At 43.3% G+C, this 72,089-nt stretch overlaps 3 protein-coding genes across 4 annotated transcripts; 2 read left to right on the top strand and 1 right to left on the bottom strand.

The window, feature by feature from the left end:
- The first annotated feature begins 38,077 nt into the window (after positions 1-38,077).
- On the top strand, positions 38,078-55,915 carry LOC138651961 (olfactory receptor 6N1-like). Of its 2 annotated transcripts, none has more exons than XM_069742615.1 (2): positions 38,078-38,204; positions 54,635-55,914. In XM_069742615.1, exon 2 carries the CDS (start codon positions 54,700-54,702, stop codon positions 55,636-55,638), a length of 939 nt encoding a protein of 312 aa, XP_069598716.1. In that variant the 5' UTR covers positions 38,078-38,204; positions 54,635-54,699; the 3' UTR covers positions 55,639-55,914. The 2 variants fall into 2 exon arrangements, with proteins under 2 accessions (XP_069598716.1, XP_069598717.1); XM_069742616.1 differs by lacking the exon at positions 38,078-38,204 and adding an exon at positions 43,371-43,442 and having other exon boundaries at positions 54,635-55,915.
- On the top strand, positions 38,079-39,034 carry OR6N2 (olfactory receptor family 6 subfamily N member 2). The gene has a single exon (XM_069743011.1). It carries the CDS (start codon positions 38,081-38,083, stop codon positions 39,032-39,034), a length of 954 nt encoding a protein of 317 aa, XP_069599112.1. The 5' UTR covers positions 38,079-38,080.
- Positions 55,916-61,077: 5,162 nt separating the features above from the next.
- Positions 61,078-62,561, bottom strand: LOC138651149 (olfactory receptor 6N1-like). Its single transcript, XM_069741168.1, has one exon. The coding sequence runs from the start codon at positions 62,479-62,481 to the stop codon at positions 61,537-61,539; it is 945 nt and encodes a 314-aa protein (XP_069597269.1). The 5' UTR covers positions 62,482-62,561; the 3' UTR covers positions 61,078-61,536.
- Between the last annotated feature and the right edge of the window lie 9,528 nt (positions 62,562-72,089).

Here is a 72,089-nt window from a genome sequence, read left to right as displayed (position 1 = left end):
ATTCACAACAGTACCCACCCTTGAGGAGGGGTCACCGAACCGTCACCAGAGCCCCCAGGCCGACCAGGATGAGCCAAATGAAAGGCACGAACCAGATCGGCAGCATGAACATCAGAGGCAAAGACCCAGGAATTATCTTCCTGACCATAACCCTTCCACTTGACCAGGTACTGGAGTTTCCGTCTCGAAATACGAGAATCCAAAATCTTCTCCACCACATACTCCAACTCCCCCTCAACCAACACCGGGGCAGGAGGATCAACGGATGGAACCACAGGCGCCACGTATCTCCGCAACAACGACCTATGGAATACATTATGGATGGCAAAAGAAGCTGGAAGGGTCAAACGAAATGACACAGGATTGAGAACCTCAGAAATCTTATACGGACCAATGAAACGAGGCTTAAACTTAGGAGAGGAAACCTTCATAGGAACATAACGAGACGACAACCAAACCAAATCCCCAACACGAAATCGGGGACCCACACAGCGCCGGCGGTTAGCGAAACGTTGAGCCTTCTCCTGGGACAATGTCAAATTGTCCACCACATGAGTCCAAATCTGCTGCAACCTATCCACCACAGTATCTACACCAGGACAGTCCGAAGACTCAACCTGACCTGAAGAGAAACGAGGATGGAAACCAGAATTGCAGAAAAACGGCGAAACCAAAGTAGCCGAGCTGGCCCGATTATTAAGGGCGAACTCAGCCAAAGGCAAAAAGGACACCCAATCATCCTGATCAGCAGAAACAAAGCATTTCAGATATGTTTCCAAAGTCTGATTAGTTCGTTCGGTTTGGCCATTTGTCTGAGGATGGAAAGCCGAGGAAAAAGACAAATCAATGCCCATCCTAGCACAAAAGGATCGCCAAAACCTCGAAACAAACTGGGAACCTCTGTCCGAAACGATGTTCTCCGGAATGCCATGTAAACGAACCACATGCTGGAAAAACAATGGCACCAAATCAGAGGAAGAAGGCAATTTAGACAAGGGTACCAAATGGACCATCTTAGAGAAGCGATCACAAACCACCCAAATGACCGACATCTTTTGAGAGACGGAGATCCAAAATAAAATCCATAGAAATATGCGTCCAGGGCCTCTTCGGGACCGGCAAGGGCAAAAGCAACCCACTGGCACGAGAACAGCAGGGCTTAGCCCGAGCACAAGTCCCACAGGACTGCATAAAAGAACGCACATCCCGTGACAAAGACGGCCACCAAAAGGATCTAGCCACCAAATCTCTGGTACCAAAGATTCCAGGATGACCAGCCAACACCGAACAATGAACCTCAGAGATAACTCTAATAGTCCATTTATCAGGGACAAACAGTTTCTCCGCTGGGCAACGGTCAGGTCTATCAGCCTGAAATTTTTGCAGCACCCGCCGCAAATCAGGGGAGATGGCAGACAAAATTACCCCCTCTCTGAGAATACCCGCCGGCTCAGGAACACCCGGAGAGTCGGGCACAAAACTCCTTGACAGGGCATCAGCCTTCACATTCTTAGAGCCCGGAAGGTACGAAACCACAAAATCAAAACGGGAGAAAAATAGCGACCAACGAGCCTGTCTAGGATTCAACCGTTTGGCAGACTCGAGATAAGTCAAATTCTTGTGATCCGTCAAGACCACCACGCGATGCTTGGCTCCTTCAAGCCAATGACGCCACTCCTCGAATGCCCACTTCATGGCCAACAACTCTCGATTGCCAACATCATAATTGCGCTCAGCAGGCGAAAACTTTCTAGAAAAGAAGGCACATGGTTTCATCACCGAGCCATCAGAACTTCTTTGCGACAAAACAGCCCCTGCTCCAATCTCAGAAGCATCAACCTCCACCTGAAACGGGAGTGAAACATCTGGCTGGCACAACACAGGGGCAGAAGAAAAGCGACGCTTCAACTCCTGAAAAGCTTCCACAGCCGCAGAAGACCAATTGACCACATCAGCACCCTTCTTGGTCAAATCAGTCAACGGTTTAGCAACACTAGAAAAATTACTGATGAAGCGACGATAAAAATTAGCAAAGCCCAGGAAGTTTTGCAGACTCTTCACAGATGTCGGCTGAGTCCAATCATAAATGGCCTGGACTTTAACAGGGTCCATCTCGATAGTAGAAGGGGAAAAAATGAAACCCAAAAATGAAACCTTCTGAACTCCAAAGAGACACTTTGACCCCTTCACAAACAAAAAATTTGCACGAAGGACCTGGAATACCATTCTGACCTGCTTCACGTGAGACTCCCAATCATCCGAGAAGACCAAAATATCATCCAAATATACAATCAGGAATTTATCCAGGTACTCTCGGAAGATGTCATGCATAAAGGACTGAAATACTGATGGAGCATTGGAAAGCCCGAATGGCATAACCAGGTACTCAAAATGGCCCTCAGGCGTATTAAATGCTGTTTTCCATTCATCGCCCTGTTTAATACGCACAAGATTATACGCACCACGAAGATCTATCTTGGTGAACCAACTAGCCCCCTTAATCCGAGCAAATAAATCAGACAGCAGCGGCAAAGGGTACTGAAATTTGACTGTGATCTTATTAAGAAGGCGGTAATCAATACAAGGTCTCAAAGAACCATCCTTCTTGGCCACAAAAAAGAACCCTGCTCCCAATGGTGACGACGACGGGCGAATATGACTTTTCTCCAAGGATTCCTTTATATAACTCCGCGTTCTGGCGCAGATAAATTGAACAGTCGGCCCTTAGGAAACTTACTACCAGGAATCAAATTAATAGCACAATCGCAATCCCTATGAGAAGGTAGGGCACTGGATTTGGGCTCATCAAATACATCCCGGTAATCCGACAAAAACTCCGGGACTTCAGAAGGGGTGGATGACGAAATAGACAAAAATGGAACATCACCATGTACCCCCTGACAACCCCAGCTGGACACAGACATAGATTTCCAATCCAATACTGGATTATGGACCTGTAGCCATGGCAACCCCAAAACGACCACATCATGCAGATTATGCAACACCAAAAAGCGAATATCCTCCTGATGTGCAGGAGCCATGCACATGGTCAATTGGGTCCAGTACTGAGGCTTATTCTTGGCCAAAGGCGTAGCATCAATTCCTCTCCATGGAATAGGATACTGCAAGGGCTCCAAAAAAAACCACAGCGCCTAGCAAACTCCAAGTCCATCAAATTCAGGGCAGCGCCTGAATCCACAAATGCCATAACAGAATAGGATGACAAAGAGCAAATCAGAGTAACGGACAAAAGAAATTTAGACTGTACCGTACCAATGGTGGCAGACCTAGCGAAACGCTTAGTGCGCTTAGGACAATCGGAGATAGCATGAGTGGAATCACCACAGTAAAAACACAGCCCATTCCGACGTCTGTGTTCTTGCCGTTCAGCTCTGGTCAAAGTCCTATCACATTGCATAGGCTCAGGTCTATGCTCAGATAATACCGCCAAATGGTGCACAGCTTTACGCTCACGCAAGCGTTGATCGATCTGAATGGCCAAAGATATAGACTCATTCAGACCAGCAGGCATGGGAAATCCCACCATGACATCCTTAAGGGCTTCAGAGAGACCCTTTCTGAAAATTGCTGCCAGGGCACATTCATTCTGAGTACAGACCACTTCCTAAACTTCTGACAATATATCTCTACCTCATCCTGACCCTGACACAGAGCCAGAAAGATTTTCTCTGCCTGATCCACTGAATTTGGTTCATCATAAAGCAATCCAAGCGCCAGAAAAAAACACATCTACATCTCGCAATGTCGGATCTCCTGGCGCAAGGGAAAATGCCCAGTCTTGAGGGTCGCCACGTAACAAAGAAATAATGATTTTCACTTGTTGAACAGGGTCACCTGAGGAGCGAGGTTTCAAAGCAAGAAACAATTTACAATTATTTTTGAAATTCAGAAACTTAGATCTATCCCCAAAAAACAAATCAGGAATTGGAATCCTAGGCTCTGACATCGGATTCTGAACCACAAAATCTTGAATGTTTTGTACCCTTGCAGTGAGATTATCCATACAAGAGTACAAACCTTGAATGTCCATGTTTACACCTGTATCCTGAACCACCCAGAGGTAAAGGGGAAAAGAGAGACAAAACACACTGCAAAGAAAAAAAATGGTCTCAGAACTTCTCTTATCCCTCTATTGAGATGCATTAATACTTTGGGCCACCTGTACTGTTATGACCTGGTGGTTAGGACAATAATGGACCTGGTGGTTAAGAGCACACGGAATGACCTGATAGTTACTAATAAAACAGGACAAGCTCTGGGATGTGGGAACTCTGCTGACCGCAATCCCTAATCCTATCACACACACTAGAAATAGCCGTGGATTGCTCCTAACGCTCCCTATGCAACTCATCACAGCCTAAGGAACTAGCTAGCCCTAAAGATAGAAAAATAAAGCCTACCTTGCCTCAGAGAAATTCCCCAAAGGAAAAGGCAGCCCCCCACATATAATGACTGTGAGTTAAGATGAAAATTACAAACAGAGATGAAATAGATTTAGCAAAGAGAGGCCCGACTTACTGAACAGACAGAGGATAGGAAAGGTAACTTTGCGGTCAGCACAAAAACTACAAAAAGACCACGCAGAGGGCGCAAAAAGACCCTCCGCACCGACTCACGGTGCGGAGGCGCCCCTCTGCATCCCAGAGCTTCCAGCAAGCAAGGCAAAAATCAAAATAGCAAGCTGGACAGAAAAATAGCAAACAAGAGAAAAACAAGCAGGAACTCAGACAGGTCACAAGAACGATCCAGGAGCGAACTAGACCAATACTCGAACATTGACAGGAGGCATGGAGCAATGATCTAAGTGGAGTTAAATAGAGCAGCCAGCTAACGAATTAACCTCGTCACCTGTGGAAGGAACCTCAGAAGCCTCAGCCCCACTCACAACCACCAGAGGAAGCCCATGGACAGAACCAGCCGAAGTACCATTCATAACCACAGGAGGGAGCTTGACAACAGAATTCACAACAGGGGGCATTATACTATACAGGCTGCCTATGGGGGTGCAATAATACAGGCTGCCTATGGAGGTGCATTACACTATACAGGCTGCCTATGGGGATGCATTATACTATAGAGGCTGACTATGGGGGTGCAATATATGATACAAATTTTTCATATTTCTATTGCAGTAATGCAATTCAATTTTCATTTTTCATGATTGCAAGTTTTAGCGCTGCCTTTTTTGTTTGAGTGTATATGAGTAGTTGGTGACTCTAGGTTCAGCACCTGTTCACACTTAGTCTATGTTTGGATGTGACAGTCAGTTTTTTGAAATTTGTATTCATTAGTCTTCTGACTGAGCACTCCGCCTTTTAGCCACAGGTGTTTTTAATCACAGCAGGACCACTACCCCCTCCACAGAGAGATAGATTTTAGTCTAACAGAGGATTCATGTTTCCATACAGATGAAGACTTTATTCTAAGTGAGGAAAAGCATTGCTAGGTCCTGGTATACGAGAAATACCTTATCGTGGCTACCAGGTACACATGAATTGGCCAATTTTTGAGCTAAACTTTCTCACATTTTCATATTTCTAGTGCAGCAATGCAATTCAATTTTCATTTTACATGTTTGCAAGTTTTGGTGCAAAAGTTTGCTGCCTTTTTTGTTTGACAATATATGATACAGGTTGCTTATGGAGATGCATTACACTATAGAGGCTGCCTATGGGGGTGCATTATATTAGGGGCTGCATTATACTATAGAGGCTGCCTATGGGGTGCATTATATTAGAGGCTGCATTATACTATAGAGGCTGCCTATGGGGTGTGCATTATACTATATTGAGGATTGTCAGGTGCGTTATACTATATGGAGACTATCTAGGGGGTCATACAGTGTGGAGATTAGTGTTAGAGCTATCAAACTGGCGAATAGTAAGGGGTCAAAATATATATATATATAGTGTGAGGGGGCATTAGACTGTATAAGAGCATCATATTGTGTAGAGGGGAGCTTTAAAGGGAGAGACTCGGGACATTATTAAATGTAAAGTGGGCACTTATTGTTATAAGGGAACCTCCAGGTTACTGTGAAGGAGCACACCGGGCATTATTACTTTCTAGGGGATAAATGTGGGCACTGTTTTTCTAGGGCACTTGCACCTGGAATCACTATATTCTAGAGGGTTGCTTTAGAATTTAGAGGGCACAGACAACCACACAGTAGATAGTAACAGGGTCACATATGGCAGCAGCGGCTCAGTATTGGGACATCGGCAAGATGAGGAGTTTGTGCAGGTTGGGAATAGTCCCATTGGGGACAGTGCTGAAAATATGAGACGCAAAATAATAATAATAATAATCTTTTTATATAGCTCTAACATATTCCACAGCACTTTACAGTTTTGCACACATTATCATCACTGTTCCCGATGGGGCTCACAATCTAAATTCCCTATCAGTATGTCTTTGGAATGTGGGAGGAAACCCACGCAAAGACTGGGAGAACATACATACTCCTTGCAGATGTTGTCCAAGGTGGGATTAGAACCCAGGACCCCAGCGCTGCAAGGCTGCAGTGCTATCCACCGAGCCACCGTGCTGCCCTATAAATCTTTGTTGCATTCTCTGCTGCCAAGTCCTGGCTAGAAGAAATTGTCATGTCGGTCTGGGCCAGATGAAAAAGACGGGAAAGTGAACAATTACTTTTGAACCGGCTTAGGGACTTCTTGGGCCACCTGCAGCGCCATCGTAGGATTTTCCAGGAACCAGAGACTGAAAAGTTAACCTGATATTTCACCCATTATAGTTACCTCATTGTTATATACACTTTGTGGGCCTATATATTTACAACCCCTCACTCCATGCGTGGAGTATTTACTGCTGAGAAAATCATATACCTATATTATTATTTATTTATATAGCACCATTAATTCCATGGTGCTGTACATGAGATAAAATCCGTTAACTCTTGCTCTGCCTCCTGCTCTTCACTGCATCCTGCATTCCTGCTAGAACCTTACATGGGGATGGGGGGATTTATTATGTGTAGTGGGAATGGGGTGTTTAATGTGTGTGGGGAGAATGGGAGTGGGGATGAGGGGATTTATTGTGTGGTGGGAGATTTGGATTAGAGATGGGGTTATTTGTGTGTGAAGGGAATTGGAGTGGGGATGGGGGTGTTTAATGTGTGGAGAGATATTGAGTGAGGATGGGAGGATTTAATGTGTGGGGGTAGATTTGGAGTGGGGATGGTGGATTTAATGTGTGTAGGGAGATTTGGAGTAAGGATGGGGGATTTAATGTGTGGGGGAGATTTGAGGACACAAAATGAAGAGCAAAGGGGGAGATGGGGCATGTATGAGGAATCAGTACAGGGGACTGGGGAGCATGTATGCGGAAACAGTACGGGGGAATGGGGGGCATGTATGAGGAAACAGTAAGGGAAATGAGGGCATGACGAAACAGTACTGGGGAATGGGGGGCATGTACAAGGAATCTATGAGGGAATGGGGGCATATATGAGGAAACAGTATAGGGGATGGGTGCAGACACAGTATGGTGAGTGGGGATGGGTGCAGATGTGACGCCCACCAGGGTTGTGGGATACGCAGGCCGGTCAGACGGTTCTTAAGGGGGTTGTCACAGCAGCGACCCGTTCCATGGCCCTGGACGTGCAATAAAAATGCAAGGGGAATAAAGTTTATGGGAGATTCGTTTGTGAAGCCACCTGTGGTGTTCGGCAATGGATGGCCGACGCTGCCTATGGGGACCGCTGGGGCCGATGGTGATGCAGCTGGGATGGTTCTGCCCCCACAGGTGGAGCGAGGCCCAGGGCTACCGGTATAGTTGGTATGGGATTGTAGACGATGGCGTGCAGGACTGAGGGTGCGGGACTGGAGGACACAAGGATTGCAGTTTCTTTTACCTTGTTAGTGCAGGTGCAGTCTGGGGCACGGGAATCAGATGATGATGGGGTCTGGGCAGCCTGGAAGCAACTTGAGATCCACCTAGCCAGGTGGGTTTGGAAGTCTTCCTTCTGTGCTATTCTCTAGGTCCTTGCTGCTTTAAGCCAAGCTCAAGTTCCTCTCCTGCGTGTTGCTTCTAACCTGTATGGCAGACAGCGTGAGCCTATCACGGGCACTGCCTTTTCACTGGCAGCCTCGGCTCTTGGTCTGCTGCGGTGCCTCCAGGCGTCAGTATGGCCAGGGAGCTTGCAGTTCCCTGCCCTGCAGATTCGGCTGTCGTGGCGTACAGCCAAGGACTCTGGCATCCTCTTTTGTCAGCGCTCTCTTCTGGGGTGAGCCTGGCTACAGCTCCACTCCCCAGGTTCTCCTTGACTTGCCTGCTCTCCTCACAGCTACTCACTACTGACTAAGTCCACCTCCAGGCCAGAACTTATAGGGAAGCTCTCCTGAAAGCGGGTGTAGAGCTCCCCCTTCAGGTCTGGAGTAGGAAAGTATTGGATGCTGGTGTTACCTGGTAAGGGGACCCCTCCTTGCTTCCAGGCATGACATCACCCCCTGTGAGGGAGGCAATGCCACTGTGGCAACTGGACTCCTGGGGTGCCACAAAGACAGTATGAGGAGCGAATGGTGAATGTATGCGGACACCGTATGAATAGCGATGTGAAAAATGTATGCGGACAGAGTACGGGGAGTGAAGGTGATGGGATGAGTGCAGACATAGTATGAGGAGTCAGGTGAGCAGGCAGTATAGAAAGTTAGGGGGTAAATATATGAGGTGACAGTATGGTGAACAGGGGGGATTTGAGAGGAGACAGTATGAGGAGGGATGGGAATAGTGTGAAGAGACAGTATGGGGGGAGAAAAGTGAGTTGGCACAGACTAGAAACTGAGCAGTAGGGGCACAGCATGGGGGGGACAATGTAAGGGCACAGCCAGGAGGGGACAGTGTACCAGGAAGGGGGAGTGTGATGAGAGAGTACAGTATAAATACTGAGCTCTATAGGGGGGACACAGTATGAGAGAACAGTGTGAAGAGGGGGGGCCGGTATAGAAAGGAGAGGTCAGTGTAAAGAGCATGTACCAGAAGAGGGACAGTGTGAGGGTCACATTTTGTGCAGACAATATAGTGAGGGGCAATTTTTTATTCACGAGCATTATAATGACACTTCTATCTTTAAGGGCATCATGTAGAGATTTTCTACAAAGGGAGCGGAGAAGATGGAAGTCTGCAGAGATAAGATGTGGATGAGTACCTGGATGTAAATGTTGTTTGCTATGTTATGTTGGGAGCATTAAAGTGGATGTCCAGGTTTGTAATGAGTCTGCAGTCATTCTGTGTGACTGCAGACTTCTGATTTCTCACAGTGTGCCCTGCATGCTGTCAGGATTCTCTCATGCTGGCGATTTACATACATGCGGTCACATGCTAACTAGACATGTGTGGCATCACTCAATGAAAATGAACTGAGTGAGGCCAGGCACGTCTAGTCAGAATGTGGCCAGAAGTATACAAATCACATACTTGTGCTGACATGACTGTCCACCGGCAAGCGAAATCCTAAGCATGTTGAGGTGAGGAGACTTAAAGCCGCAATGCTCCTCTGGAAAATATGCAAATTGTCTCTTCAGAGAGGAAGAGGACTAGAACTTGAGTGCCACCTATTGGAAGTAGCAATCCTAACAGTCAATTTCTACCCTTTAACGAGCCTTGTCACATGACTTAGGATAATAGCCAAACCAGAATCTCAATTTGCAGACACTGTGTTTCGGGGTACTGTCAAGGTCACGGATAACAGAAATTTAGGTTGTATAGTACTGATGGCAACAGAACTAGCGATTCTCTTAGTACGCTTAGGGCAATCAGAAATAACATGAGCAGAATCGCCGCAGTAAAAACACAACCTATTCTGACGCCTGAATGTTTGACGTTCAGCTCTAGACAAAATCCTATCACACTGCATAGGCTCAGGGCTTCGCTCAGAGGGCAACGCCACAGTGTGCACAACTCTGCGCTCATGCAAGCGCCGATCAATCTGAATGGCCAGAGACATAGAATCACTCAGACCAGCAGGCGTGGGGAACCCCACCATAACATCTTTAACGGATTCAGAAAGACCCTTTCTGAAAATTTCCGCCAAGGCATCCTCATTCCATTTAGTCAGTACAGACGATTTTCTAAATTTCTGGCAATACAATTCTGCCACTTCTTGACCTTGACACAGGGCTAACAAGATTTTCTCAGCCTGATCCACAGAATTAGGCTCATCATACAACAACCCCAATGCCTGAAAGAACGAATCAACATTAAGCAAAGCAGGATTGCCAGATTCTAGGGAAAATGCCCAATCCTGTGGGTCACCACGCAGCAGAGATATGATGATTTTAACCTGCTGAATAGGATCACCAGAAGACCGGGCTCTTAATGCAAAAAACAGTTTACAGTTATTTTTGAAACTCAAATATTTGGATCTGCCACCAAAGAATAAATCAGGAGTGGGAATCTTAGGTTCTAAGGCAGGAGTCTGAACAATGAAATCTGAAATACCCTGTACCCTAGCAGCAAGCTGATCCACCCGAGAAACTAACTCCTGAACATTCATGTTAATACTAGACTCCGTAGCCACCCAGAGGTAAAGAGGGAGGAAAATACCAAACAGGCTAAGGAAAAAAAAATGGCTCAAAAGCTTCCCGCCCTTCTTCTGAGATGCAATTAACTCATTGTTGGCCAGTTGTACTGTTATGATCTGGTGGCCTAGCAGCAGCATGAGACGGACTCTGGAGAAGGTGGTCCCTGTACTGACCGCAAATCCTGAACCTAGCAGCGCAACTAGAAGTAGCCGTGGGGGGTACCTAACACTCCATAGACCCCTCGGCACAGCCTAAGATCTAACTACCCCTAAAGACAGAAACAGGAAACCTATCTTGCCTCAGAGAAAATCCCCAAAGGATAGATAACCCCCCACAAATATTGACTGTGAGAGGAGAGGGAAATAACATACGCAGATATGAAATCAGATTTTAGCATAGGAGGCCATACTAGCTAAAAAGAAAGAATAGAATAGAGTACTATGCGGTCAGTATAAAAAACACTAGAAAATATCCACTGCAGAAAATATGGATCACCACATCTGACTAAAGACATTGGGGGTATATCTGCATCTCCAGAGAAATAGCTAGGCTGCAAAAAATCCTTCACAGACTAAGCTGGACAAGACAAAAACATGAATATGCACAGAACTATAGGTCCACAGCAGGTGGACAGCAAAAACAAAGCAAGGACTTATCTTTGTAGAAAAGCACAGCAACCTGGAGAGACCAGCAGGGAAGTGAATCCTTCCAGAACAATGGACAACTGGCACTGACTAAAGGATCCACCAAAGCTATATACCCCAGTCAGTTCTGCAATTAGTAGATACACCTGTCCACTCCTGCAGTCCAGGCACAACTGCATTACCCTCTACAACCACCGGAGGGAGCCCAAAAGCTGAATTCACAACCGAGCCCCCAAATTTTGCACACAGACAATTCTAACATTATTAGTGAGGAATATGTAAAAAAAATAAGGGATATGAAATGGTTTACTATATGTAAACCATGTCTTATATCCTGTCGCGTTTGATAAGGAGATAGCAAAAGCCGGCAATTGAATTACCGGCTTTTAAGCTACAGTATCTAGTGCTGTATTAAATATAAATATATATATGTGTCTCACTGACATATATATATATATATATATATATATATATGTGAAGATCAGCTCTCCACCCTCCTGTCAAGATCACACCTCACCACCTGCACGCTTGACCCGCTCCCATCCCACCTCATCCCTAACCTTTCCACGGTCTTCATCCCAACCCTAACACACCTCTTCAACCTCTCACTCACAACAGGTGTCTTTCCCTCATCCTTCAAGCATGCCAAGATCACACCCATCCTCAAAAAGCCCTCCCTCGACCCATCCTCTGTGTCTAGCTATCGCCCAATATCTCTTCTCCCTTATGCCTCCAAATTGCTGGAGCAACACGTCCATCTTGAACTGTCCTCCCACTTCTCCTCCTGCTCCCTCTTTGATCGGTTACAATCAGGCTTCCGTTCCCATCACTCAACTGAAACTGCCCTAACTAAAGTCACCAATGACCTACTAACTGCCAGGAGCAAGCGACACTACTCTGTCCTCCTTCTCCTGGACTTGTCTTCTGCCTTTGACACTGTAGACCACTCCCTTTTGCTACAAATCCTCTCATCCCTTGGCATCACAGACTTGGCCCTTTCCTGGATCTCGTCATATCTGACAGACCGAACATTCAGTGTCTCCCTCCCCCACACCACCTCCTCACTTCGCCCCTTGTCAGTCGGTGTTCCTCAAGGCTCTGTTCTAGGACCCCTACTCTTCTCCATCTACACTTTCGGCCTGGGACAGCTCATAGAATCCCACGGTATGCAGTACCATCTCTACGCTGACGACACGCAGATCTACCTCTCCGGACCTGACCTCTCCTCCTTGCTTACCAAAATCCCGCACTGTCTGTCTGCCATTTCAGCCTTCTTTTCTGCTCGCTTTCTACAACTGAACATGGACAAAACAGAATTCATCATCTTTCCCCCATCTCACTCTACCCCTCCACCAGACCTATCCATCAATGTCAATGGCTGCTCACTATCCCCAGTCCCACACGCCCGGTGCCTCGGGGTGATCCTCGACTCTGCCCTCTCTTTCAAGCCACATATCCAAGCCCTTGCCTCCTCCTGTCGTCTCAAACTCAAAAATATTTCCCGGATCCGTGCTTTCCTTGACCGCAACACTGCAAAAACGCTAGTGCATGCCCTTATCATCTCCCGCCTCGACTACTGCAACCTCCTACTCTCTGGACTCCCCTCTAGCACTCTGGCACCACTCCAATCCATCCTACACTCTGCTGCCCGACTAATCCACCTGTCCCCCCGCTATTCCCCAGCCTCTCCCCTGTGTCAAGCCCTTCACTGGCTTCCTATCGCCCAGAGACTCCAGTTCAAAACCCTCACACTGACATACAAAGCCATCCACAACCTGTCTCCTCCATACATCTGTGACATGGTCTCCCGGTACCTACCTACACGCGACCTCCGATCCTCCCAAGACCTCCTTCTCTACTCCCCTCTCATCTCTTCTTCCCATAACCGCATCCAAGACTTCTCCCGTGCTTCCCCCATACTCTGGAACTCTCTACCCCAACACATCAGACTTGCGCCTACCATAGAAACCTTCAAAAAGAACCTGAAGACTCATCTCTTCCGACAAGCCTACAGCCTGCAGTGATCCTCAACCTACTGAACAGCCGTACAGCCAGCTCTTCCCTCTCCTAGTGTATCCTCACCCACCCCCTGCAGACTGTGAGCCCTCGCGGGCAGGGTCCTCCCTCCTTATGTACTCGTGTGCCTTGTTATCTGCTCATGTTTAATGTATTTGTCTATATTTGCCCCGTATTCACATGTAAAGCGCCATGGAATAAATGGCGCTATAAAAATGTATAATAATAATAATAATAATAATAATATATATATATATATATATAGACTGTATATATGTTTTAACGAATATTTGAGCCCATGGATCCATTCTATGTTCATTTTGCAAGCCGGCGAGACAATCTTGCCATACAGATGCCATACGGATTACATACGGAGGTTTACATGTGCAAAATACGCAGCCACACCTTGCCTACGGATGACATATGGATCACTGTTCAGGGAACATTTCTGCGTATTTGGTCTGTAAAAAACGGACCGTATTTTTATACGTTGTGTGTGACTCCAGCCTAAGGGAGAGTTTGAGGGAGCAGGTGGAGGCCCTAGAGGAGATGGAGGAAGCAGAAGCAGTGGAGGAAGTGTTAGATACAGAGGTTTGTCCCATAAGCCTTGAAGATTCCAAGACTTGGTGTCTAGTGACACCTTGGTGGCTAGTGGTTTAGTTCACCATCCCCTGGTATCTACTGGTTTAGGTCTCCAACTCTTGGTGTGTAGGGGTTTAGTTATCCAATCCTAGGTGTTTAGTAGTTTAGTTCTCCAACCTCTGTTGTCCAGTAATTTAGTTCTCTATCCTCTGATATGTAGTGGTTTAGTTTTCCATCCCCAAGTGCCATGCAAGCCTTGAGGATTCCAAGGCTTGTGAAGCAGACCCTTCCCACCTGCCCACACAGCCACCAGAGTCACCCAGTGCCCAGTCACTGAGATGTAGCACCCCTGGCCATGCTTGCTCGTCCAGGTTTCAGTGGTGAAATGCACCCTGGCAGACATAGATTTTTTCAAGGAAAGGGTGATGTCTGTGACATGCTGCTGTAAAGCATGCACATCTTTCTTAGAGAAGTGATGGTGACTAGACAACTAGTAGTGGGGGGACTGCGATAGCCATCAGCTTTCGGAAAGCTTCTGTATACACCAGGTAGCATTTCCGTAGCCAACAGATTGGAGATGTTGAAGTTCAAGCTCTTAGATTTTGCATGTGTAGAAGGAAACATTTTTTATGTGACCACAACTGTGGGATTCAGGGCTGGTTGCTGTGCTGAGAGAGGGTGAAGTAGGATGACGACAAACTGCTGGACTGTGATTGAGTTGTAGGTGGAGATGTTATGATAGATTGAGAAAAATGTGATGTGCTCGGTGTCTATGATCTGTCAAAAAACACCACGCATGTTCATTTAAATAACAGCTGACGGGCTCTCCCTCACCCTGACTGTAGCGGGTAAACAAATGGGGTTTCTGCATCCAGAGACCTGTGTGATTACATTTGCCACAGTGACGGAAAAGGAAGAAGCAGCAGAAGCGGTTGATGGGGCAGCCAGTGGTTGGTGAGACCCGCCAGGCTGTATTTTAGCACAGTGAGATTCCCAGACTAACACATGTTGATCGTGCATGTCCCGTTACGTGCATGTAGTAGTCAAATTATTGGAATTTTTGCCTCTACTGAGTTTTTTTTACGAAGTTGGCAGATATTGTCAGGTGGGTCATCCTTTTCAGCACAAAAAAGACCCAGGCTAGGCAACCCTTGCTACCCATGTGAACTGCAGACCTGCGATGACTGCTGGCCACAGCCAGAGTTGTGGCTGAAGATTTAGTGCTTGTCCTCATCTTCCCCCTCCTCCACCTCCCCTGCTTACTACTCAGCTGCATGACTCTGGGTTCACACCAAATAAGATCTGCAACCTCATCGTCATCCTCTATGTTCTCCCACTCCTTGCCCTGAGATTCACCCTCCCTTCATTACCAGACAGCACAGTACAGTCCGCGTTCGCCGCAGGTATCTGAGTCTCATCAGGATCACCTACACACACGGGGGTTAATGCTTGTTGATGAAGGTCTGGATTCTGCTCGAACCCTTCTTCATCTGGCCCTGGATCCAACTGAAAAAATGTTGGGCATTGGTGCAGATGCTTTCATTCTCTTAAGTCTGTCAATCTTTGGAGCAGACCTCTGATGCCCATGGAATTGAATTTGTGAACTGCTCTGCAGACTCGTCCATCTGTGGTTCCCCAGAGTTAGTCAGTTAGTTGGGTAGTTGAAGAGTTGTGACGTGGGGGGAAATAAGGGTAATTGGGGTACCACCTCTGAGGACTTTACTGTGTATGATGTTAAGGTTCAGGAAGAGGCGGAGAGGCCACTTGATGCAGGGTAACCCCTGGATTATGATCTCTCCTTCAAAACACATATCCATGCCTTTTGCACTTCCTGCCAGTTACAACTTAAAAATATTTCCCAGATCTGTACATTAATCAAACATCTGAAAAAACCCTAGTCTATGCAATCATAATCATCTCCCGCCTCAACTACTGCAACCTCCTGCTTTGTGACCTCCCTTCTAACTGTGTTGCACCCCTCCAATCTATCATAAACAATCCAACCTGACTAACCCACCTATTACCCCGATATTCTCCAGCCTCTCCTGTATGTCAATCCCCTCACTGGCTCCCCATTACTCAGAGATTCTGGTTCAAAATCCTAACCATGGCATACAACCCATCCACAACCTGTCTCCTCCATACATCTGTGACTTCGTCTCCCGGTACTTTCCTGCACGCAACCTCCGATCCTCACAAGATCTCTTTCTCTACTTCCCTCTTATTTCTTCTTCCCACAATCGCACACAAGATTTCTTCCATGCATCCCCTCTACTCTGGAACTCTCTACCCCAAGATATCAGACTATCCCATGGAAACCTTCAAAGGGACCCTGAAGAACCACCTCTTCCGACAAGCGTACAACCTACTGTAACCCTTTTTTCACCATACTGCTGCATGACCAGCTCTATCCTCACCTACTGTATCCTCACCCATCCCTTGTAGACTGTGAGCCCTCATGGGCAGGGTACTGTCTCCTCCTGTACCAGTCGGTGACTTGCATTGCTTAAGATTATTGTGCTTGTTTTTATTATGTATACCCCTTTTCACATGTAAAGCGCTATAAGAATAAATAATAATAATACCTCTGTACAGCCGTCAAAGAAAGGGAGTTGAGTAGCCCATCCAGTAACAGAAATTGTCAATCATACTTTTTCTGCTCTGGATCAATTGACGCCACTTTTCCTGGTGTCTTCCCCTAATCTGAGCTATTTTGGCTGCTTTTTGCACTCCCTGAAGGTGTTGTCTATGTGTCTGATTTTGCCTCCCATTGAATTCAATCGGATTTGGATATGTTCAACGAACTGTTCGGTGAACATCATGACGTTCGCCAATTCGAACTGAACCAAACCTTGAAAGGTTCTCATCTCTACAGACAAGTTCTCTTTAAGCACCCTTTTGTTACTTTGAGATCTAAGTTTGTTCAGTATAATTACTGGAGTACAAGTTCTTGGGGCTCGTATAAGAAATATTTTATTACTGAGATGAGACAATTACAATCTATTCCTTCTCTTCTAACAATTCAGCAACTGTATAATGTGTGCGTGTTATGGTTGGCATAGTAAATGTCAAGGGTCTTTATCATTGGGGGTTTGGTTCCAACTCCAAGCTCGTTAACGGCTTCTGCTTTAGAAAAACATTCTCAGTTGATTAACTCCCAACTCGCAAAATTATAGATTAGTCTAGATACATCAAGGAAGATGTGACTTAATCATTAGCACTAAGTATGTAACAAACAGCACATTATCTCCGGAGACTTTGTCTCATTAAAATGAATTGAAATTGAAAGAAACAAACACCTGAAGGATTCTCAATTAATTAAGCTAAATATTCTGTTCTTGTAATCAACACCTTCTACTGCAAGAAAATATCACCAACAAAAGCTCTATGATAGACATTTTACCAGTAATGTTAAATCACATACATTGTAACAGTAACACCACAGTTTTTGAGCAAGTTTTTGATGTAGATTTTTTTTTTAGCCAAAACCAAAAGTGGATTCAAAAGGAATGGCAATTTTAAAGAAAGGATATTTTTCCTTCCTGCTGCCTGGCTCATTTTCATTTTCAATAGTATCAGCTTCAGTGCTTCAGTGTGATAGGATAGGCTAGATAACAAATGAAAAACACTTGATGTCCGAAAAGAATGGTCAAAGACAGACGCTATTCAGCACCCGGACAGCAGGAGAACCTGTTGTGTTCAAAAAGAGAAAACACAGTAGTTTGGCAATAAATGGCTTCACCCAACCACTAACCATGAGTGGAGAAAACGTTTTGGTGTTATCATTCATATTCTCTGTAAAAAGGCAAAGAAAGCAAAAATTCTGCCGGGGTATGTAAACTTTTGAGCACAACTGTAGATAATATCTTCTCAGGCACTTGTTAGTTTCTCTGTAGCTCTTCCTGCCTTTAGGGCCAGACTGTCCTTGACGTCTGAACTCAATTCTTCTGATGATCCAATCATGAGGTCAGATTTACAAAACTCTCTGGACACATATTTTGCAGCAAATTTTGTTGAGGGTACAGACCCCTGCATTGTATGGGAGGCACATAAGTGCGTGATTAGAGGTATCTTCATTAAGTAATGGGCTCGTAGGAAAAGGGAATGTGCTCAGGAGATTGCTTGTCTGCTGGGAGAGATCAAAACCCTAGACCAGGAGTGGGGAGCCTTTTTCTGGCCAGGGGCCATTTGGAAATTTCTACCATCATTCGGGGGCCACACAAAAATGATCACCTTGAAAATTACCCTGGTATATTTAGTCAAACAATTAATTACGGTAACGCACCCTTAATGTGACGGCTGGAGCTGCTTCTCTTTGGTGCAGCTGTGATGTTAGGTGATACTGATCATGTTGCTTCTCACAGCTGCTTTTCCAGGTTTATATTGGCCAGGAGAGCAGCCAACTTTTTGTCATAATAAGTTTTGTAAATCATATACATCACCATAGGAGACGCTGGGACTGCTGTATATATATCACATAGGAGATGCTGAGACAGCTGTATATACACCACATAGAAGACGATGGGACTGCTGTATATACACCACATTGGAGACACTGTGACTGCTGTCTATATATCACATAGGAGACACTGGGACTGCTGAATATACATCACATAGGAGGCACAGAGACTGCTGTATCTATATCACATAGAGAACGCTGAGACAGCCGTATTTACATCACATAGGAGACGCTGGGACTGCTGTACATACATAACATAGGAAATATTGAGACTGCTGTATATACATCACATAGGATACACAGGGACTGTTGTATATACATCACAAAGGAGATACTGGGACTGTTGTATATTTACCACATAGGAGACACTGGGACTGCTGTACATACATAACATAGGAAACATTGAGACTGCTGTATATGCATTACAAGAGACTATGGGGTCATATAAATTACAGGAGGGGTTAGGGGGGCATAGACATCACAGGAAATGCTGGGACATATTCATCACTGGGGAGACTGGGGTGAATAGCCATCACTGAGGGGCTATATACATCACTAGGAAGCACAGACAGCACTGGGGGGTATACATGTCCCTGGGGGGAATATACATCACCGGTGGGGTCACATACATCACTGGGGGCTATATACAGCACTGGGGGCTATATACAGCACAGGTGGGGGGATATACAGCACTAGGGGTACACAGTACTCGGAGGGATATAGAGCACTTTTGGGGTAAATGCAGCACTGGGGAATATACACATCAATTGGGGGCACATACAACCCTGGGGGTATACAGCCCTGGGGGAGGGGCGATATATAGCACTGGGGGGACAGGCATCACCGGGGCAGGCACAGAGATTACCGGGAAGTGGTTCGAAGATCACGGAGTGGCATGAAGATCACAGGGGGCACAAAGATCACAGGGCGTTCATAGCTGGGGGGCACAGAGATCACAGGGTGGCACATAGCTGGGGGGACAGAGATTACGGGGGAAGAGAGATCACATGGGAGCACAAATTTCACAGAGGGGTACATAGCAGGGGGCACAGGTATCACAGGGGGCCACATAGATCACAAGGGGGCACAATGCTGGGAGCCACAGAGATCACAGGGGTGCAAATAGCTGGGGGGCACAGAGATCACAGGGGGGGCACATAGCTGGGGGGACAGAGATCACGGGGGAAGAGAGATCACATGGGAGCACAAATTTCACAGAGGGGTACATAGCAGGGGGCACAGGTATCACGGGGCCACATAGATCACAAGGGGGCACAATGCTGGGAGCCACAGAGATCACAGGGGTGCAAATAGCTGGGGGGCACAGAGATCACAGGGGGGCACAGAGGTCACAGGGGGCACATAGCTAGGGGGAACAGAGATCACAGGAAGACACAGAGATCACAGGGTGCACATAGCTAGGGGTACAGATCACAGGGGGCAAAAAGATAACTTGAGGAAACATAGCTGGGGGCACAGAGATCACAGGGGGGTACAAAGCTGGAGGCCACCTAGACCACAGGGGGCATGTAGCAGGAGGGCACAGAAGTCACAGGGGGCATATACAGTGGGGCAAAAAAGTATTTAGTCAGTCAGCAATAGTGCAAGTTCCACCACTTAAAAAGATGAGAGGCGTCTGTAATTTACATCATAGGTAGACCTCAACTATGGGAGACAAACTGAGAAAAAAAAATCCAGAAAATCACATTGTCTGTTTTTTTTAACATTTTATTTGCATATTATGGTGGAAAATAAGTATTTGGTCAGAAACAAAATTTCATCTCAATACTTTGTAATATATCCTTTGTTGGCAATGACAGAGGTCAAACGTTTTCTGTAAGTCTTCACAAGGTTGCCACACACTGTTGTTGGTATGTTGGCCCATTCCTCCATGCAGATCTCCTCTAGAGCAGTGATGTTTTGGGCTTTTCGCTTGGCAACACGGACTTTCAACTCCCTCCAAAGGTTTTCTATAGGGTTGAGATCTGGAGACTGGCTAGGCCACTCCAGGACCTTGAAATGCTTCTTACGAAGCCACTCCTTCGTTGCCCTGGCGGTGTGCTTTGGATCATTGTCATGTTGAAAGACCCAGCCACGTTTCATCTTCAATGCCCTTGCTGATGGAAGGAGGTTTGCACTCAATATCTCACGATACATGGCCCCATTCATTCTTTCATGTACCCGGATCAGTCGTCCTGGCCCCTTTGCAGAGAAACAGCCCCAAAGCATGATGTTTCCACCACCATGCTTTACAGTAGGTATGGTGTTTGATGGATGCAACTCAGTATTCTTTTTCCTCCAAACACGACAAGTTGTGCTTCTACCAAACAGTTCCAGTTTGGTTTCATCAGACCATAGGACATTCTCCCAAAACTCCTCTGGATCATCCAAATGCTTTCTAGCAAACTTCAGACGGGCCCGGACATGTACTGGCTTAAGCAGTGGGACACGTCTGGCACTGCAGGATCTGAGTCCATGGTGGCGTAGTGTGTTACTTATGGTATGCCTTGTTACATTGGTCCCAGCTCTCTGCAGTTCATTCACTAGGTCCCCCCGCGTGGTTCTGGGATTTTTGCTCACCGTTCTTGTGATCATTCTGACCCCACGGGGTGGGATTTTGCGTGGAGCCCCAGATCGAGGGAGATTATCAGTGGTCTTGTATGTCTTCCATTTTCTAATTATTGCTCCCACTGTTGATTTCTTCACTCCAAGCTGGTTGGCTATTGCAGATTCAGTCTTCCCAGCCTGGTGCAGGGCTACAATTTTTTTTCTGGTGTCCTTTGACAGCTCTTTGGTCTTCACCATAGTGGAGTTTGGAGTCAGACTGTTTGAGGGTGTGCACAGGTGTCTTTTTATACTGATAACAAGTTTAAACAGGTGCCATTACTACAGGTAATGAGTGGAGGAAAGAGGAGACTCTTAAAGAAGAAGTTACAGGTCTGTGAGAGCCAGAAATCTTGATTGTTTGTTTCTGACCAAATACTTATTTTCCACCATAATATGCAAAAAAAATGATAAAAAAACAGACAATGTGATTTTCTGGATTTTTTTTTCTCAGTTTGTCTCCCATAGTTGAGGTCTACCTATGATGTAAATTACAGACGCCTCTCATCTTTTTAAGTGGTGGAACTTGCACTATTGCTGACTGACTAAATACTTTTTTGCCCCACTGTAGCTGGGGAGCAGAGAGATGACAGGGGGCACATAGCTGGGGCACAGAGATCACAGGGGGGCATATAGCTCTGGGGCACAGAGATCACAGGGGGGGCACATAGCTGGGGCCAGAGAGATCACAGGGGCACAGAGATCACAGGGGGCACATACCTGAGAGGCACAGAGATCACAGGGGGCATATAGTTGACGGGACCGAGATCACATGAGGAAACATAACTGGGGACATAGAGATCACAGGGGGCATATTGCTATGGCGCACAGAGATCACAGGGGGCACATAGCTGGGACCACAGAGATGATGGGGCACAGAGATCACAATGGGGCACATACCTGGGAGGCATAGAGATCACATGAGGGCATATAGCTGGGGGAACAGAGATCATGTCGGGCATAGATCATCAGCAGACCACACAGAGCTGCCAGCACAGAGATCCCTGGGAAGACACAGAGCTGAATGCACAGAGATAGCTCTGGAGTCTCTGGCAGCGCAGCAGCTCCTCTTCCAAGACAGGAGCGCATTGGGCCCTCTCCCCATCCACCACGGCACTAACCCCGCCCACCCAGATGATGTCATCATTCAAGTGCAGGCAGGCAGCGTTCTGTAATGAACCCTGCGTGCCATGCACTTGGAGGTTAAAGGGCCGGCAGCTGGCAGTATACAGCTGCCGCCCGAGCATTGCGCAGTCTGAGAACCTGCCCACGGGATGCATGAAAAGTAACCCTAGGCCGCATGCGGCCCGCGTACTGGAGGTTCCCCACCCCTGCCCTAGAGAGATTGCATAAATGTCAAAAGGTCAAGGAGTAGTTAGCACTCGCGCTCAACACTAATGACGACATATTTAATATGACAACCTAATGTTATCAAATTATGTGTTGTACCTGTAGGTTCAAAATGCTAACAATACCCCTAGATAAAATCTTTGAGGGGGGTAGTTTCGAAAATGGGGTCACTTCTTTTTTTTTTTGCTGTTTAGGCGCATCAGGGGCTCTCCAAAAACAACATGGCATCTGCTCTCAATTCCAGCCAATTTTGTGTTCAAAAAGTCAAACGGTGCTCTTCCCTTTCCAAGCTGTGCCATGTGCCCAAACAGTGGATTTCCCCCACATATGGGGTATCAGCATACTCAGAAGAAATTGCACAAAACATTTTGGGGTTAATTTTCTTATGTTACCCTTGTGAAAATAAAAAAAGTTTGGGTCTAAAATAAATTTTTTGTGAAAAAAGTTAAATGTTCATTTTTCCTTCCACATTGCTTCAGTTCTCGTGAAGCAACTGAAGGGTTAATACACTTCTTGAATGTGGTTTTGAGCACCTTGAGGGGTGCAGTTTTTACAATAGTGTCACTTTTGGGTATTTTCTTCAAATGTGATGTAGTCCCTCAAAATAGTTTTGTAAATTTTGGTGGAAAAATGATAAATCGCTGATCAACTTTTAACACTTCTAACTTCTTAACAAAAAAAAAATGTTTCCAAAATTGTGCTTATGTACTGCATTTTTCGGACTATAAGACGCACTTTTTTCCCAAGGAATGTGGCGGCAGCAGGAGTCGGTGATTTTTCCGGCCCTGGGCTGGGAAGAGGGGATGTTTCGGTGGTCTGGCGCTGCAGTGTGATGATCTGACTCCTCTCCCAAGCTGGTGTGGCAGGTTCGGTGTTACGAGGTCTTGTGAGACCGCTAAGTCTTCTGGGTAATTTGGCAATGCATCTCTGGGAACGGAAGCTGGCGGCAGGCTCGCGCGCATCGTCGGACGACGGAAGATGAGAATAGCAGGTTTTTTGTTTTTTTATTATTTTTAACATTAGATATTTTTACTATTGATGCTGCATAGGCAGCATCAATAGTAAAAAGTTGGTCACACAGGGTTAATAGCAGCATTAACAGAGTGCGTTACCCGCGGCATAACGCGGTCTGTTAACGCTGGCATTAACCTTCTGTGAGCGGTGACTGGACGGGAGTATGGAGCGGGCGCCGGGCACTGACTGGACGGAAGTAGGGAGAGAGTAATTCTCAGCCTGACTGTGCCCGTCACTGATTGGTCACGGCAGCCAGGACAGGCAGCTGGAGAGACCAATCAGCGACTTGGGATTTCCGTTACAGACAGACAGACGGAAGTGACCCTCAGACAATTATATAGTAGATTCTGATGATGCTTGTATAACCAGCACAAGCTTGAAAGTGATGGGAGGTGTCAGCTGGGTGTGGAACACGCTTTGTTGGTACCAAAGCCATAAAACTTGGCCCCAATAAAATAAAAAGCCTATAGTCACGTTCCGTGCTGGTGCCATTCCTGCGATGTTGGCACTCACGCTCTTGGGGCTCTTGTGCGGTTGCATGACACGTGGTGCCCGGCGCCCAATCAGAGCTGGCATCACTGTCCCCGCCTTCTGTCTCATTGAACATGAAGAGGAAGTCAGAGATCAGCTACAGCCCAGACTCTTCATGTTCAATTTGTCCCAAGGCGGGGACAGCGACACCAGCGCTGATTGGGCGCTGTGCACCACGTCATACAACCACATGAAAGCCGCAGGACCGCGAATGCGACACCACAGGAATGGCGCCAGAATGAGAGGTGAGTATACGCTTTTTAATTTTATCGGGGCCAAGTGCTGGAGAATGAGAAGGGGTTGTCCTAGCAGTGGACAACCCCTTTAAGTTTAAAAACACCCACACTCTTGGTCCATGAACTGGTGGTATGTGCACATGACATCTTTTTTAGGTGGGTCCTCTTTGGAACCCATCAGTACCAGCTAAACGCTCAAAGGAATAAACATAAGCGTTTATATGTAAAAATTACTTACTGTTCATATGTTCAGTCTTTCAACAGCTTCAAGTTTCCAAAGATGTCAAGCAGTTAAAAAAAGTGACCTGACCATTCTTCAGGTCGCTTCCACTCTGAAGACACTCTATAATTCACAATACAAGTCGACATGAAGGTGAAGAAAAATTGCTGGAAGTCAAAAACATAAAAAAGCATTTAGTAAATTACAAAAAATAGTATAAAAAACAAGCTTTATAAAACAAAATGCTAGTGGTTCCTAAAGCGCCTTCTTCTTGACAACTCGGTGGGTTTGCCCACCTAAAATAAAAATGTGAGCACATAAAGGAAAAACATGAATTATTTTAAGCTTTTTGGACACATCAGTAAAGTGGTAATGCAAAGACATTTAAAGAAATCAGTTTTGAATTAAAAAAAAAATGTTCTCCTCACCCCCCAGCCAAAACAAAGTGCTCCTTAGACAGATGAAAGCTGCAATATTCTTCAAAGACTTCATTAAAGAAGGTTTGGAAAATGTTCTTACAACTGTTTCCATTAGGGCAGTCTCACACGTCCAGATAATTCCGGTACCGGAATTATCCGTGTCCGTGTGCCGGTGCATTTCAGTGGCACATCAGTGTGGCACACGTGCGGCACACGTGTGCCGCCCGTGTGCCCACTGGGTACCACACGCACCGTGCAGGAGACAGCGCTAAAGTTTAGTGCTGTCCCCTGCATCTGGTGCTGAAGCCGCGATTCATATCTTCCCTGCAGCAGCGTTTGCTGTAGAGAAGACATGAATAATCGTGTTTAAAATAAAGATCTATGTCCCCACCCCCCTCCCACCCCCTGTGCTCTCCTTCCCCCTCCCCCCCGCTGTTATTAAAATACTCACCCGGCTCCCTCGCTGGCTGGCGCTGCTTCCTGTCCTGACAGCACCTTCTACTGTATGAGCGGTCACGTGGGGCCGCCGATTACAGTCATGAATATGCGGCTCCACCCCTATGGGTCATGGATCTTTATTTTAAACACGATTATTCATATCTTCTCTACAGCAAACGCTGCTGCAGGGAAGATATGAATCATGGCTTCAGCACCACGTGGGGAGGACAGCGCTTACAGTAGCACTGTCTCCTGCACGGCACACGGACTGCACACGGACAACGTCCGTGTGCGGTACGTGTTTTACACGGACCCATTGACTTTAATGGGTACGTGTAATCCGTGCGCTTCCACGAACACTGACATGTCTCCGTGTTTGGCACACGGAGACACGGTCCGCAAAAAATAAATGACATCTGCACAGATGCATTGATTTCACTGTGTCTACGTGTGTCAGTGGCTCGGTACGTGAGGAAACTGTCACCTCACATACCGGAGCCACTGACATGTGAAACCGGCCCTAGAAACTATGGTCCATTTTTATTTTTTAAATTTTAAATGGGAAACCTATCTCCCATGTCGCTCTGAATTCCCAACTTAATATTGAAATCTATCATATTATAAATTATAACCACTATTAGATTGTTTGTTTATTGCTATGAGCACCAATAATCATTCTAATAAGCATGAGATTTACCTTCCCCTCATGTGTATAAGGTTAGGCTAATTCCCAATAGATGTTTGCATATTTACAGGCTATATAAAAACTAATTCTGGCACATTGTGGTTTAGACATTCAGGTCTATCATACACAGCAGCTTTTTAATACTGTTGCCAGCATTTATATATATAAAAAAAATAATAATATTTGTTTGCTTTCATAAAACTTAATGGTAAGTCAATACCTCCAAAAACAAATCAGATTTCCTATAGTATGAATTTTGAGATTTTAATTAAAAAAAAAAAATACAACGCATGCACATACACACACTTTTTCATTATGAAACTAATAGGAACATATCTAAATTGCATAACTAAAAATTAAATAAAAAAAGGATAATTATTAGTCTAAAAAGTCCTGCCATGTTAACTTACACATTTTTAAAATTATCCAGCATACATTTCCTATTTTTTTTCTAATAATTTCTAAAATTAAATAGTAATATGTTGATTGTATTGATAATTATACAGTCATTGCCAAAAGAGTTGGCACCATTGAAATTGTTTCAGAAAATGAAGTATTTCTCCCATAAAATTATTACAATTACACATGTTTTGTTATACACGTGTTTATTTCCTTTTTGTCTGTTGGAACAGCACAAAAAACAGAGAGAGAAAAAGGCAAGTTGATCATAATTTCACACAACCCCCAAAGTAGGCAGGACAAAATTATTGACGCCCTGAACTTAATATATGGTTGCACGCCCTTTGGAATAAATAACTGCAATCAATCACTGTCTATAACCATCAACAAGCTTCTTGCTCCTCTCCACTGGAATTTTGGATCACTCTTATAGGGCTCATACCCATATGTGAGAAAAAAAGGTCCTATTTCCGGACCGAAAAGGCAGATGAGTGCTATGCGAGTGTCATGTGAGTATAATGCGATTTTTAAATGCAACATCCATATGACATCCGTATGCAATCCGTGTGCAATGTGATTTAAACATGAGCTTTTACATACAGCGCTTCTCTGTCATTTACACATCGTTTTAAAATGAAATATTCTTCAAAACACACACATATTATATATATATATATATATATATATATATATATATATATATACTAGCTGAAGAGCCCGGCGTTGCCTGGGCATAGTAAATATCTGTGGTTAGTTATAGCACGTCACTTCTCTTATTTTCCCATCACGCCTCTCATTTTCCCAATCACACCTCTCATTTTCTCCCTCACTCCTCTCATTTTCTCCCTCACTCCTCTCATTCCCCCCTAACACTTGTCATTTCAACCTCACATCTGTCATTTTCTGATCACTCCACTATTTTTCCTCACTCCTCTCATTTTGCACTCACACCTTTTCATTTTCACCTCACACCTCTCATTTTCACCTCATCACCTCAGTATATACATGTTTGTCATCTCCCTTATATATAGTATACATCTGTATGTCATCTCCTGTATATAGTATATACCTGTATGTCATCTCCCCTGTATATAGTATATACCTGCTGTGTGTCATCTCCCCTATATATAGTATATACCTGAATGTCATCTCCTTCTATATATAGTATATACCTGTATGTCATCTCCTCCTGTATATAGTATATACCTGTGTGTCATCTCCCCTGTATATAGTATATATCTGTATGTCATCTCCTCCTGTATATAGGATATACCTGCATGTCATCTTCTATATATAGCATATACCTGTATGTCATCTCCTCCTGTATATAGTATATACCTGTAGGTCATCTGCTCCTGTATATAGTATATACCTGTGTGTCATCTCCTCCTGTATATAGTATATACCTGTATGTCATCTCCTCCTGTATATATATGTACCTGTATGTCATCTCCTCCTCTATATAGTATATACCTGTGTGTCATCTCTCCTGTATATAGTATATACCTGTGTGTCATCTCCTCCTGTATTAGACCTCGTTCACACATTATTTGCTCAGTATTTTTACCTCAGTATTTGTAAGCTAAATTGGCAGCCTGATAAATCCCCAGCCAACAGGAAGCCCTCCCCCTGGCAGTATATATTAGCTCACACATACACATAATAGACAGGTCATGTGACTGACAGCTGCCGTATTTCCTATATGGTACATTTGTTGCTCTTGTAGTTTGTCTGCTTATTAATCAGATTTTTATTTTTGAAGGATAATACCAGACTTGTGTGTGTTTTAGGGCGAGTTTCGTTTGTCAAGTTGTGTGTGTTGAGTTGCGTGTGGCGACATGCATGTAGCGACTTTTGTGAGATGAGTTTTGTGTGGCAACATGCGTGTAGCAACTTTTTGTGTGTCGAGTTGCATGTGACAGGTTAGTGTAGCAAGTTGTGTGCAGCAAGTTTTGCGCATGGCGAGTTTTGCACGTGGCGAGTTTTATGTGTGGTGCCTTTTGAGTATGTGCAAGTTTTGTGTGAGGCAACTTTTGCATGTGTTGCAACTTTTGTGCATGTGGCAATTTTTCCTCGTGTGCAAGTTTTGCGTGTGGCGAGTTTTCCATGAGGTGAGTTTTGCACTTGTGGCGAGTTTTGCAAGAGCCTAGTTTTTGCATGTGGCAAGTTCTGCGCGTGGAGAGTTTTGAGCGGCGACTTTTGTGTTTCGACTTTTATGTGGTGAGGTTGGTGTATTTGTGGTGAAATGTGTGCTGAGGGTAATATGTGTTCAAGCACGTGGTAGTGTGTGGCGCATTTTGTGTGTGTTCATATCCCCGTGTGTGGTGAGTATCCCATGTCGGGGCCCCACCTTAGCAACTGTACGGTATATACTCTTTGGCGCCATCGCTCTCATTCTTTAAGTCCCCCTTGTTCATATCTGGCAGCTGTCAATTTGCCTCCAACACTTTTCCTTTCATTTTTTCCCATTATGTAAATAGGGGCAAAATTGTTTGGTGAATTGGAAAGCGCGGGGTTAAAATTTCACCTCACAACATAGCCTATGACGCTCTCGGGGTCCAGACGTGTGACTGTGCAAAATTTTGTGGCTGTAGCTGCGACGCCTCCAACACTTTTCCTTACACTTTTTCCCCATTATGTAGATAGGGGCAAAATTGTTTGGTGAATTGGAAAGCACGGAGTAAAAATTTCACCTCACAACATAGCCTATGACGCTCTCAGGGGTCCAGACGTGTGACTGTGCAAAATTTTGTGGCTGTAGCTGCGACGGTGCAGATGCCAATCCCGGACATACATACATACATACATACACACACACACACACACACACACACACACATTCAGCTTTATATATTAAACTAGCTGAAGAGCCCGGCGTTGCCTCGGCATAGTAAATATCTGTGGTCAGTTATAGCACCTCACTTCTCTTATTTTCCCATCACGCCTCTCATTTTCCCAATCACATCTTTCATTTTCCCCCTCATATCTCTCATTTTCTCCCTTACACCTCTCATTTTCTCCCTCACTCCTCTCATTCCCCCCTAACACTTGTCATTTTGACCTCACATCTGTCATTTTCCGATCACTCCACTATTTTCCCTCACTCCTCTCATTTTGCACTCACACCTTTTCATTTTCACCTCAGTATATACATGTTTGTCATCTCCCTTATATATAGTATACACCTGTATGTCATCTCCTGTATATAGTATATACCTGTATGTCATCTCCTCCTATATATAGTATATACCCGTATGTCATCTCCTTCTATATATAGTATATACCTGTATGTCATCTCCTCCTGTATATAGTATATACCTGTGTGTCATCTCCCCTGTATATAGTATATATCTGTGTGTCATCTCCTCCTGTATATAGTATATACCTGTAGGTCATCTGCTCCTGTATATAGTATATACCTGTGTGTCATCTCCTCCTGTATATAGTATGTACCTGTATGTCATCTCCTCTATATAGTATATACCTGTGTGTCATCTCTCCTGTATATAGTATATGTCTGTGTGTCATCTCCCCTGTATATAGTATATACCTGTGTGTCATCTCCTCCTGTATTAGACCTCGTTCACACATTATTTGCTCAGTATTTTTACCTCAGTATTTGTAAGCTAAATTGGCAGCCTGATAAATCCCCAGCCAACAGGAAGCCCTCCCCCTGGCAGTATATATTAGTTCACACATACACATAATAGACAGGTCATGTGACTGACAGCTGCCGTATTTCCTATATGGTACATTTGTTGCTCTTGTAGTTTGACTGCTTATTAATCTAATTTTTATTTTTGAAGGATAATACCAGACTTGTGTGTGTTTTAGGGCAAGTTTTGTTTGTCAAGTTGTGTGTGTTGAGTTGCGTGTGGCGACATGCATGTAGCGACTTTTGTGAGATGAGTTTTGTGTGGCAACATGCATGTAGCAACTTTTTGTGTGTCGAGTTGCATGTGACAGGTTAGTGTAGCAAGTTGTGTGCAGCAAGTTTTGCGCATGGCGAGTTTTGTGTGTGCGAGTTTTGTGTGTTGTGTGTGAGGCAACTTTTGCATGTGCTGCAACTTTTGTACATGTGGCAATTTTTCCGCGTGTGCAAGTTTTGCGTGTGGCGAGTTTTCTATGAGGTGAGTTTTGCACTTGTGGCGAGTTTTGCGTGAGCCTAGTTTTTGCATGTGGCAAGTTTTGCGCGTGGCGAGTTTTGAGCGGCGACTTTTGTGTTTCGACTTTTATGTGGCGAGGTTGGTGTATGTGTGGTGAAATGTGTGCTGAGGGTGGTATATGTGTTCAAGCACGTGGTAGTGTGTGGCGCATTTTGTGTGTGTCCATATCCCCGTGTGTGGTGAGTATCCCATGTCGGGGCCCCACCTTAGCAAATGTACGGTATATACTCTTTGGCGCCATCGCTCTCACTCTTTAAGTCCCCCTTGTTCACATCTGGCAGCTGTCAATTTGCCTCCAACACTTTTCCTTTCACTTTTTCCCCATTATGTAGATAGGGGCAAAATTATTTGGTGAATTGGAAAGCGTGGGGTTAAAATTTCACCTCACAACGTAGCCTATGATGCTCTCGGGGTCCAGACGTGTGACTGTGCAAAATTTTGTAGCTGTAGCTACGACGCCGCCAACACTTTTCCTTTCATTTTTTTCCCCATTATGTAGATAGGGGCAAAATTGTTTGGTGAATTGGAACGCGTGGGGTTAAAGTTTCGCCTCACAACATAGCCTATGACGCTCTCGGGGTCCAGACGTGTGACTGTGCAAAATTTTGTGGCTGTAGCTGCGACGGTGCAGATGCCAATCCCGGACATACATACATACATACATACATACATACACACACACACACACACACATTCAGCTTTATATAGTATATATATATATATATATATACATATATATATATATGTATATTTATATATATAAAATAGATAGATAGAAAGAATCACACTTACAGGTTAGAATAGAATAGATAGAATAGAAAAATATATATATATACTGTATATATCGTATTTTCTGGTGTATGAGACGACTGGGCATATAAGACGACCCCCATCTTTTCCACATAAAATATGGAGTTTGGGATATACTCGCCGTATAAGACGGGGTCATCTTATACGCCCAGTCATCTTATACGGCGTGTGCGGTGCGGATGGTTCCCAGGGTCTGGAGGAGAGGAGACTCTCCTTCAGGCCCTGCGATCCATATTCATGTAAAAAAAAGAATTAAAAAAAAAAAAATGGGATATACTTACCCTCCGACGGCCCGCGGCTCGTAGCAGTGCAAGCGGCGGCCTCCGTTCCTAAGGATGCATTAAGCGAAGGACCTTCGATGATGTCGCGGTCGCTTGACTGGTCGCGTGACCGTGACGTCATCGAAGGTCCTTCGCTCAATGCATCCTTAGGAACAGAGGCCGCCACTTGCACCACTGAGAGCCGCGGGCCGTCGGAGGGTAAGTACATCCCATATTTTTTATTTTTATTCTTTTTTTTTTTTACATGAATATGGATCCCAGTGCCTGAAGGAGAGTCTCCTCTCCTCCAGATCCTGGGAAGTTGGAACCATACAGGACCGCTCCCTGCACACGCCGTACACAGCGTATAAGATGACCCCCGACTTTTTAGATGATTTTCAGGGGTTCAAAAGTCATCTTATACACCGGAAAATACGGTATATATATAAAAATAAAGAGAACGCTTAAACAACAGAATATAATTCCAAGTAAATCAAACTTCTGTGAAATCAAACTGTCCACTTAGGAAGCAACACTGTTTGACAATCAATTTCACATGCTTTTGTGCAAATGGAATAGACAACAGATAGAAATTATTGTTAATTATCAAGACACAGTCAATAAAAGAGAGGTTCTGCAGGTGGGGACCACAGACCACATGTCAGTACGAGTGCTTTCTGGCTGATGTTTTGGTCACTTTTGAATGTTGGTTGTGTTTTTCACACTCGTGGTAGCATGAGATGGACTCTACAACTCACACAAGTGGCTCAGGTAGTGCAGCTCATCCAGAATGGCACATCAATTCGAGCTGTGGCAAGAAGGTTTGCTGTGTCTGTCAGCGTAGTGTCCAGAGGCTGGAGGCGTTATCAGGAGACAGGCCAGTACACCAGGGGATGTGGAGGGGCCATAGGAGGGCAACAACCCAGCAGCAGGACCACTACCTCAGCCTTTGTGCAAGGAGGAACAGAAGGAGCACTGCCAGAGCCCTGCAAAATGACCTCCAGCAGGCAACAAATGTGCATGTGTCTGCACAAACGGTTAGAAACCGACTCAATGAGGAATGTCTGAGTGCCTGACGTCCACAGATGGGGGTTGTGCTCACAGTCCAACACCGTACAGGACGCTTGGCATTTGCCACAGAACACCAGGATTGACAAATTTGCCACTGGTGCCTTGTGCTCTTCACAGGTGAAAGCAGGTTCACACAGAGCACATGTGACAGATGTGACAGAGTCTGGAGACGCCGTGGAGAGCGATCTGCTGCCTGCAACATCCTTCAGCATGACTGGTTTGGCAGTGTGTCAGTAATGGTGTGGGGTGGCATTTCTTTGGAGGGCCGCGCAGCCTTCCATGTGCTCACCAGAGGTAGCCTGACTGTCATTAGGTACCGAGATGAGATCCTCAGACCCCTTGTGAGACCATAAGCTGGTGCAGTTGGCCCTGGGTTCCTCCTAATGCAGGACAATGCCAGACCTCATGTGGCTGGAGTGTGTCAGCAGTTCCTGCAAGATGAAGGCATTGAAGCTATGGACTGGCCCGCCCATTCCCCAGACCTGAATCTGATTGAACACATCTGGGACATCATGTCTCGCACCATCCACAAACATCACGTTGCACCACAGACTGTCCAGGAGTTGGCGGATGCTTTAGTCCAGGTCTGGGAAGAGAGCCCTTAGGAGACCATCCGCCGCCTCATCAGGAGCATGTCCAGGCGTTGTAGGAAGGTCATACAGGCACATGGAGGCCACACACACTACTGAGAATCATTTCCTTGTCTTGAGGCATTTCCACTGAAGTTGGATCAGCCTTTAACTTCATTTTCCACTTTGATTTGGAGCATCATTCCAACCTCAGACCTCTGTGGGATATTAGTTATGATTTACATTGATCATTTTAGGTTTTATTGTTCTCAACACCTTCCACTATGTAATGACTAATGATTTACAACTGGAATATTTCATTCAGTGATATCTAGGATGTGGGATTTTAGTGTTCCCTTTATTTTTTTTTCAGCAGTGTATATATATATATGTCATACATATATGCTAGCCACCTTAGGGAGAGACCCAAGTTGGGCTAAATGTAGCGGGACGAAAGAGACCGAAAAGCCCTCTACTTAAAGGAAATACATAGTGGATGCTTTCCTGAAACGGAAAGTACTTGCAAGCAGCATAATACTATGCTATTCTTTGTATTATGCTGCTTGCAAGTACTTTCCGTTTCAGGAAAGCATCCACTATATATATATGTCAGTAACATATATATATACAGTGGGGCAAAAAAGTATTTAGTCAGTCAGCAATAGTGCAAGTTCCACCACTTAAAAAGATGAGAGGCGTCTGTAATTTACATCATAGGTAGACCTCAACTATGGGAGACAAACTGAGAAAAAAAAATCCAGAAAATCACATTGTCTGTTTTTTTATCATTTTATTTGCATATTATGGTGGAAAATAAGTATTTGGTCAGAAACAAAATTTCATCTCAATACTTTGTAATATATCCTTTGTTGGCAATGACAGAGGTCAAACGTTTTCTGTAAGTCTTCACAAGGTTGCCACACACTGTTGTTGTTATGTTGGCCCATTCCTCCATGCAGATCTCCTCTAGAGCAGTGATGTTTTTGGCTTTTCGCTTGGCAACACGGACTTTCAACTCCCTCCATAGGTTTTCTATAGGGTTGAAATCTGGAGACTGGCTAGGCCACTCCAGGACCTTGAAATGCTTCTTACGAAGCCACTCCTTCGTTGCCCTGGCGGTGTGCTTTGGATCATTGTCATGTTGAATGACCCAGCCACGTTTCATCTTCAATGCCCTTGCTGATGGAAGGAGGTTTGCACTCAAAATCTCACGATACATGGCCCCATTCATTCTTTCATGTACCCGGATCAGTCGTCCTGGCCCCTTTGCAGAGAAACAGCCCCAAAGCATGATGTTTCCACCACCATGCTTTACAGTAGGTTTGGTGTTTGATGGATGCAACTCAGTATTCTTTTTCCTCCAAACACGACAAGTTGTGTTTCTACCAAACAGTTCCAGTTTGGTTTCATCAGACCATAGGACATTCTCCCAAAACTCCTCTGGATCATCCAAATGCTTTCTAGCAAACTTCAGACGGGCCCGGACATGTACTGGCTTAAGCAGTGGGACACGTCTGGCACTGCAGGATCTGAGTCCATGGTGGCGTAGTGTGTTACTTATGGTAGACCTTGTTACATTGGTCCCAGCTCTCTGCAGTTCATTTACTAGGTCCCCCCGCGTGGTTCTGGGATTTTTGCTCACCGTTCTTGTGATCATTCTGACCCCACGGGGTGGGATTTTGCGTGGAGCCCCAGATCGAGGGAGATTATCAGTGGTCTTGTATGTCTTCCATTTTCTAATTATTGCTCCCACTGTTGATTTCTTCACTCCAAGCTGGTTGGCTATTGCAGATTCAGTCTTCCCAGCCTGGTGCAGGGCTACAATTTTGTTTCTGGTGTCCTTTGACAGCTCTTTGGTCTTCACCATAGTGGAGTTTGGAGTCAGACTGTTTGAGGGTGTGCACAGGTGTCTTTTTACACTGATAACAAGTTTAAACAGGTGCCATTACTACAGGTAATGAGTGGAGGAAAGAGGAGACTCTTAAAGAAGAAGTTACAGGTCTGTGAGAGCCAGAAATCTTGATTGTTTGTTTCTGACCAAATGCTTATTTTCCACCATAATATGCAAATAAAATGATAAAAAAACAGACAATGTGATTTTCTGGATTTTTTTTCCTCAGTTTGTCTCCCATAGTTGAGGTCTACCTATGATGTAAATTACAGACGCCTCTCATCTTTTTAAGTGGTGGAACTTGCACTATTGCTGACTGACTAAATACTTTTTTGCCCCACTGTATATATATATATATATATATATATATATCTTTATATTTCATAGAGAGATAGATAGAATAAAAGGCGGTAATTCACCTGCGGCCTTCTGTAAAATCTATGCCGACAGGATAGAAGACATGGATTACATACAGTAAATAAATATAGAATAGGTAGATATATAGATGTCAGTGACAAATACAAATAGTACAGTGTGTGTGCAAATTAGGGGACATGTATGTAATTAATAAAAGATTATTTTACGAAAAAAATGGCGTAGGCTCCCGCGCAATTTTCAAAACCAGCAGAGGGAAAGCCAGTGACTGGGGGCAGATGTTTATAGCCCGGGAAGGGGGTAATACCCATAGAGCTTCCCAAGCTATTAATATCAGCTCACAGCTGTATACCTAGCCTTTACTGGCTATTAAAATGGGGGCCCCCCAAAAAATGACGTGGGGTTCCCCCATAATTAACAACCAGCAGATATTAATAGCCTAGGACTGGACCATGGATATTACACTCCCGGTTAAAACATCAGCACTCAGCCGCCCCTGAAAAGGCGCATCTGTAAGATGCCTCACTCTTCCCACTTGCCCTGTAGTGGTGGCACGTGGGGTAATAGTTGGGGTGTTAATGTCATCTTTGTGACATCAAGCCCCGAGGTTAGTAATGAAGATGCGTCAATTAGACGCCCCCATTACTAACCCCATATAGTGAAATAGTAAATAAAACACAGACACCCATTAAAAAGTCCATTATTTTAAATAAACACACAGACTCCTTTATTGTTCTTAATTAAACCGTACTTACAACATCTGCTAATTCCCCGAAGCCCTCGATCTCCTGTAATAAATAAAAAATAATAAACCAACAATATACCCATACCTGTCCATCGTTGTATCCCACGCTGTAATCCGTTACCCAACTATTACTCCACTTGCCACAATTACAGGGAAAGTGGAAAGAGCGAGGCATTTCTGGAACAGCTGAGTGCTGATGTTTTTAGCTGGGGGGGCAATATCCATGGTCCCTTCCTAGGCTATTAAAATCAGCCCGCAGCTGTCTGCATAGCCTCTTGCCTTGCGCAGGCGTGTACTACGGAGGACATAGAATGAACTTCAATCCAATATTGCGGCCAGCATGCAGCCAGCGGGTAAGGAAAGGGTGAATCAAACACCTGAAAACTCCGCCCATATGACCGAAAATCGGTCCCGCCAAATTCAGGTGACAGGTTCCCTTTAACAAACAATCGTTCAGAGACTGATCTGGAAATTGATTTTTTTCACTCTGTCTTGAGTGAAATTCGGGTGGCTTTGGCCAAGTAATTTTATGCCAGACTCTGGAGATCCTTACACAAAACACTGTGCTCAATCAGAACACTGTCTCTAATGTCTAAGGGAATCGTAAGTCAGTGTTAATCACTGTCTCCTATGCAGATTAGTGTCCCCTGCATTTCACGCTGTAGCTGCTCCTGCCATCTCTAGCTATCTGTGCTGCTTTAGGGTGCTCTTTAGGGGCTGAACTATGGTGGTTGTAGTCAAACCTGGATCCTGGAGCCTAAGGAGTCCCAAAAAGTACTTTGGCCCCATATGAGAAGACCAATACTATTAAATACCATTGGTTGTTGGAGACCCTTAGAGATTTTGAATTAGGCCATTGAGCTTCCAGTAGACTGCAAGGGCAGATATATCATTGCTGCAACAGGGGCCCAAGAGCTAAGGGTCCACCTCCAAAACAGATGATATTATGAATTATGATTATTATGATGAGATATTGGACTGCAAAGGGTCCATTTACTTTTCTTGCACAGGGGCCCTCTTTTGTCTATGTCCGACAGTGCCCTACAGTACATGGCACAATTATTGCAAAGCTTAGTTTAAAAAAAAAATCTCAGCAAATCTCAGTCAAGCCAACACATGCGTTGTGATGACCTCTAGCTGAAACGTGCCAAAAAAAAGGTTGGTTTTTAAATGGTGCAAACTGTGTCAGCCCTGGTGATCACATGCTTTATGATGCATCAACATCACTAACGGAGATGATCAAGTTAGTCAATGTGTCATAAGTAGAAGAAACCTTTCTGGCTTCAAGTAATTGGGTTTTCGATCTGTGATTCAGGGCTGAATTGAAAATGATGGTATGTTATTAGGTGAGCAATTTTCATATATTATTATTATTATTAATAATAATAATAATTACACATTTCTGACTCCTCATACACCCATTAACTCTATCCATGGAGTTTGATGCACTGTAAGAGAAACATAAAAAGATCTAAAGACAAATGTAGAACTAGAAATTATTCTAAATTAATTAATATTGTGCTAAAAAGTAAGTCTCATATCAAACATGTTAAAACTACAGTCTAAATGTAACAGTTATAGTGAAAACATCATAGGTAAATTAATGTAAATCACTAATAAAACCCCACCAAGGACAACATCTTCAAGACGTTTGTATATTCTTCCCATGTTTGTGTGGGTTTCCTCCGGGTTCCCCATTTTCCCTCTACACTCCAAAGACATACTGAGAAGGAATATAGATTGGGAGACACAATGGGGACAGTAATGTCCATAAAGCACTGTGGAATATGATGGCGCTATATAAGTGAGTAAAATAAATGAATAAATGAGAAATCAGAACAGAATCCTGCTGTTCGAGATTTAGACAGAGAAGGATATCCGGTAACAGAAATGAAAAAAAAAAAAACACTGATAATATTCGAGGTACTTACAGAACTGCTAGTGGGAAGCAATCTAATGTTAGTTCATGATTAATGCGCAGTATCATGTCAGGATCTGAAACTATATGAGAATTTTTCCATTCCAGGTCCCATGATGGAAGGATGGAACACAAGCACCACTGTGACAGAATTCATTCTTGTAGGATTCCCCACGCTCTACAGATACGGGACTTTCCTTTTTATCTGTCTTCTTCTCGTTTACGTTCTTACCATTGCCGGTAATGTGATTATATTCATTCTTATAAGGTTGGACAAACGTCTCCATACACCCATGTACTTTTTTATAAGTATTTTGTCCTTCTTAGAAATTTGGTATACAGCGGTCACCATTCCAAAGATGTTAACAAACCTTCTGGCTGAAAGAAAGAGTATATATTTTAATGGCTGCCTTGTGCAGACGTATTTCTTTCATTCTCTTGGAGCCAGTGAGTGTTATCTTCTCACCACCATGGCCTATGACCGTTATTTGGCAATTTGTCACCCACTGCGTTACCCTTCTATTATGACCTCCAAAATGACTATAAAGCTAGTAGCTGCCTGCTTTACTTTGGGTTTTCTGTGTCCCATAACGGAAGTCATCCTCATATCCAGACTGCCCTTCTGCGGGAGTAATGAAATTCAGCATATCTTTTGTGACTTCCCGCCCTTGCTCAGTTTGGCTTGCACCGACACATCCGTTAATGTTCTAGCTGATTTTGTCATCAATAGCTTTATTATCCTAGTGACATTCGCCTTTATCATAATTTCCTATGTTAAAATAATTCTAGCTATTCTGAAAATAAGGACCTCTGTTGGGCGAATTAAGGCATTTTCCACCTGTGTGGCCCACCTGACTGTGGTACTCTTGTTTTTTACCTGTATTGTCTTTATGTATGTACGTCTTACTAAGAGCTACTCTTTGTATTACGACCGTGTTCTAGCTGTTATTTATTCGGTCCTTACCCCTATATTGAATCCTTTTATTTACAGCCTGAGAAACAAGGAGATCCGTTTGGCTTTTAAGCGTTCTATGAGTATCAAAAGTTTTTACAACAAAGCAGAAATATAAGGCTTTGGCCTGATAATAACATTTCTATGCCGACTTTTCACGTATGGCTGTTCCAGACATTAGGCGAAGGGCAAGAAAAAGTTGGACTACTCTATACAAGGCATATAAACGGTGTATAGTGGTTGGAGAATGAGCCAAAAACCTTCCTGTCTGATTAATGGTGAATGATAATCATAGACATCAAAAATCTCTGCTGGCCATACACTTCGATAGATGTCAGTCGAACTCCTCCGTACAGACGATCTTTCGCTTGGCCAAGAGCTTATGTGCGTTCATTGGGAAGAGAGGAGAAAGTCTTCCTTCTTGTATTCTCTGATATGACAGCCACAGTTATGTTTAGGCCGTCTATCTGGTACTGCCCAAAGAAAACTGTTGCAGCAAGAATTAACGTGCCCATATCCCTTCAATAACCGTTGACCAAACACTCGTTTGTCCACCAGATATCTCTCCCAATTGCCCCCTACACATACATTTAAGCCTTTTATAGCATAACCTTGGAGAATAAAAGGATGAGGTGATGAAATTCAAGGGGCCCAATGATTCTTTTCCCCCACATTGTTTGTCGGGGAGAGTCAGAAGGCCACATTCATGTCAGATGGTTATCTGGTCCTGCTGAATACAACAGAATCGGCTAACTCTGATGTGTACTAGGACCCTTAGAAAGGCACACTGTGGATCAATTGCAGAATAAACTCAACTTTACTAATAAAACAGGTTTTTTAGCTTTATGATATCAAAGGTCAATTATAATCATGGCAATAATATTTGATAGTTTACGTACCACAAAGTGGTTGCACAAAACAAATTCCTGATGGATATGCTACTGAGTGGGGTCACAATGCTGCAACTATTTGGGCCCATACCCATGTGTGTAAAAAAAATGTTCTGATATCAGGACTGAAAAAAAAGACGAGTGTCATGTGAGTGTCATGCGAGTACAATCTGATTTTTCACACCTAGCATGCAAATTACATCCGAAAGCAGTGCGCTTGCTATCCCACTGCAATGCAATTTTAACATGAGCTTGTACATAGAAATTCTCTATGTCATTTACACATTGTTTTCAAAGGAAATATTCTTCAAAACACACATATATATATTAGATAGAAAGATAGATAGATAGATAGATAGATAGATAGATAGATAGATAGATAGATAGATAGATAGATAGAATAAAAGCCGGCAATTCATCTGCAGCGTGCAGTAAAATCACAGCAAGAGCCGACAGAATAGAAGAGATGAATACATACAGTAAATACACATAGCATAGATAAATATATAGATGCCAGTGACATATACAATTAGTACAGTGTGTGTGCAGCTTACTGTACATTTAATTATTAAAAGATCATTTTTCTGAAAATACTGGTGTGGGCTCCCACGTACGTTTCTTAACCAGCAGAGGGAAAGCCGATGGCTGGGAGCAGATGTTAATAACCTAAGAAGGGGCCATGGATACTGGCACCCCAGGATAAAAACATCAGCTCTCAGCCACCCCAAAAAAGGCACATCTTTAAGATGTGCCAATTCTGGCACTTAGCCTCCCTCTTCCCACTTGCCCTGTAGCAGTGGCAAGTAGGGTGATATTTGGTGGGAGTTGATGTCACCTTTTTATTGTCAGATGACGTCAGGCCCCGAGGATAGTAATGGAGAGGCATCAATAAGACTCCCCCATTACTAACCCCATAGTCAAATTGTATGAACAGCCAAACAGCCAGAATAAAGTCCTTTAATTGGAAGAATAACACAAACTCCGTTAATAAATATTAATTAAACCATACTTACAACATCACCCATTCTACCCACGCCCTTGTCTTCTGCAGAAGAGTTGAAATAAAAAACAACAATATTCCTCACCTTTCCACAGAGAAGATAATAATCCATTTGACCCACGATAGGTCCAGCTCTACATCTAGATGGCAGGCTGCATGATTGTGTTAGTAATGGGGGCATCTTATTGATGCCTCTCCATTACTAACCTATGTTAGCATTTGGTGTGTCAGAGCGCATGCTCACTCTGCTGTCACCATTAGAGTCTATGGTGCCGTCATCGCATGCCTCCCAATCCCATTTTGCGGGGGTACAGATGTATGGCCCAACGGGGCCATCAAGCGTGTCCCTCCTTCAAGGTATCAAATGTCTCCCTGGCTGGACTGGACCAATCAGGAAAGTTTGTTCCTTTCCTGGTCATATCCGTCAGAGGTTTGGCCACTACCAAAAAGTTTTTGATGAACTTACCATAGTAGTTGGTGCCCAAAAACCTTTGCAACACCTTCAAATCCTCAGGATGATCCCAATCTAGTACCGCCCAGACTTTCACTGCATCCATGTGAAAACTGGTTGACGATAAAACATATCCTATAAAAGGGATCTCCTCAACCGAGAACATACATTTCTCTGATTTGACATTTATTGTCACTGAGTAAGACCTGCCTTACATGTACCTGATGTGACTCAAGGTCAGGTGAATAAATGAATGTCATCAAGATAGATTACAACATATCTACCTACCAAGTGACTAAAAATATAATTTACAAAGTACTGAAAGACGTCATGAGCATTAGTCAACCCAAATGGCATCACACGGTTTTCATAGTGTCCCTCAGGTGTATTGAAAGCTGTTTTCCACTCATCCCCCTCTTTAATACAAATGAGCTTATATGCCCCCTGAGATCCAGTTTTGAAAACCATTTTGGTCCTACAATCTGATTAAAGATGTCTGGGATGAGAGGGTGCTGATATGGATCCCGGATCGTAATCTGATTAAGTTTGCGGAAATTTAGGCAGGGGCATAACCCCCCTCATTCTTCTTTACAAGGCAATGGGCAATGAGGATGGTCTGACATAACCCTTTGCCAAACTTTCCACGATATAGCCCTTCATGGCCTGTCTCTCTGAACCAGAGATATTATAAAGCACCATATATTGCTCCATACAGTAAAATGAGCCTCATATAATGCTCCATACAGTATAATGAGCCCTATATATTGCTCCATACAGTATAATAAGCTCCATATATTGCTCCATAGAGCATAATTAGCCCCATATATTGCTCCATGCAGTATGAGCCCCATATATTGCTTCCTAAAGGATAATGAGCCCCATATATTGCTCCATACAGTATAATCAGCCCCATACAATGCTCCATAAAGAATAATGAGCCCCATTTATTGCTCCATACATAATGTGCCCCATACATAATGGGCCCCATATAGTGATCCATACAAGATATGATGGAACCCATATAATGTTCCATACAGAATGGGCACCATATAATGCCCCATACAGAATGGGTCCCATATGATGGGTTCCATATATTGCTCTATACAGAATGGACCCCATATAATGCTCCATACAGAATTGGAGCCATATGATGGGCCCCATATATTGCTCTAAACAGAATGGACCCCATATAATGCTCCACATATAATTGGTCCCATATTATGCTCCAGTATGTTATGGGCCCCATATAATGCTCCAGTATATGATGGCCCCCATATATTGCTCCAGTTTATGATGAGCCCCATATAATGTTCCAAACCCGTGTGTGCCGGGTGCTGACGCCAGCCCTGCATGCAATATAAATAGGCTTTATTTACTTTTCTAACATGGCTTCTGTTGAGATATTTCATGCAGATTACAACTGGCCGGGACAGGCCCCACTGACTTGTAATTGGGTACATTGACGATCTATTATTGAGCTCATAGCTTTGACGAGAAGTCGAGAACACTTTCTGACAGAATGCGAACCATTATTTTTTATCATTAATCAAAGCTACCAGAGGTGAGCAAATTGATTCTCAGGTCTCAGTATTAAGTAGCCTGAGTTCTACGAGGTGCCTCCTCTTTGCCTTCATGCCTGGCACCCTGTTTGATTAGTACACCCGCCAAATGCAACATCATGTGTGTATCACGCCACAACAATGTCTTTATGCCGAGCCTACAAACCAGAAGAGGCCCTCGCGGATGTTCGCAGGTAGAAGGAGGTTGACGGGGATCTCGGTGGCCACGGAATATTGATGCGGCCACTAGACCAGTTTCCTGCAAGTATATTCACTCATTTCTAAAACATATAGTAAACTAAAAATACGTCTGAGATAAATTAGGAATTATCCTTTTCTCCTTCATAATGTACAGCCTATGCTATAACATCCACTTAAGATAAAAATATCTCATTATCACATATTCACGGCAGCCAGAAACAATTTTGTACATCAATTAATTGTTTCCTGTAGGGAATAAATTCCCAGAACATCCGGATCTATTTAAACAGCATCTCACATAATCCAGGAGTGAAGCAGAATTCAGGTATGGGGAGACTTTTTCTTTTTTTCCGTTGTGCTACATGTTATGACATTTTCAAGAATATTCGAGCTGTAGAAAAAATACTCCCACTTACCAAACATCTGTAAGTAATTACTATGTGTAGGATTTTTAATCTTTTAGAGATATTGCCATTTCAGACATTTATGGCACATCCACTTCTAAGTCCTGCGTCCATCTTGAGAATGAGACCATGTATCTCATCGCCATGCCAATCTACATTCACTTCTATGAGAGCTTCGAAAATAGGTACTCGAGGTTTAATAAACTGGAAAAAAATTCAGCCCACCATTCATTCTATAAATTAATTAAGTAAGAATAAGTAGTTTCTTTTATATGCATTTTTTCCATTCGTTTTAACAAGTGAAAAAAAAACCCTGCTGAAAGAATTGGACATGCTACATTATTTTTTTATAAATACAATGCAAAACTACAGACAAAAAAAATGCACCTTGTGAATAGAATTTTCGAAATCGAATTTATTTTGCTGTTACTGTAAAATGCAGCGTTTTTAGGATATGCTTATACTGTACATAGGGTTTTGCTGCGTTTCTTCTCAGTGCGTCTTTTCATGTGGAAAAAAAGAGCGATGTAAAATTGCATCACAATAAATGAGAAGTCTAAAGTCTCATTTACACAATGCACTTCTTATTACATATTTTGAGCTGCAGTCTTTTTTACCTATTCAAATGAAGGTTGGAAAAAAATCACATAAAAAATGCGACATAATCGTACGTAATTTTACTTAGTGTTTTTTCACACTGATTTTTTTTTGCAGATTAATCTGCTGCAAATACTCAATATGTAAACATACTCATAGTATAAACCTAATATCCGCCGACATCACCTGATTGACAGCTCCTCAGTGTTCTATGCCCTGCTGAGATCTCACGCTGCATATACTTTGAATACACTTTCATTCATAAGCTCTTTCACTCTTTCGCTGGACTCATAAAAATGGTCATTTCATTATCAGGACTGTACAACCATTTTGACATATAGCGGGTGAAGTAAGTATTGAACACATCATCAACTTTCTAAGTAAATATATTTCTAAAGGGGCTATTGACATGAAATTCTCGCCAGATGTCTGTCGGTAACAACCCATCAAAGAAACTAAACCATAGATGTCCATAAATTGTTATGTGTAATATTGAGAATTAACACAAGGAAAAAGTATTGAGCACTGTTACTGAAATGTATTTAATAATTCTCTGAAACGCCTTTGTTAGTAATGACCGCTTCTAGATGCCTCCTGTATGATGAAATTAGTCGCACACATTGCTCAGGTGTGATTTTGCCCCATTCTTCCACACAATCACTCTTCGCATCCTTAAGGTTCCGCGGGCTCCTTCCATGGACTTTGAGCATTAGTTCCTTCAATACATTTTCTCTTTGATTCAGGTCTGGCGTTTGGCTGAGCCATTCTAGAAGCTTTATTTTCTTTCTCCAAAATCAAGTGAGAGTTTCCTTGGCTGTGTGTTGTGAATCATTGTCTTGCCCACCCTTGTTTCTGTTATGCTGTGCTATCAGGCAACACAGTGTGCAGTAATCAGCGCACATACAGTGATATGGCAATAACCCAAAAACAATAGAACAAGCTCTGAGACGTGGAATCTCTGCAGACTGCAATACCTGAACCTATCCTCACACAACTAAAAGCAGCAGTGGATTGCGCCTATCACTACCTATGCAACTCGGCACTGCCTGAGGAGCTGACTAGCCTGAAGATAGAAATACAAGCCTGACTTGCCTCAGAGAAATACCCCAAAGGAATAGGCAGCCCCCACATATAATGACTGTTAGCAAGATGAAAAGACAAAACGTAGGAATGAAATAGATTCAGCAAAGTGAGGCCCGATATTCTAGACAGAGCGAGGATAGCAAAGAGAACTATGCAGTCTACAAAAAACCCTAAAGCAGAACCACGCAAAGGGGGGCAAAAAGACCCACCGTGCCGAACTAACGGCACGGCGGTGCACCCTTTGCGTCTCAGAGCTTCCAGCAAAAGAGAATAACACAGCTGGACAGAAAAAACGGAAACAAAAACAAAGTAACACTTATCTAGCAGAGCAGCAGGCCACAGGAAAGATGCAGTAGCTCAGAATCAAAACACTGGAACATTGACAAGGAGCAAGGAAGACAGACTCAGGTGGAGTTAAATAGCAAGGCAGCCAACGAGCTCACCAAAACACCTGAGGGAGGAAGCCCAGAGGCTGCAATACCACTTGTGACCACAGGAGTGAATTCAGCCACAGAATTCACAACAGTACCCCCCCCCCCCTTGAGGAGGGGTCACTGAACCCTCACCAGAGCCCCCAGGCCGACCAGGATGAGCCACATGAAAGGCACGAACAAGATCTGGGGCATGGACATCAGAGGCAAAAACCCAGGAATTATCCTCCTGAGCATAACCCTTCCATTTGACCAGATACTGGAGTTTCCGTCTAGAGACACGAGAATCCAAAATTTTCTCCACAATATACTCCAATTCCCCCTCCACCAAAACAGGGGCAGGAGGCTCCACAGATGGAACCATAGGTGCCACGTATCTTCTCAACAACGACCTATGGAATACATTATGTATGGAAAAGGAGTCTGGGAGGGTCAGACGAAAAGACACCGGATTGAGAATCTCAGAAATCCTATACGGACCAATAAAACGAGGTTTAAATTTAGGAGAGGAAACCTTCATAGGAATATGACGAGAAGATAACCAAACCAGATCCCCAACACGAAGTCGGGGACCCACACGGCGTCTACGATTAGCGAAAAGCTGAGCCTTCTCCTGGGACAAGGTCAAATTGTCCACTACCTGAGTCCAGATCTGCTGCAACCTGTCCACCACAGAATCCACACCAGGACAGTCCGAAGACTCAACCTGTGCTGAAGAGAAACGAGGATGGAACCCAGAATTGCAGAAAAATGGAGAGACCAAGGTAGCCGAGCTGGCCCGATTATTAAGGGCGAACTCAGCCAACGGCAAAAATGACACCCAATCATCCTGGTCAGCAGAAACAAAACATCTCAGATATGTTTCCAAGGTCTGATTGGTTCGTTCGGTCTGGCCATTAGTCTGAGGATGGAAGGCCGAGGAAAAAGATAGGTCAATGCCCATCCTACCACAAAAGGCTCGCCAGAACCTCGAGACAAACTGGGAACCTCTGTCAGAAACAATATTCTCAGGAATGCCATGCAAACGAACCACATGCTGGAAGAACAAAGGCACCAAATCAGAGGAGGAAGGCAATTTAACCAAGGGCACCAGATGGACCATTTTAGAAAAGCGATCACAGACCACCCAAATGACCGACATCTTTTGAGAAACGGGAAGGTCAGAAATTAAATCCATCGAAATATGTGTCCAAGGCCTCTTCGGGACCGGCAAGGGCAAAAGCAACCCACTGGCACGTGAACAGCAGGGCTTAGCCCTAGCACAAATCCCACAGGACTGCACAAAAGCACGCACATCCCGTGACAGAGATGGCCACCAGAAGGATCTAGCCACTAACTCTCTGGTACCAAAGATTCCTGGATGACCAGCCAGCACCGAACAATGAAGTTCAGAGATAACTTTACTAGTCCACCTATCAGGGACGAACAGTTTCTCGGCCGGACAACGATCAGGTTTATTAGCCTGAAATTTCTGCAACACTCTCCGCAAATCAGGAGAGATGGCAGACACAATGACTCCTTCCTTGAGGATACTCGCCGGCTCAGATAACCCCGGAGAGTCGGGCACAAAACTCCTAGACAGAGCATCCGCCTTCACATTTTTAGAGCCCGGAAGGTACGAAATCACAAAATCAAAACGAGCAAAAAATAACGACCAACGGGCCTGTCTAGGATTCAAGCGCTTGGCAGACTCGAGATAAGTAAGATTCTTATGATCAGTCAATACCACCACGCGATGCTTAGCTCCCTCAAGCCAATGACGCCACTCCTCGAATGCCCACTTCATGGCCAGCAACTCTCGGTTGCCCACATCATAATTACGCTCAGCAGCAGAAAATTTCCTGGAAAAGAAAGCACATGGTTTCAACACTGAGCAACCAGAACCTCTCTGTGACAAAACCGCCCCTGCTCCAATCTCAGAAGCATCAACCTCGACCTGGAACGGAAGAGAAACATCTGGTTGACACAACACAGGGGCACAGCAAAAACGACGCTTCAACTCCTGAAAAGCTTCCACGGCAGCAGAAGACCAATTAACCAAATCAGCACCCTTCTTGGTCAAATCGGTCAATGGTCTGGCAATGCTAGAAAAATTACAGATGAAGCGACGATAAAAATTAGCAAAGCCCAGGAATTTCTGCAGACTTTTCAGAGATGTAGGCTGAGTCCAATCCTGGATGGCCTGGACCTTAACCGGATCCATCTCGATAGTAGAAGGGGAAAAGATGAACCCCAAAAATGAAACTTTCTGCACACCGAAGAGACACTTTGATCCCTTCACGAACAAGGAATTAGCACGCAGTACCTGGAAAACCATTCTGACTTGCTTCACATGAGACTCCCAATCATCTGAGAAGATCAAAATGTCATCCAAGTAAACAATCAGGAATTTATCCAGATACTCACGGAAAATGTCATGCATAAAAGACTGAAAAACAGATGGAGCATTGGCAAGTCCGAACGGCATCACCAGATACTCAAAATGACCCTCGGGCGTATTAAATGCCGTTTTCCATTCATCTCCCTGCCTGATTCTCACCGGATTATACGCACCACGAAGATCAATCTTAGTAAACCAACTAGCCCCCTTAATCCGAGCAAACAAGTCAGATATCAATGGCAAGGGATACTGAAACTTAACAGTGATCTTATTAAGAAGGCGGTAATCAATACACGGTCTTAGCGAACCATCCTTTTTGGCTACAAAAAAGAACCCTGCTCCCAATGGTGATGACGATGGGCGAATATGTCCCTTCTCCAGGGATTCTTTCACATAACTGCGCATAGCGGTGTGTTCAGGCACGGACAAATTAAATAAACGACCCTTAGGGAATTTACTACCATGAATCAAATTGATAGCACAATCACAATTCCTATGCGGAGGTAGGGCATCAGACTTGGGCTCTTCAAATACATCCTGATAATCAGACAAGAACTCTGGGACCTCAGAAGGGGTGGATGACGAAATAGACAAAAATGGAACATCACCATGTACTCCCTGACAACCCCAGCTGGTTACCGACATAGAGTTCCAATCTAATACTGGATTATGGGTTTGTAGCCATGGCAACCCCAACACGACCACATCATGCAGATTATGCAGTACCAGAAAGCGAATAACTTCCTGATGTGCAGGAGCCATGCACATGGTCAGCTGGGCCCAGTACTGAGGCTTATTCTTGGCCAAAGGTGTAGCATCAATTCCTCTCAACGGAATAGGACACCGCAAAGGCTCCAAGAAAAATCCACAACGTTTAGCATAATCCAAATCCATCAGATTCAGGGCAGCGCCTGAATCCACAAACGCCATGACAGAATACGATGACAAAGAGCATATCAAGGTAATGGACAGAAGGAATTTGGACTGTACAGTACCAATGACGGCAGAGCTATCGAACCGCCTAGTGCGCTTAGGACAATTAGAAATAGCATGAGTGGAATCACCACAGTAGAAACACAGCCTGTTCAGACGTCTGTGTTCTTGCCGTTCAACTTTAGTCATAGTCCTGTCGCACTGCATAGGCTCAGGTTTACTCTCAGACAATACCGCCAGATGGTGCACAGATTTACGCTCGCGCAAGCGACGACCGATCTGAATGGCCAAGGACATAGACTCATTCAAACCAGCAGGCATAGGAAATCCCACCATGACATCCTTAAGAGCTTCAGAGAGACCCTTTCTGAACCAAGCCGCCAGTGCAGATTCATTCCACAGAGTGAGTACTGACCACTTCCTAAATTTCTGACAATATACTTCTACATCATCCTGACCCTGGCATAAAGCCAGCAAATTTTTCTCAGCCTGATCCACTGAATTAGGCTCATCGTAAAGCAATCCAAGCGCCTGGAAAAACGCATCAACATTACTCAATGCAGGGTCTCCTGGCGCAAGAGAAAACGCCCAGTCCTGTGGGTCGCCGCGCAAAAAAGAAATAATAATCAAAACCTGTTGAATAGGATTACCAGAAGAATGAGGTTTCAAGGCCAGAAATAGCTTACAATTATTTTTGAAGCTCAGGAACTTCGTTCTGTCACCAAAAAACAAATCAGGAATGGGAATTCTTGGTTCTAGCATAGATTTCTGATCAATTGTATCTTGAATCTTTTGTACATTTATAACGAGATTATCCATTGAGGAGCAGAGAGCCTGAATATCCATGTCCACAGCTGTGTCCTGAAGCACTCTAATGTCTAGGGGAAAAAAAAAACAAAAACTGAAGACAGAGCTGAGGAAAAAAAAAAATGATGTCAGGACTTCTTTTTTCCCTCTATTGAGAATCATTGGTTTGGCTCCTTGTACTGTTATGCTGTGCTATCAGGCAACACAGTGTGCAGTAATAAGCGCACATACAGTGATATGGCAATAACCCAAAAACAATAGAACAAGCTCTGAGACGTGGAATCTCTGCAGACTGCAATACCTGAACCTATCCTCACACAACTAAAAGCAGCAGTGGATTGCGCCTAACACTACCTATGCAACTCGGCACTGCCTGAGGAGCTGACTAGCCTGAAGATAGAAATACAAGCCTGACTTGCCTCAGAGAAATACCCCAAAGGAATAGGCAGCCCCCACATATAATGACTGTTAGCAAGATGAAAAGACAAAACGTAGGAATGAAATAGATTCAGCAAAGTGAGGCCCGATATTCTAGACAGAGCGAGGATAGCAAAGAGAACTATGCAGTCTACAAAAAACCCTAAAGCAGAACCACGCAAAGGGGGGCAAAAAGACCCACCGTGCCGAACTAACGGCACGGCGGTGCACCCTTTGCGTCTCAGAGCTTCCAGCAAAAGAGAATAACACAGCTGGACAGAAAAAACGGAAACAAAAACAAAGTAACACTTATCTAGCAGAGCAGCAGGCCACAGGAAAGATGCAGTAGCTCAGATCCAACAATGGAACATTGACAAGGAGCAAGGAAGACAGACTCAGGTGGAGTTAAATAGCAAGGCAGCCAACGAGCTCACCAAAACACCTGAGGGAGGAAGCCCAGAGGCTGCAATACCACTTGTGACCACAGGAGTGAATTCAGCCACAGAATTCACAACATGTTTCATCTTCATCATCCTCGTAGATGGCAGCAGATTTGTATCAGGAATGCTTCTGTACATTTGTCCATTTAGCCTTCCTTCAATTACATGAAGCTTGCCAGTGCCATATGCTGAAAAACAGCTCCACACCATGACTTTCCCACCTCCAAACTTCACTGCTGGTATGGTGTTTTTGGAGCGATATGCAGTGCCTTTTGGCCTCCAAACATGGTGTATGTCACGATATTGTATGAAATATAATATGATTTTGTAGCTGCGGGCTAACCCCCCCCCCCTCTCTCTGGCTCCCTTTGTTTCTGAATGTATGGTAGAAGAGGATTTTATTGCCCTGGCCATAAATTCCAGGCTCGAAGCAAGTTACTCGTCCCCCTCCCATCTGTACTAGCTAGGACTGGTATAGAAGTCTCCAAAATCCATGAGGGTCTTTGTTCTAATGTTGCAAGATATTGGGCCAACGATTTGGGTTAGGAAAATAATGAGTACATATTGTTAAAGTCCATCCGCGCCTCTATCCATCACTGTAAGCAGGAGCTTCCAAGTCCAACAGGGACAGAGTATGGATTTCTCTGGAACTATGCATCGCATCAAGCCCAAATTTGGTCTCCTTAGAACGCCAATGTTAAAATAAGGGGAATGCTGGGTGTGTTATGATTCTGACATGTTCTGGACCGAAAATACACAAATTATAAGAATTGTTGGAGAAAACTAGAAGGCTGAAGATAGAGGAGGGTCTGAGTAAACCAGCCCTGTTGGTGATGTCACGGGCTGCGGTTTATAAGTTTCTGCCAGACCCCCAGCAGGTAGTCTTACCGGAGGAGCCCTGACTGCCAGTCCTGATGCATTGGGACATATGGGGAGCTCCACCCACTAGCCTGGTTGCCTGCAATGTCCTGAACACATGTAAGTGTTAATTTCTCATTTAACCCCTGTTATTTTTATAATTACCTTGTACATATTTTCAATTGTCTCATATTGTAACATCTTTTATACCTTTTCATAAACACTGCCTAATTTTAATGGAGTAAAATATTTAAAATACTAGATTGGTTCTTCCTGTTCTAAAACGTACCCTAAGTCTTCTGAAGGGAATTACACTACTATTTTGGGTTAGCTTCGGACCCGTTTAATCGAAGCTGGTGGCAGCATACCTTTGTACAGGGTAGTTGGGAGTCATTGTAGCGACTGCGACGTTGATAATTCTTGTTCCTGCCTGAGTGGGAGTAGTTAAATCGCCTCGCTGCAGCGTGCCCAATAGCCAGTACATAGCAGGCAGCCTTTCTGGCGACTAATTACCCTAGGTGCAGTACCTAATCTGACCTGAGAGTAAGGGGGCACCAGAGAGCTGCAAGTTTCAAGTGGAACTGTAAGGGGGATATACATAAATCCCTGCAGTTCGTGATATATTGAAGAGCAGTGGGATACCTAAAATAAGCCCCTGCTGTAAACTAAGAGGTCAATAGCCTTGTGTGTTTTCCACATTGTAGCAGTAGAGGGATAACTAAGATAAGCCCCCCCTGCACATGTGATAACCGTCTGTTGGCCTAAAGTCACCCCGATCTGTGACGTGGGGGTGACGGTCACGGTGTGAATCGTGACAGTGTATATTATAGCATCAAAAGAGATAAATTTTGGTCTCATCTGACCAGACTATATTAACCCAGTATTTAAAAGACTTGTCTAAATGTTGTTGAGCAAACTTTAAACGCACTTGAACATGCGTTTTGCTCAGCAAATATGCAGAGTGAGCGTGCATACATGCTATGGAGGTTGAATGCATTACTTATAGTTTTCTTTGAAACACTTGTATTTGTTGATTTTAGGTCTTTCTTCACCTCGCCACATGTGATCCTTGACTCTTGGGCAACTCTTTTGATAATTCTTTTCATTCCTCTGTTTATAATCTTGCAGGGATCACCTGTTTGTGACAGGTTTATGGTAAATTATGTTCTTTCCACTTCTGGATTATGGCTCCAACAGTGCTCACTGGAGCCATCACTCATTTAGAAATACTTATGTAACCAATGTTATCAGTATGTTTTGCAACAATAAGGTTGCAAAGGTCCTGAGACAGCTCACTGTTTTCACCCACCATGAGAAGTTTCTTGTGTGGCACCTTGGTAATAGGCCATCAATTGAAACTGCTGATATTATTTTTCACTAAGTGGCAGGATTGCTTTCTAATTACTGATAGATTTCAACTTGTGTCATGACTTCTCATGGCATTTTGCAACTTTCTTTGTTGATGTGTTCAGTACGTTTGCCTTGTGCTTTTTCTCACTATCGCACAACTTAATTTATGGACATCTATGGTTTGATTTCTTTGCCTGTGTGGATTGGATGGGTTGTTACTGATATCTGATGAGAATTTCATGGCAATAGCACCTTTAGAAATATATTTGCTTAGAAAATTGGTGATGTGTTCAATACTTATTTCACCCACTGTAGATTTTTCAAGTACACATGCCTCATCAGGTTCAAGATAACTATGTAATAACATATGCAACTTACATTGTGAAATTTAGTGACAGGTCTTTTTTTCAGCAGCAAGTGAGCATTTTATGAATTGTCAACTGTTGAAAAATGTATCATTTTACATTGTTTTTTTGTTGGGTATCAATGTTAAAGATGGTCCAGGTGCAATCAAAATTATTCACCATTTTAAATTCTGTTTATTAGAAAACTTTACAGAGTTGCTGCTGTTTGCTATAAAACAATTTAACAAGAACAATGAAAGAAAGCTAAACCAAAATAATATGACAAGTGTTTTCTCCAAATTCTCAAATACCTGGACTGGCTGTGCTTTTCTTCATTTGTAATGTTTGATTGCCTGTTGCAAATAAAGCATAAAAAAATGGTCAAAATGTTAAGACAGCATGGTCTAGAACAACAAGAAAAAGGATACAAAGGCATTGAATATAGCTAGAGATGCAGATGGAAGCAGAATTCTCAAATTCAAAGATATAGGAAGACTGGCTACACTACCTGGATGGTGCAGAAAGAGGAGGTTATCACTTGCTGCCTTGAGATTCTTAAAATCCATTGAATGACTGCAAATGACCTGCACCACGATTTGATGGCAGCAGGCGCTGAGGTTTCAATTTTCACAATAAGGTGCATACCTAACGCTGCAGGTCTACATACCCAAATTCCAACAATACTACTGACCAAAAAGCACAAACAAAATTAATATCCAATATACTCAATACCATGTAACTAATCCACAGGCATTTTTGGATTCTTTTCTATGACGTAAGTAAACAAAACTGGATCTTTTCGAGCCTATTGAACATTGGCATGTCTGGAGGAGGAAGAATGAAACATATGCTGAAACGAAACTCACTGCCTCAAATGAAGCATAGTGGTGGCTTGGTGATGTCTCAAGTGAGGCATGATGGTGGCCAATGATGCTTACATTGAAGCATAGTGGTAGATTGGTGATTCCTACAGTGAAGCAAGGTCATGGTGTGAGGAAGATGGAGATTGAGTGTCATTGGACCTTCCAGTGTGACAGTGATCTCAAGCATAACTCACAGTCCATCAAGGCTTGGTTTTCAAAGATGTCTTGGAAGATTCTGGAGTGGTCATCATACTGTAGTCTCCTGACTTAAACCCTATAGAATACTTTAGCTGGGATTTGAGGGAAGCGTTTGCAGACCAAAAAAAAAAAAATATTAGTGACCTGCAGGCCATTGCCCATGAGAAATACTCAGGACCACTGCCAGAAGCTGGTGTCTGGCTCAGCACATTTGCAGCAGGTCATAACAGCCAGAGGAGCTCTACTAAGTAGAGGAGGTGAGAAAGGAAATGAATTATTCTTAGACTGCAGTAGTGTAATTTTGTGTTAAATTTGGAGAAGCCAAATTTATTCTAAACATCAGAAAGGTTGTCTATTTTGCTAATAAACCAAATTTGCATGGGGGGGTGAATAATTTTAATGGATACTAGGAATAGTACTACAAAGGCCTACAGTAACTAAATAGGGTTTGTTTTAATGTGTAACCATGGAGTCATAAATCTCTTTCCATTTTTGCTTCACTTTCATTGTAGATGCTGTGAAAAGATAAAATGCCAATCTGCTGGTCTCATAAATCTATATTACAGAGGAAAAGGAGATGGAAAGAGACTTCAATAATAGCAAAGTTCATGAAATTATTTTACACGGATTTCCAAATCTCCAACGCTTCCATGTTTTTCTTTTTGTCCTTCTCCTTATAATCTACCTGTTCATCATTTCCGGCAATGCTGTGATATTGCTTTTGATCTGCAGAGAGTCCGCCCTACACTTCCCCATGTACTTCTTCATTGCAGCCTTATCCTGTTTGGAAATCGGCTATACGGCTGTCACAATTCCAAAAATGTTGGTTGATCTCTTGGATGACGAGAAGAAGATCTCTTTCAATGGATGCTTTGTACAGGCTTATTTCCTACATGCTCTGGGAGCAGCTGAGTGCTATGTCCTCACCATTATGGCGTATGACCGATATTTGGCCATCTGTAAGCCACTAAGATACTCGGCTATTATGACAACTAGCCTAAATGTGAATTTGATCTTCAGTTGTTTGATAGGAGGGATTTTTAGCCCAGTGATTGAAATTATTTTTATTTCTCTCCTTCCATTTTGTGGTCCAAACCGAATTGAGAATGTGTTCTGCGACTTCCCCCCGTTGGTCTCGTTAGCATGTACAGATACAAGGTTATATATAATGGTGGAATTCATCGTCAGCTCCTTTATCATCCTCTTGAGTTCCGCTTTTGTTCTTTTCTCTTACACCAGGATAATACATGTAATCTTAAAAATTAAGTCGAAAACTGGGCGCCAGAAAGCCTTCTCCACCTGCGGAGCTCATCTAATTATTGTAACCCTTTTTTTTGGCAGCATTGGATTTATGTACATTCGTGTCACAAAAAGTTACTCTGTAGACTATGACAGGGTTGTGGGTCTCATCTACGCCGTCTTTACTCCACTTGCCAACCCCATCATCTATGGTCTGAGAAATCAGGAAATCAAAAGATTCTTATTTAAGCATTTAAGTTATAAGAACAAATTTTAGGCTCATTTTGTTTGCAGTAGATTTTTAGTAAAAATACAAAAACAATAAAACAATGACAAGTACATTGTTCTTAAGACTGTTCCTCCTTCTGAATGATTTTTATACTTTAGTGTCATATGTGACTTTGGAGGTTATTAGGTGATTACAAGAGATAGATAGTCTGGGCAGCATGAATTTACTGACAGCTTAATTTTAATAGATAATATTTGCAGGTATGTATAATAATTGTCTAGACCCCATTAATGCAATGTCATTCATACAAAAAAAAACTACAATGGTACTTGAAAGTTTTTGAACCTTTTTAAATTTTACATATTTGTTTTCCATAAATTTGACCTAAAACTATATCTAGGTTTCACCCCAAACCTAAAATTAGATCGAGAACCAAATAAAACAAAATTAGACTTTTTTTTTCTTACTTTATTTAATTGAGAAAAATAATCTAACATCACATCTGTGAGTGGCAACAGTATGTGAATCTTTAGGATTACTAGATATCTTGAAGTTGAAATGGGAATCTACTGTTTTCAATCAATGGGATGACAATTGTGTGTGAGTTGGCAGCCTGTTTTACTGCGTGAACATTCAACTGAGAGTTAGCTCATATGTTTAGGGGTCCAAACACTCACATCAGGTGCTTTAGCTCATTTTGGAAACAGCGAGCCTTGATATAAAACCATCTAACAAGATCTTTATTCAATGTGCAAAGAGTTTTAGACTCATATCAGAAGGCAAGATAACACTCCCTCCCTTTAGAGAAAAATAGGTTAAATCTCCTGAGGAGAAGAGGCTTCTTTACCATAAGAATTATTATTTACGGTATATATTTTCTGTATTTCAATTCATCTAAATTTCATACAAATCTATAAGACACGACATCTTTAGCATAAGAACTGTAAATTTATGGAACACTCAATTTCAGGAGCTGGCCACAGAACATCGGTGGTTTACAAAAGGCTTAGATAAATTATTTTCTTCTAAAAAACAAAGTACAAATACATATGTTTAACCCCTTAGCGACCGCCGATACGCCTTTTAACGGCGGCCGCTAAGGGTACTTAAACCACAGCGCCGTTAATTAACGGCGCTGTGGAAAAAGTCCATAGCGCCCCCCCAGAGGCCAATTTTCTCCGGGGTCTCGGCTGCCGAGGGTAGCCGAGACCCCAGAGAACATGATTTGGGGGGTTTTTAACCCACCCCGCATTTGCGATCGCCGGTAATTAACCGTTTACCAGCGATCGCAAAAAAAAAAAGCGATCTCTTTTTAATTTCTCTGTCCTCCGATGTGATCGCACATCGGAGGACAGAGAAAAGGGGTCCCAGGTGGCCCCCCAATACTCACCTAGCTCCCCCGATGCTCCTCGTGTCTCCCGGTGGGCGCCGCCATCTTCAAAATGGCGGGCGCATGCGCAGTGCGCCCGCCGGCCGGCACCGGGAGAATCTTTGGGGTCTCGGCTACCACCGGCAGCCGAGACCCCAAAGAGCACGATCGGGGTCGGTATTACCGACCCCTGTTTTGCGATCGCCGGTAATTAACTGTTTACCGGCGACCGCAAAAAAAAAAAAAAAAAAAAAGTAAAGTGTAATTCTCTGTCCTCTGATGTGATCGCACATCAGAGGACAGAGAAATAGGGGGATTCGGGGACCCTAGCATACTCACCTAGGTCCCTGGATGCTCTTGCTGCTCCTCCTGGCCGCCGGCAGCAGAACATGGCGGACGCATGCCCAGTGCGCCCGCCATCTGTCTCCATCTGCCGGCCGGCAGGAGAACAGCAGTTGGGGCTAAAATTAGGGTTAGGGTTAGGGGTAGGGTTAGGGGTAGGGGTAGGGTTAGGGTTAGGGGTAGGGTTAGGTTAGGGGTAGGGTTAGGGATAGGGTTAGGTTAGGGTTAGGGGTAGGGTTAGGGTTAGGGGTAGTTTTAGGGGTAGGGTTAGGGGTAGGGTTAGGGTTAGGGGTAGGGTTAGGGGTAGGGTTAGGTTAGGGGTAGGGTTAGGGGTAGGGTTAGGTTAGGGGTAGGGTTAGGTTAGGGTTAGGTTAGGGGTAGGGTTAGGGGTAGGGTTAGGGGTAGGGTTAGGTTAGGGTTAGGGGTAGGGTTAGGGGTAGGGTTAGGTTAGGGGTAGGGCTAGGGTTAGGGCTAGGGTTGGGGCTAAATTTAGGGTTAGGGTTGGGGCTAAATTTAGGGTTAGGGTTGGGGCTAAACTTAGGGTTAGGCTTCTTTCACACTTACGTCGGTACGGGGCCGTCGCAATGCGTCGGCCCGACATACCGACGCACGTTGTGAAAATTGTGCACAACGTGGGCAGCAGCTGTAGTTTTTCAACACATCCGCTGCCCAATCTATGTCCTGGGGAGGAGGGGGCGGAGTTACGGCCACGCATGCGCGGTCAGAAATGGTGGATGCGACGTACAAAAAAACGTTTCATTGAACTTTTTTTGTGCCGACGCTCCGCCAAAACACAACTGATCCAGTGCACGACGGACGCGACGTGTGGCCATCCGTCACGATCCGTCGGCAATACAAGTCTATGGGCAAAAAACGCATCCTGCGGGCACATTTGCAGGATCTTGTCCAAAACGACGGATTGCGATGGAATGCCAAACGACGCAAGTGTGAAAGTAGCCCTAGGGCTAGGGTTAGGGTTGGGGCTAAAGTTAGGGCTAGGGTTGGGGCTAAAGTTAGGGTTAGAGCTGGGATTAGGGTTAGGGTTTGGATTAGGGTTCGTATTAGGGTTAGGGTTGGCATTAGGGTTACGCTTGGGATTAGGGTTAGGTTTGGGATTAGGGTTAAGGTTAGGGTTGTGATTAGGGGTGTATTGGGATTAGGGTTAGGTTTGAGGTTAGGGTTGAGATTAGGATTAGGGGTGTGTTGGATTTAGGGTTTTGATTAGGGTTATGGTTAGGGTTGACATTAGGGTTGTTTTGGGGTAGGGGTTGTGATTATGGTTAGGGTTAGTGATTAGGATTATGGATGAGGTTGGGATTAGGGTTAGGGGTGTGTTGGGGTTAGGGTTGGAGCTAGAATTGGGGGGTTTCCACTGTTTAGGTACATCAGGGGGTCTCCAAATACGACAGCCAATTTTGCGCTCAAAAAGTCAAATGGTGCTCCCTCCCTTCTGAGCTCTGCCGTGCGCCCAAACAGTGGGTTACCCCCACATATGGGGCATCAGCGTACTCGGGATAAATTGGACAACAACTTCTGGGGTCCAATTTCTCTTGTTACCCTTGTGAAAATAAAAACTTGGGGGCTACAAAATCTTTTTTGTGAAAAAAATAATATTTTTTATTTTCACGACTCTGCATTCTAAACTTCTGTGAAGCACTTGGGCATTCAAAGTTCTCACCACACATCTAGATAAGTTCCTTGGGGGGTCTAGTTTCCAAAATGGGGTCACTTGTGGGGGGTTACTACAGTTTAGGTACATCAGGGGCCCTGCAATCGCAACATAATGCCCACAGACCATTCTATCAAAGTCTGCATTCCAAAAAGGCGCTCCTTCCCTTCCGAGCTCTGCCGTGCGCCCAAACAGTGGTTTACCCCCACATATGGCGCATCAGCGTACTCGGGATAAATTGCACAACAACTATTGCAGTCCAATTTCTCCTGTTACCCTTGTGAAAATAAAAACTTGGGGGCTACAATATCTTTTTTGTGGAAAAAAATAATATTTTTTATTTTCACGACTCTGCATTCTAAACTTCTGTGAAGCACTTGGGCATTCAAAGTTCTCACCACACATCTAGATAAGTTCCTTGGGGGGTCTAGTTTCCAAAATGGGGTCACTTGTGGGGGATTTCTACTGGTTAGGTACATCAGGGGCTCTGCAAACGCAACATAATACCCGCAGACCATTCTATCAAAGTCTGCATTCCAAAACGGCGCTCCTTCCTTCCGAGCTCTGCCGTGCGCCCAAACAGTGGTTTACCCCCACATATGGGGTACCAGCATACTCAGGACAAATTGGACAACAACTTTTGGGGTCCAATTTCTCTTGTTACCCTTGTGAAAATAAAAATTTGGTGGCTAAAAAATCTTTTTTGTGGAAAAAAAAATATTTTTTATTTTCACGGCTCTGCATTATAAACTTCTGTGAAGCACTTGGGCATTCAAGGTTCTCACCACACATCTAGATAAGTTCCATGGGGGGTCTAGTTTCCAAAATGGGGTCACTTGTGGGGGATTTCTACTGTTTAGGCACATCAGGGGCTCTCCAAACGCGACATGGCGTCCGATCTCAATTCCAGCCAATTCTACATTGAAAAAGTAAAACGGCACTCTTTCTCTTCCAAGCTCTGCGGTGCGCCCAAACAGTGGTTTACCCCCACATATTGGGTATCGACGTACTCAGGAGAAATTGCACAACAACTTTAGTGGTCTAATTTCTCCTGTTACCCTTGTGAAAATAAAAATTTGTGGGCAGAAAGATCATTTTTGTAGAAAAAATGCAATTTTTTTTTCACGGCTCTACGTTATAAACTTCTGTGAAGCACATGGGGGTTCAAAGTGCTCGCCACACATCTAGATAAGTTCCTTAAGGGGTCTAGTTTCCAAAATGGTGTCACTTGTGGGGGGTTTCCACTGTTTAGGCACATCAGGGGCTCTCCAAACGCGACATGGCGTCCAATCTCAATTCCAGCCAATTCTACATTGAAAAAGTAAAACGGCACTCCTTCTCTTCCAAGCTCTGCGGTGCGCCCTAACAGTTGTTTACCCCCACATATTGGGTATCAGCGTACTCAGGAGAAATTGCTCAACAACTTTTGTGGTCTAATTTCTCCTGTTACCCTTGTGAAAATAAGAATTTGTGGGCGAAAAGATCATTTTTGTGTAAACAAAAGCGATTTTTTATTTTCACGGCTCTACGTTATAAACTTCTGTGAAGCACTTGGGGGTTCAAAGTGCTCACCACACATCTAGATAAGTTCCTTAAGGGGTCTAGTTTCCAAAATGGTGTCACTTGTGGGGAGTTTCCACTGTTTAGGTACATCAGGGGCTCTCTAAATGTGACATGGTGTCCAATCTCAATTCCAGCCAATTCTGCATTGAAAAAGTTAAACGGCGCTCCTTCACTTCTAAGTTCTGCGGTGCGCCCTAACAGTGGTTTACCCCCACATATGGGGTATTGGCGTATTCAGGAGAAATTGCATAACAAAATTTATGGTTACATTTCTGTTTTTACACTTGTGAAAATAAAAAAAATGGTTCTGAATTAAGATGTTTGCAAAAAAAAGTTAAATGTTCATTTTTTCCTTCCACATTGTTTCAGTTCCTGTGAAGCACGTAGAGGGTTAATAAACTTCTTGAATGTGGTTTTGAGAACCTTGAGGGGTGTAGTTTTTAGAATGGTGTCACACTTCATTATTTTCTATCATATAGACCCCTCAAAATGACTTCAAATGTGATGTGGTCCCTAAAAAAAAATGGTGTTGTAAAAATGAGAAATTGCTGGTCAACTTTTAACCCTTATAACTCCCTAACAAAAAAAAATTTTGTTTCCAAAATTGTGCTGATGTAAAGTAGACATGTGGGAAATGTTATTTATTAACTATTTTTCATGACATATCTCTCTGATTTAAGGGCATAAAAATACAAAGTTTGAAAATTGCAAAATTTTAAAAATTTTCGCCATATTTCCGTTTTTTTTCATAAATAATCGCAAGTAATATCGAAGAAATGTTACCACTAACATGAAGTACAATATGTCACGAAAAAACAATCTCAGAATCAGCGGGATCCGTTGAAGCGTTCCAGAGTTATAACCTCATAAAGTGACAGTGGTCAGAATTGCAAAAATTGGCCTGGTCATTAAGTACCAAATTGGCTCTGTCACTAAGGGGTTAAACCATAGGTTATTTTCTGACAATACACTCCCTTTAAGTTTACTTTCAGAAATCTACTCATCAATTGTGTTTCACGCGAAAGCAATTACAGAGTTTTTTAAAAGATTTTTTTATTTCCTGATTTCTCAATCCATATATGACAGGGTTAGCTAAAGGTATAAAAACAGCAAAGGTGAGACTAACAGCCCGGTTATACTCTGGAGAATAGGACTTGGTGGTACGTATATACATGAAACCAATGCTGCCAAAAAATAACACCACGACAATAAGATGAGTCCCGCAGGTCGAGAAGGCTTTCTGACGTCCAACTTCAGACTTAATCTTCAGAATATCAAATAAAATCTTCATGTAAGAAAGAAGAACACACAAGAAATTAAACATGATCATCGAGCTGAGGGCAGACTCCACCATCTTAAGGAATCTGGTGTCTGAACAGGCTAAATCAATGAGAGGAGGAAAATCACAGAAAATGTTCTCTATCCGATTTGGACCACAGAAAGGAAGTTGAAATATTAAAATTGTTTCCACAACTGGAGAACACAATGACCACAGAAGACAAATAAAGACTAATCTCATAAACAACCCAGTAGTCATAATGGTGAAGTATCGTAATGGTTTGCAGATGGCCAGATACCGGTCAAAAGCCATTAATGTGAGCATGGAACATTCGGCAACACCCAGTACATGTAAGAAGTAAGCTTGTAGAAGGCAACCAACAAAAGAGGTCTTCTTCTCCTCAGCCAATAGATCAGCCAACATTTTAGGGATAGTAACGGCTGTATAACACATTTCTATACAGGATAAAGCCCCAATGAAGAAGTACATAGGTAACTGGAGACTGGGTTCAGTCAAGATTAAGAGTATTATCAACCCATTGCCAAAAATGATAAATAAGTAGATAAAAAGAAATATTGTGAAGAATACATCATGGAAATCGTGTAGGTCCAGAAATCCAGATAAAATTATGTAAGGGACTTTGCTGCCATTGATGTATATACTTTGCATATTTCCTGTAAAAAAAGCATTTTAGAAGAGATTCCATGAATTAACAATAGTTTGATGGCAACATAAATCTGATAGTAACATTGATTTGCAAAACTTTAAATGGTCTGCGTTCGCCATTTTGCTGAATTCGTGCAAGGCAAATTTACAAAAGCTTGTATTCTCAAAAATGAGGATTTTTTGGAAATTCAATATAGAATTCAATTCCATTTGGCTATCCAATCTCTTATCTTCACCAAAGATTTAACAAACCTATGACATAGATACAGTACCAAAACCAAGCTTACTACATAGGTGCAGTAACAGATCCAAGCTTAAATAACAGATACAGTACTAGACCAAGAATACTACAGATGGCAGAATTAAGCTTACTATGTAGATACAGTACACAAACTAGGCTATGGGGACATAACTGAGTTTACTACATCAATACAGCAACAGATCCAAAGTATTGTACAGATACAGTACCAAAGCAAGATTACTGCAGATAACAGACTCAGGCTCATTACAAAGACACAGTACATGAAGCAGGCTATGGGAGCAGAACAGAGCTTACTACACAAACACAGTACCAATTAAAGATTACTACAGATAACGGAATTAAGCTTACTATATAGATACAGTACAAGACCCTAGCAATGGGAATAGAACTGAGCTTAGTACATAAATACAGCAACAGTTCTAAGATATTACACAAATAGAATACCATACCAAGATGACTATAAATAACAGAATCAAGATCACTATGTAGGCACAGTCCATGAACCAGGTTATGAGAACAGAACCGAGCCTACTACATAGATACAGAAAGAGATCCAATTATTACACAGATACAGTACTGGACCAAGATTACTACTTAGCTGTAATAAAAGAATCAAGCTTACAATATAGATAGAACCAGGCGTTGGGAACATTACCGAGCTTACTACATAGATATATTAGCAGAACCAAAATATTGGAAAAAATGTAGTTCTTCTAGTTGTGCCTTATTCATCAAACAGCAACACAAAAGCAAAACAAAAAAAACTCAAATCGATTAACCTCTCCTAGTATACCCTTGTTACAGTAGACTTGGACACATTTAAAAATGTAGTGAAATGTAGCATTATGGATTGTTCACGTGTTGATCTTAGCATCAGCCGAGTACAAAAAAAAAAAAAACTCTACAAAAAAGGGTTTGCACAATGGGGCCAAACGATGAAATGGACAGACATAGTATACTTTACTACGCTTCTAACAAATATATATTCGGAGTAAAGATGGTTGCATCTAAGCAGGGATGTATTACATCAGAACTTTACTGAATGAAAAATATATTTTTTACACACACGTAGTAACACATTTAATGTACAGACAAATCATACAAATGCGGATGCATAATTGTCAAACACATATGCAGACAAAAGAAAATATATTCATCTCTGACACATATGTACTGCACAATTAATAAAGCTGGACGTTTATATCGGCAAAAACATTTTTATTTTTGAAAATTAAAAAAAAAACACAAATCAACTAGATGTGAACGCATTTTTTTGGCCAAGTTATTAAAACTTAGTATTTTCCAAAATTTTGCCTTGCCCCCTCCACATGGACTGAAGGCCATAAAGTCAAAGCCTCCCCAAAATGTTTCACCAGCTATACTGGCTTCATCAATCCCTTAGTTAGGGATTTATTTGCCTTTGGCAATCTGTGAATTGTTATATTACCCTACGCTGACCTGTAGAGACAGCATACGGTTGCCCGAATACTATGTTCAAGTCCCCGCGGCTGCATGTCTCACAGATGTTCGATAACCGCAATACATGCAGGAATTTGCTGTTTGTTAGGTAATCCCTGCATGTGTTGCGGCTGTCTGACATCTGCGAGACATGCAGCCGCGGAGACTAGAACATATTATTCAAGCATTGAGAAGAAACTCATCTAGCACCTGAGCATGCTCAGATAACACCTTATCCCGAACACATTCGCTCATCACTCTGTGGCATGTTCTGGTCAGGTAGGGACTAAATATTAGCACTTTACATAGTGTTAGTGCAGCCTGATCTGAAACATGCACTTTGTTTTTGGAGACCGGTTTATAGAAAGAAAGCTCTTGAGTTAGATAAGGCTTGAAAAAAATAAAATAAATTATATATATATTATTATTATTATTATTATTATTTATTTTGAATTTTTATTCTGTTAAACCAGAGAGTTAACAAAATATTTAATAAATAACATTTCCCACATGTCTACTTTACATCACCACAATTCTGGAAATACATTTTTTTTTTTGGCTAGGAAGTTATAAGGGTTAAAAGTTGACCAGCGATTTCACATTTTTACAATAACATTTCCAAAACCATTTTTTTAAAGGACCACCTCACATTTGAAGTCAGTTTGAGGGGTCTATGTGGCTGAAAATACCCAAAAGTGCTAAAAACTGCACCCCTCAAGGTGCTCAAAACCACATTCAAGAAGTTTATTAACCCTTCAGGTGCTTCACAGCAGCAGAAGCAATATGGAAGTAAAAAAATGAAGATTTAACTTTTTAGTCACAAAAATGATGTTTTAGCAACAATTTTTTTTATTTTCCCAAGGGCAAAAGGAGAAAGTGGACCCCAAAAGTTATTGTACAATTTGTCCTGAGTACGCTGATACCTCATATGTGGGGGTAAACCACTGTTTGGGCTCACGGCAAAGCTCGGAAGAGAAGTAGTGACGTTTTAGAATGCAGGCTTTGATGGAATGGTCTGCGGGCATCATGTTTGCAAAGTCCCTGATGAACTTAAACAGTGGAAACCCCCCACAAGTGACCCCATTTTGGAAACTAGACCCCCAAGAAACTTATCTAGATGTGTGGTGAGAGCTTTGAACCCCAAAAACCGTGTTTGAGAAATTTCCCCCTTCATAAACCTATTACACATACTGTCCCCCTACTTTTGGACCACCCTGTATATCTGTATATTATATATATATATATATATATATATATATATATATATATATATATATATATATATATATACACATACACAGTGCAGACCAAAAGTTTGGACACACCCTCTCATTTAAAGATTTTTCTGTATTTTCATGACTATGAAAATTGTAAATTCACACTGAAGGCATCAAAACTATGAATTAACACATGTGGAATTATATACTTAACAAAAAAGTGTGAAACAACTGAAAATATGTCTTATATTCTAGGTTCTTCAAAGTAGCCACCTTTTGCTTTGATTACTGCTTTGCACACTCTTGGCATTCTCTTGATGAGCTACAAGAGCTAGTCACCGGGAATGGTTTTCACTTCACAGGTGTGCCCTGTCAGGTTTAATACGTGAGATTTCTTGCCTTATAAATGGTGTTGGGACCATCAGTTGTGTTGTGCAGAAGTCTGGTGGATACACAGCTGATAGTCCTACTGAATAGACTGTTAGAATTTGAATTATGGCAAGAAAAAAGCAGCTATAGACAGAAAAGTCTTTAAATGAGAAGGTGTGTCCAAACTTTTGGTCTGTATTGTATATACAATACATACAATATATGCAATACATATACAATATATATATATACACACATATACATAATATTTGATTCTACCTGTGTTACCTTCTGGAATCATCGGTGACTCTGGACAGGTTGTTTCCTAATGTTTTTATAGAAAATATCTCAGGCACTGGGGAATTAACTAAAAGCTAAGGCTACAATACACAAGGCAATGATCTAACATGGGAAATACTGGGGGTTAATAGGTGGAACTTAATGAACATGTGTTTCGTTAATTCTTTCACACTGTCACTGTGTGCCTTATACGGTTAGGTCCATATATATTTGGACAGAGACAACATTTTTCTAATTTTGGTTATAGACATTACCACAATGAATTTTAAACAAAACAATTCAGATGCAGTTGAAGTTCAGACTTTCAGCTTTCATTTGAGGGTATCCACATTAAAATTGGATTAAGGGTTTAGGAGTTTCAGCTCCTTAACATGTGCCACCCTGTTTTTAAAGGGATGAAAAGTAATTGGACAGATTAAATAATTTTAAATAACATGTTCATTTTTAGTATTTGGTTGAAAACCCTTTGTTGGCAATGACTGCCTGAAGTCTTGAACTCATGGACATCAGCAGACGCTGTGTTTCCTCCTTTTTGATGCTCTGCCAGGCCTTCATTGTGGTGGTTTTCAGTTGCTGTTTGTTTGTGGCCTTTCTGTCTGAAGTTTAGTCTTTAACAAGTGAAATGCTGCTCAATTGGGTTGAGATCAGGTGACCTGGCCATTCAAGAATATTCCACTTCTTTGCTTTAATCTTTTTTTGTAGCTTAAGGATGGCTTGTTTCACCTGCATGGAGAGCTCCTTTGACCGCATGTTTACTTCACAGCAAAACCTTCCAAATGCAAGCACCACACCTCAAATCAACTCCAGGTCTTTTATCTGCTTAATTGAGGATGACATAACGAAGGGATTGCCCACACCTGTCCATGAAATAGCCTTGGAGTCAACTGTCCAATTACTTTTGATCCCTCTAAAAACAGGCTGGCACATGTTAAGGAGCTGAAACTCCGAAACCCTTCATCCAATTTTAATGTGGATACCCTGAAATGAAAGTTAAAAGTCGGAACTTCAACTGCATCTGAATTGTTTTGTTTAACATTCATTGTGGTAATGTCTATAACCAAAATTAGAAAAATGTTGTCTCTGTCCAAATATATATGGACATAACTGTATGTTAATATTCGTATGTTAATGCCCCTTAAAATGGACAGGCATTAGGGGATGAAAAACTGACATCCTACCCCTCATAGGGACCCCCACCAGGCTCTACACAACTGCATCAAGTGGGGAGGGTTGGGATGATGGGCGCACCATTGACTGCCGCAAACAGCTACCAGTGAGCAGAACAGCAGCTAAGGGGAACCGGTCACCAACTTTTCCCAATAAAAACAATGGCCATCACCTTTATCGCCTTTTTGATAGCAGTTCAGCAACTTGCATAAAAGCCCCCAACTCCCTCTGCAAGACCCCAAACATACCTTTTATAATTCCTTCCAGACTCCACATACAGCAGACTAGTTAATTGGATCAACGTCACAGAATGTAGTGCCCATAACCTGCAGTATCATATTTAGCAAGGAAAGAAAAACTATGTTCTTTTAATAATTCATGTCTCTTTAAAAGTGAACCAGTGTCCATGAAAATGGCATCCAATCTGCAGAAAGAAATAGGGTCTCCTGAGCCCCCTGGTACCTAAGTCATCCCAGGACCCTCCTGCTCTTTTCCCCAGCCCTCAGCGTCATCTTCTTGGAAGAAAATGGCAGGCATGCATCCGTCATATTGACCCCCGCAAACTCACCTCAAATGTTAGGTGGTCCCTAAAAAATGGTTTTGTAAATTTTGTTGGAAAAATGAGAAATCACTGATCAACTTTTAACCCTTATAACATCCTAATGAAAAAAAAATGATGTCTCCAAAATTGTGCTGATGTAGACATGTGGGAAATGTTATTTATTAACTATTTTGTGTGACATGACTCTCTGATTTAAGGGCGCAAAAATTAAAAAGTTTGAAAATTGCAAAATTTTCATAATTTTTGCCAAATGTCCATTTTATACATAAATAGATGCAAGTCATATTGAAGAAATTTTACTACTAACATGAAGCACAATATGTAACGAAAACAGGAATTTTTGTGTACTCACTGTAAAATCCTTTTCTCCGAGCCACTCATTGGGGGACACAGGACTGTGGTGTATGCTGCTGCCACTAGGAGGCTGACACTAAGTAAATACAAAAAGGGTTAGCTTCTCCTCTGCAGTATACACCGCCCACTGGCTCCGGATATAACCAGTTCAGTTACCAAGCAGTAGGAGATTAACAAAAATGAACCGTAGGGACAACATGTCAAAACTATAACACTCATCATAGGCAACAAGCCAAAAAAGGGTGGGTGCTGTGTCCCCCAAAGAAGTGGCTTGGAGAAAAGGATTTTACGGTGAGTACACAAAAATCCCAGTTTCTCATTCACCGCATTGGGGACACAGGACCGTGGGACGTCCCAAAGCAGTCCCTGGGTGGGAAATTAAAACATAACAGAGTAAACTCAAAGCGCCTGCTGTCTAAAGGTGCTCTACCGCTACTTGCTAAATTTGTCTACCCAGGCTCGCGTCTGCAAATGCCTGAGTATGAACATTATAATGATTTGAGAAAGTATGCAAGCTAGAACAGGTCGCAGCTTTGCAAACCTGCTCAGCACACGCTTGATGCCAAATGGCCCATGAAGCCTCCACCGACCGAGTGGAGTGTGCCCTGATCCCCACTGGGATAGGCTTGCCTCTGATGCGATAACCTTCTAGAATAGTCAATTGAATCCATCTGGTTATTGTCTACTTAGAAGCGGCCAATCCCTTCCCGTGTCCTGCCGGGAGCACGAACAGAGCTTCCGTCTGTCGAAAAGGTGCCATCTTAGACACATACTTTCTGAGAGCCCTTACAAGATCCAAGGAGTGAAGAGCCTTCTCCACGCGGTGCGCTGGGGCAGGACAAAACGAAGGAAGTACGATATCCTCGTTGAGGTGGAAGGAAGACACCACCTTTGGAAGTAGGAGACGGTCTGAGGACCACTTTGTCACGGTGCAATGTAAGAAAAGGCACTCGAAAGGAAAGAGCAGCCAACTCCGAGACTCGTCTGATCGAAGTAATAGCGACAAGAAAAGCCACCTTCTAAGAGAGGAGAGATAGAGAGATGTCCTGCAACAGCTCAAAGGGAGATTCCTGCAGGACGCCTAGGACCAGATTAAGGTCCCAAGCTTCTAGAGTGCTCTATAGGGAGGCACCATGTAACATAGTAACATAGTAACATAGTTAGTAAGGCCGAAAAAAGACATTTGTCCATCCAGTTCAGCCTATATTCCATCATAATAAATCCTCAGATCTACGTCCTTCTACAGAACCTAATAATTGTATGATACAATATTGTTCTGCTCCAGGAAGACATCCAGGCCTCTCTTGAACCCCTCGACTGAGTTCGCCATCACCACCTCCTCAGGCAAGCAATTCCAGATTCTCACTGCCCTAACAGTAAAGAATCCTCTTCTATGTTGGTGGAAAAACCTTCTCTCCTCCAGACGCAAAGAATGCCCCCTTGTGCCCGTCACCTTCCTTGGTATAAACAGATCCTCAGCGAGATATTTGTATTGTCCCCTTATATACTTATACATGGTTATTAGATCGCCCCTCAGTCGTCTTTTTTCTAGACTAAATAATCCTAATTTCGCTAATCTATCTGGGTATTGTAGTTCTCCCATCCCCTTTATTAATTTTGTTGCCCTCCTTTGTACTCTCTCTAGTTCCATTATATCCTTCCTGAGCACCGGTGCCCAAAACTGGACACAGTACTCCATGTGCGGTCTAACTAGGGATTTGTACAGAGGCAGTATAATGCTCTCATCATGTGTATCCAGACCTCTTTTAATGTGGGAGTCTCCCTGAAAGAACGTTCTCACCTGGGGTTTGGAAGCAATTTTACGCTGGAAAAGAACTGACAAGGCCGAGACCTGCCCATTGAGGGAGCTATGCGATAGCCCTAAGTCCAGACAGGATTGAAGGAATTCCAAGATGGTGGGAATGTTGAAAACCAGCAGAGGGCGACCTCTACTTCTGCACCATTCAAAGAAGATCTTCCAGGTTCAATGATAGATGCGCAATGACACCGGCTTTTGAGCATTGATCAAGGTGGAAACTACTTTGTGGGAAAAACCCGCTTGAGTCAGAACCCAGGATTCAATGGACAAGCAGTCAAACACAGGACCCCTGAGTTCTTGTGGTAAATCGGACCCTGAGAAAGCAGATCCGGATGATCTGGTAGTCGCCAAGGAACATCTGCGATTGTAAGGACTCTGAATTCCTGGTTTATCGCCATTTTCCAAGATGGTGTCTGCTGCCTCAAATCTGCTCATGTGATCTGACTGCCCTGTCTTTATAAGCCTGGCTTGCTTCATTCTCTTTGCTTGTGTATTCTGCCTGAATCCCTGGCTTGTGCTGCAAGAGACTTCCCCTCTCCAGATTCTCCTGCTCCGCCTATTCAGCTAAACCTTCTCAGCTCTCAGAGGTTCACCTGCATTTCTCTGCATTCCTCTCCTACCTGCTGGACATGTAAGCTCATCCTGCTACAGCTAGTTTGTTTGCTTTTCACTGCTGGTTTATGTGACTGTTTGGACTTGAAGCTCTGCTCTGCTTCTGGACTCGTTGCTAAAACTGTCAGCCCTGGTTTGAACTGTGTCTTATCGTCTGCATTTCCCCAGAAGGTGCTACATCTATAAGACTTTGCCTGCAGCAAAGCTGCAAATACACCACTCCTAAAAAGGACTCAGTTTGCCATCCACTTGAACTGTTGTGCACATGCTGCACCCACGTTTGTGCGTTTGAATACTGACTTTGCCTGCAGCAGAGCTGCAAGGAACTTATCCTGATTTCACCTTGTTTGCTGTGTTATGAACTTGCTCACGCTTTGCACCAGTGTTTGTTTGAATAATACAGACTTATCACTATATTTGGTTCTGCTGCTTTTTGTCTCTAGCCAAGAGATTCCTATGTGTTCCACTATAATTGTTACAGCGATCAGTTGGACCAGCTCCGCATACCACGCTCAGCGAGGCCAATCCAGAGCAATGAAAATCACCAGCACCCCCTCCGCCTTGATCTTCCTGATGACCCTTGGAAGCAAGGGCAAGGGAGTAAACAGGTAAGGAAGATGAAACTGACTCCAAGGAAAGACCAGCACGTCCACCCCAATGGCTCTCGAGTCCCGAGACCGGGTCACAAACTGAGGTACCTTGAATTGAACCAGAAAGCCATCAAGTCTACGTCCTGAGTACCCCAACGAAGGCAGATCTGTTGGAAAATGTCCTGATGGAGAGACCACTCTCCCGAGGCAAGACCTTGATGGCTTAGGAAGTTCGTGGCCCAATTTTCCACCCCTGGAATATTTGGTTCTGCTGCTTTTTGTCTCTAGCCAAGAGATTCCTGTGTGTTCCACTATAATTGTTACAGGATACACAAGCCAAATAAGGAATCTGCTGAGACAATGGCTACTGAACCTAGGATTGAACAACTGTTTTCTATGATGAGATCTCTGCAAAAAGAGATGGGCAGTCTGCAGAGTAAGGTTGGAGGCTTGGAACATAATCAGCAGTTGTTTGGACAGACTCTGCAGGATCTGAGTACTCGAATGGACGCTCAGGAAAATAAATTTAAAGACATGGAGTCCCAGTATGGACAGGCTTTTCTGGACTTAAGTGCTCAGATGGCCACACAAGTGGTCTTACCCCCGGGACAGCCGCAGGCAGTCAGTCCTCCTAAGCTGCCGCCATTCCGATACAATGGTGATCGTGATAAATTTCGTGGTTTTGTAAATCAATGTTTGTTATATTTTGATGTGCATGCTGACCGCTTCCACACAGATCGATCTAAAGTGTTGTGTATTATTATGCTATTGACATCACGAGCGCTCGCCTGGGCGAATCCGATGATCGAGTCTCGTGATCCACGTTTAAATGTATTGGATGATTTTTTGGCTGCCATGGCATTAATGTTCGATGACCCTAACCGCCGCGCCTCTGCTGAGA

The sequence above is a fragment of the Ranitomeya imitator genome, chromosome 10 (assembly GCF_032444005.1).
Source record: "Ranitomeya imitator isolate aRanImi1 chromosome 10, aRanImi1.pri, whole genome shotgun sequence".
NCBI lineage: Eukaryota > Metazoa > Chordata > Amphibia > Anura > Dendrobatidae > Ranitomeya > Ranitomeya imitator.
Note: the sequence above shows the minus strand (reverse complement) of the source record. Positions and strands in the feature narration are given on the sequence as shown.

Coding starts and splice junctions, on each gene's coding strand:
- OR6N2 (XM_069743011.1), top strand. CDS start 38,081: ATGGAAGGATGGAACACAAGCACCACTGTGACAGAATTCATTCTTGTA.
- LOC138651961 (XM_069742616.1), top strand. CDS start 54,700: ATGGAAAGAGACTTCAATAATAGCAAAGTTCATGAAATTATTTTACAC.
- LOC138651149 (XM_069741168.1), bottom strand. CDS start 62,481: ATGCAAAGTATATACATCAATGGCAGCAAAGTCCCTTACATAATTTTA.